Here is a 62,915-nt window from a genome sequence, read left to right on the forward strand (position 1 = left end):
GGTATTAGGGATAATTCGTCAAGCAAGAAACACAATGTCCCTGTTCTCTTGAAGCTTCTAGCCATGGTTGGTGGGGAGAAAATAAACAAGGAAACAAATAAATGAGATAATTACATTTGGTGATAAGTGCTTTGAAAAGAAAATTATTTCTGTGGTTATATTTACTATTAGTGTAAAAACCTTCCTGGTCAATCTCTCTCTACTCCTTTATGTTTTAGGAGCCACTCTCAAATTAAAGAGAGCTCAACAATGACTTTAACTGAACTTGGAAATTCACTGAACTATTGACTCTTAAAGCGACATGAAGAAGACAGAGAGAAAAATGAAATGTTGGTGAGAGGAAAATCCTGAAGCTCTACCATAGCTCCCAAATGCCATTTGTGAATCATTGCCTGGTGGGATTCAGAATTACCTGGGGAGCATTTTAAAGATACAGACTCCCGGGGCTTCCCTGGTGGCACAGTGGTTGAGAATCCGCCTGCCAATGCAGGGGACACAGGTTCAATCCCTGGTCCAGGAAGATCCCACATGCCGCGAAGCGGCTAAGCCCGTGCGCCGCAACTACTGAGCCCGTGCTCTAGAGCCCGTGAGCCAGAACTACTGAGCCCATGTGCCACAACTACTGAAGCCCGCGCACCTAGAGCCCACGCTCCACAATGAGGGAAGCCACCGCAATGAGAAGCCCGCACACTGCAACTAAGAGTAGCCCCCACTCACCACAACTAGAGAAAGCCCGCGCACAGCAACAAAGACCCAACACAGTCAAAAATAAATAAATAAATAAATAAAATTTATTAAAAGAAAAAAAAAAGATACAGACTCCTAATTCCCATCCTCAAATATTCAAATTCTGGAGATCCAGGAATTTTTGTTGTTGTTGCTTTTTTTTTTTTTTTTTTTAAGTTCACTGGTAATTCTTATGGGCAATCAATCATGGGAAGCAGTGCTTGTCAGGCAACTTATGAATTCCATTAGTCATTGAAGCTGAGAATACAGAGCTGTGTCTGTTAGTCTGCTGGCCACCATATATTTATTTTTCTAATTTCTCAAATACTTGCCCTGGTTGGCCCTCAAGGAACTTAGAATGTAGTGGGAGATATAAATGAAGGTGCTGTGGGAATACAGAGCAGGAACAACTAAGTCTTTGAGGGTTAGAGAAAACTTTCTGGAGGGGAAGAATTCTGAATGAGTTAGAATCTGCTCCAGCTGCATGTGACAGAAAACACAAAATTATAGTGGATTAAACTAGTTAAAAATTTACTTTTCTCTCATATAAAAGCTTCTAGTCTGTACGAGTGCTCACTCTGAAATCTCATCATTGAAATTTACTAGGACAAATTACTGAAACTGCAAACTTAACACTTTCATATGATTAATCACGGCACATCTGCCTGAAGCCATATTATGCAAACATGAAAAGTCATCACTTAGGGGCTTCCCTGCTGGTGCAGTGGTTGAGAGTCTGCCTGCCGATGCCGATGCAGGGGACATGGGTTCGTGCCCTGGTCCGGGAAGATCCCACATGCCGCGGAGCGGCTGGGCCCGTGAGCCATGGCCACTGAGCCTGCACGTCCAGAGCCTGTGCTCTGCAACGGGAGAGGCCACAACAGTGAGAGGCCCACCCACCGAAAAAAGAAAAAAAAAAAGAAAAGTCATCACTTAGGAAGCTACAGAGTATGAAAAACAGCTCGTGATAAAATATTGAGGAAATGCAAATTTGTGTATATGCAGAATTGTGTATGTGTTGTGATTACAACTGTGTGAAAAATGTGTGTATATGGGCAAATATAGAAAGACCATCATAAAATAAAAATAATTATTGGATGGATTACAGGTTTTTTCTTCTCTGAAGATTCCCTTTAGTACAGTTATATTGTTTTCATAACAAAAATTTAAATGTCTTGCAAACTTTACATGGTGTCAAAGGTAGGAGTGCTTAAGAATCACCTGAGGAGCTTATTAAAAATGCATATTCCCAGGCTCTAGCCAGAGAGATTCTAATCCTATAGATCTAGGGAATGGCTGCATTTTTAACAAGTATCCCAGGTCATTTTGTTGGAAGCAGTGCACTGACCACATCTGAAAAACACCACCATATCTAGTGTCTCAGAGACACTTAAAAGTGTATAGAGTTGGAATATTATGTGTGCCAAGACAGCCCAACTTTGCATTGTCCTAAGGACTCTGGCCAATATTCCACTATCATTGTTGGGGAAAGAGTAAGAAAGTTTAAAACAAAGACTCCATATTCACAAAAATGTTTTCTCTCCCTGGTTTATATAGTGAAATATCACTAAAAGGTATAGCTTTGATCATTTTTCTTTTGTCTTTAAGCAAACTTGAAGCTACCTAATAAAAGCAACCCAGGCACTAACAGTTATGTATCTCCAGTTCTCTTACAGTCCCCATGTATCCTGTAACTTACTCCATGCCTTTCTAATAGGCCCAACACAAGTTCAGCTATAATCTGCCTTCGTGAGTGAAGCTCAGTCATTTCAAATTCGACATCTGCATTGCACAATGTGCATAAGCATAGATCTGCATAGATCCAGTTGATTCTGTACTCACTGTATTCACTAGAATGATCAGTTTATCTTAGTTTGCCCAGGAATTTTCTGGTTTTATCACTGGTCCTAGGTCCCATGACCTCCACCCCTGCAACCCCTCAGTACTGGGCAAACCAGGACGGTTGGTCACCCCCATACCTTTCCATTGCCTGTGACCCATGTAATTACGCACAGCTTAAAAGATCCTTTCCAGCAGGGGTTATCAGCCTCCACAGACAGTGTCCCAGGGAATCCAGGCACGAACATAGCTTTTGGAAGATCTTCCTCTGAAAAAGAATACATATAAAATGCTGTTCATTATTTGTTAGAAATAAAACATTTCCCTGAAGTGGTTTCAGAGGAGCCAGGGATTTAAGGTGCAGCAAATGGTCCTCCTCCTACATCTCCATCTCCCCCTTTTTCCTGCAAGCATTCATCATTTAATGAAAAGTTTACTAAGATTTGTGTGTGTTACCCATCAGAAAAGAGACATGTAGGGTTCGGTCAGGCAGTTAGAATGAGGAAAGCAGAGATAAAGGGTAAATCTGTCTAGAGGATGTGGAATTTTTCATCAAGTAGAATTAGAAAGTAACTCCTTCCACACTTGTTTTCAGAAAAGTAGTTTTATTGTGAAACTCTTGGAATTTCTCTAAAATCCTAAAAAGTTAAGATGATTCAGAAAGCTGGAACAGGATGTTCCTCAGCAGAGTCTGTTCTAACATGTAGGACAGATTTTTCAGAATTACGCTGTTCACATCAAAATTATACTACTTTAAAATATTGCAAGTAACATAGAATCCCCAGAATTTCATTTTGAAATCATTTCCAAAATGGAACTTTCAAAAGTAGCTTGTATTTTTGGCTCAGGAATAATCCTTCTGACAGCTGGTTTTCACTGTGAAAAATACACTTATATGGGAATTTAGCACATTTGCCCACTCAAATTCTTGGGTGCAATATCAACTTTCATTAAAAAGTCAGTTTAGTGGACAATCAAAATTTATAACAACTCTAGGTTTCAGTTCTTCTGTCTTTTAAGACCATCAGATACTTAATGCAGAATACAGGTTAATTAGTCACCACCTTCTTTCAGTAAATGATTTAAGGATTTTTTCCGATCAATGCAGAAAACCATATGTGAAGCCAATGAATGAAAACCGAAGCAACAGCCATAAGCAGCATTTTCCAGAGTGAATTCTGTTAGTAGACATTATGTTAAAAGAAAAAAGGATACTCACACTCAGGTAGGGGAGCACTGAGATAAACAGAGCTCAACATGTCATGTCAAGATTTTTGAGCTTTGTAAAGACAATAGGCATTGGCACTCTCCAAGGTGGGAACACAGCATATATTTCCCAAAATTATTTGACCAAATATTGTCAGAATATCTAAAAGGCTTGGGTTCCAACTAACACCCTTAGAAAAAGACTGCTCTTGACTTTCTAAATTTGATGATTCAACTACTTGAAGTTGGGACTAAATCTATTTTCAGTCTATTTGCAGTGAAAAGAATTTTTATTTGCAAATAAGAAGGGCAGATTTGTCCAAAGCACAGAACAGTCTGAGTGACATTCAACACACTTTGAAAGGAAGTTATTCTTATCACAAATATGGTTACCTCCAATTTACAATAAGAACAAATAAGGCCTTGAAACCTATTAGAAAGTGCTTGTGGTTTCAAGCTTAGAGAATTTCACTTTGATGACTTGGAGAGGCAAATGAATTCATTCCAATAGGGCAGGGTTTTGTTTAGTCTATAGGTCTCTACTCAGAGCTAACAGTGGTTTGAAGAGCTATAAATGAGCAGATATGGGCATTTGCAGCTAGGCATGCTTAACTGCTACTGGATATTGTTTCACCTAAGAGAGACCCATATTTCCCAGCCCAAATTATATTGTGGATCTGTAAACAATCTAAACTGACTTCTGATCCCAGCATTAAGGGAGAGAAGGAAGAAGATTAAAAGAGTAGCCCTGACTCAACAGCCATTAAAATGAAGATTGGGGAAGGACTAGCCTGAAGACAGTTAGTTAGGACACACTGAACTATCCTCTATATTATTCCACTGCCTTACAAAGGGATTCCCCCAGTGAATTTGTCTATAAGAACAAGGTCCGTTGGAGATATTGCCTCACACCTCTCAGAATGGCTATAACCAAAAAGTCTACAAATAACAAATGTTGGCACAGACGTGGAGAAAAGGGAACCCTAGTACACTGTTTTTAGAAATGTAAACTGGTGAAGCCACTACGGAAAACAGCATGAAGGTTCCTCAAAAAACTAAAAGTAGAGCCATCATATGATCCAGCAATTCCACTCCTGGGTATATATCCAAAGAAAAGGAAAACATTAATTCGAAAAGATATACACACCCCAATGTTCACAGCAGCATTATTCTTTTCACTGCAAATAGACTGAAAATAGATTTAGTCCCAACTTTCAAGTAGCTGAATTATCAAATTTAGAAAGTCAAGAGCAGTCTTTCTCTAAAGGTGTTAGTTGGAACCCAAGCCTTTTAGATATTCTGACAATATTCGGTCAAATAATTTTGGGAAATACAAGATGTGGAAGCAAACTAAGTGTCCATCAATAGATGAATGGACAAAGACACACACACACACACACACACACACACACACAATGGAATATTACTCAGCCATAAAAAGAATGAAATTTTGCCATTTGCAACAACATGGATGGAGCTGGAGGGTATTATGCCTTTTTTTTTTGGCCACATCACACAGCATCACACAGCACAGGATCTTAGTTCCCCGACCATGAGGGACCCATGTCCCCTGCAGTGGAAGCACAGAGTCCTAACCACTGAACCGCCAGGAAATTCCCTATTATGCTTAATGAAATAAGTCAGACAGAGAAAGACAAATACTGTATATTTTCACTTATATGAGGAATCTAAAAAATAAAACAAACAACTATAGCAAAACAGAAACAGACTCACAGGATAAAGAACAAACTAGTGATTACCAGTGAGTAGAGGGAATGGGAGAGGGGGCAAGATAGGGATAGGGGATTAAGAGGTACAAACTACTATGTATAAAACAAGCTACGAGGATATAGTGTACAGCACAGGGAATATAGCCAGTATTTCATAATAACTTTAAATGGAGTATAATCTATAAAAACATTGAATCACTGTTTACACCTGAAACTAATATAAATTGTAAATGAGCTATACTTCAGTAAAAAAAAGAATAAGGTCTGTGATCAAAACCCAGTTCAGTCACTAAGGTGCAATTAAAATGAAATGGGATAAAATGGCTCAAACTGTCACATACAACGGTGTAGACATCTGTCATGGTGTACACATCAAAAGTGCTGTAGCTCCAATGTGAAGTTACATGTTTGTTCTCTACCAAGAAATTCAAGTTTTGGTCTTTAACCACATTCAGATGATATTGCACAGAGTAATAATAAATATAAAATGTGAAAATAAAAATTTTATTGGGAAGAGGAAATGTTACATACAATTAAGTATATGGTTGATGAAATGTATCATACAGTAACAGCCTTTGCTTAAGGAACAGGTTTAGTAAAGGAAGAAGTTGGAAGCTTAGTATAGGTTTCCATACCTAACTTCCAAGCAGTTTTAAGTAAAAGATCTCAATTTGCATAAATTATACAGATCATTGAGAGAAAAGTGTATTGGTTTGTGGTGATTTCTGATCATCAGTTCACGTTGTGTCTTGTAGATCTCTTTTACCCTGATCCCAACTCTGGTGGTTCTGATCCTGTTCTAATATGGTTCTCTCCATCCATAAGTGGGCATTTACCCAGAGGCCACATCGCAAATAGGATTTTTTTGCTCATTATGAATTAAACAAATTCCAGGTGCTCTTAAATGAACTCCATGGTTTTAAAGACAGCTGCTTGAACCAAATCTGGAAGAGCTCTTCCATTTCGGGAGTGTTTAAGTCATAGGTACACATCTGTAAAGAGTTTGGAAATGGCATCATAATATGTGTACACCATCTTTGTTGATACAGTTTCAAGTAAGCTAATAGGATCTGTACAATTCTAGAGACTATTAAGTTAAAATGAATATCGCATGTGGTATGGAACCCATTCTCATTTGAGCAATACTCATTTTGCTTATTTCTGTCTCCCAAACAGAAAACATCCAACAAGAACAATTTTCTCTATGTTTATTTAATTATAAAAAAAAGTAGAACAATGCATACCAAATGTAAAAAGATATCCAAAAAAGATGATGAAAATGTTTAGGAACAGAAATGACTAATTTAGCTGAAGGAATTACTCAGGTTCCATTAAGACATATTTGCAACTTATAATTGGTTATTAGTGTAAATTAAATTTAGTAACTGAGTCCCAATTTACTACTAAAAGTTATCAAAATATTTTCAAAATGTTACATAAAAAGTGAAACATCCATAAGTATTACATAAACACCAAACAAAACATCATATAAAGAAAAATAAATGTATCCTGAGATAAAATACAAATCACACTTGTCATGCCAGATTACACACCCCCTTTCCCCTCACATATAATTGTGAGGATTCAGTGTTTTGCACGTTCCAAGATAAAGTGATGATAATATACGCTGATGCAAATTTCAGCCATAAAAATAAACTACTTCATATCTTAAATATTCCTACGATGAAACATCAGGATTCCAGTTTCACTAATCAAAAGTTTATGAAGGCATAAATTGCATTTGGTTTTGACTCCTCAGATCACAGCTGAAAACTCTCAGCAAAGCATTCTAGGCTCTTTTTTTCACATCAAGTGACCCAGAATATATTTTAAGAAATATTTATTTTCTGCACATATTTGTTTTATAATTATAAATTCTTGAGCACTTTTTCTTCTTCCTCATCATCACTGTCAGTGACATTGACTTGCTGGATGTTAGAGGGAGTTGATGTCGGGGTTGTGAAGACACTTTCCAAGGCTCCAGTGTCCAGCTGAGGCACGAGATTTAAGTATTCTTCCCCACTGTGGCTATGGCTGTTACAGTAAGAGGTCCCATCCATGCTCTCACAACTCCAAAAATCTTCGCTGTGAGCACGTTCATCTGGGTAGTCTCCATAAGGATAGTCTCTATTTAAAGCTGAAAACATAGCCTCATGGTTCTGGCATCTGTCTTCATAATAACCAAGGCATTCTGGCACTGCACTTGGAAAATTTCCATAGCCAAAAGGAGGCCGACTATAAGGGCACGTGCTGTATCAGAAAGACAAAAAAGGAATTCGATCATAACTTGTCCACATGTTGCCTTGTATACAGACTAACTGAGCAAGTTTAACTGGGGCCTAGAGAGCTCCCAAGATAACTTTCTGCAACTACTTCATGTACTCATCCACATGTTGCCTAGTCCCAACATAAAACAAAGTAAACAACATAAAGCAAAGTAAGCTTATAACTATTACCTATTATCAGCCTCAGGTTTCTTACCTTTGGCAGCCTTAATAAAGAAAAATTACTTATCTGGGCCTTTCTCTCATGATGCCTTATGCCATGTAAGGTTTTAGAAATGCAGACACCTGCTGTGCTGTGCTAAATATTGACACTTAGTAAGCAGTGTAACAATTGTTCTTACTAGTATTTGAAGCAAAGTTTACAGGAGGTGGGGGGAAATGTGTAACTGGGTTGAAATCAAGAGCTCTTGGGGATGGGGGAGGGCACTCGAACAGAGGATAACAACTTAATTTTTAAACTCACTTTCAATAATTAATTATATTAAAACACTCAATACCAGAAAGATTTAGAACTGATATTAAACTGTGGTTTTTAGAGATCTTTTCCAAAAAAAAATTTGGAGTGTGGGAATGTGAAGAATTGAAAAGATCACTTTGCTGTTTTATAAACTAATGGTTTTTCTTGTAAGGCAAATCTAAAAATTCTGCCATTCAAACCCATTTGTCAATTTTTTTAAAAAAGTATTACTCCACTTTTCAAAGGCACAGAACAGGAATCATTGGAAGAGTTATGTAGAAAAGTCCAACCAAAAGTTGCCTGGACTCATGGACTCCATCTAGTGACAGATAATATAAGCATAATAACCAGGCTCATTAGCAAAACCCAAGACAAGTTGGGTGTTTCATTTCATGCTCCCACATTTTTTTTAAAAGGTCAACTTTGTTTCCTTCCCTTTAAAAATATAAGTATGATTGACATAATAGACTATCATCTCAAATTCTTTGTAAATATAGGGTTTCTTCAGTGGTTGGTGTCCTACCCCCAAATCTCCAAGTGCTAGGGACCTTGCCCGTGTTCAATATCACAAATATGAGACCTAGTTTCTGAAACGTTTCAGGTTTCCATTCCTACTGCCACATCCTTATTCAGGCATTTTTACTTTAATACATACATCCTGAATGCATTGTACTTGCAGCTACTATGACTTTGCTCGGTAGCTCTTCCACCTTTAGATCTCTTCATCCATTGGATTCCACAAATACTTCAAGGGTGTGCTCAAATCTACTTCCTTCACAAAGCCTTCTTCTCTTCAGCTAGGAACAATTCACCTACTAACTGTTCTTTTAGGACTCAATATAGGCAAGATATTACACAAGGTTTGGTGGAGAATTTAATTTAAAAAAAATCTAAAATCCAGGTAGTATATACTTGATATGTGCTAAAGTGTGCTATAATGCAAACATCACACAGCTATATTGGTGTGGTAAAAACAAGTTAGTGTTATATCTGGAGAACAAAAAGATCAGTAAAGATAAGAGTAATCCTGGACTTCCCGGGTGGCATAGTGGTTAAGAATCCGCCTGCCAATACAGGAGACATAGGTTCAAGCCCTGGTCTGGGAAGATCTCACATGCCGTGGAGCAAATAAGCCCGTGTGCCACAACTACTGAACCTGCACTCTAGAGCCTACGAGCCACAACTACTGACCCGGCATGCCACAACTACTGAAGCCCAGGTGCCTAGAGCCAGTGCTCCACAACAAGAGAAGTCACCCCTATGAGAAGCCCGCGCACCACATCGAAGAGTAGCCCCTGCTTGCCACAACTAGAGAAAGCCCGCATGTAGCAACAAAGACCCAACACAGCCAAAAATAAATAAATAAATTTATTGAAAAAAAAAAAAAAGAGTAATCCTAAAAGGTTACATGGATGAAAATGAATACCTACAGAAGCATCATGGTGTAGTGGGAAAAGCAATCCTGATGGGTGTGTAGTGATATTGCAATGTTGTTTAAAGTTGCAATTCCCTAATGATATATGATATGGAGAATCTTTTCATATGCTTAATTGTCATCTGTATATGTTCTCTGGTGAGGTATCTGATCAGGTCTTTTGTCCATTTTTAACCGGGTTGTTCATTTTCTTATTACTGAATTTTCAGAGTTCTTTGTATATTTGGGTAACAGTCCTTTATCAGATACATCTTTTAAAAATATTTTCTCCTAGTCTGTGGCTTGTCTCCTCTTTCTCTTGATACCATGTTTTTTGATACAAAGTAGCTTTGTAGTAAGTTTGAGGTCACGAATTGTGAGTGCTCCAACTTTGTTTACCTTTTTCAAAATTGTTTTAACTATTCCAGGTCACTTAAAATTCTATGTAAATTTTAGGATCAGCTTTTCCATTTCTGCAAAAAAGCTGCTGGGATTTTGAAAAGGATTATACTGATTTTGTAAATCCCTTTGGGAAGTATTGCCATCTTAATAATAAGTCTGCCAATGCATATACACGAATACCTTTCCATTTATTTCAGTCTTCTTTAATTTATTTCAGCAATGTTTTATAGTTTTCAGTTTACAAGTTTTGCATCTCCTTGGTTAGATTTATTCCTAAGTATTTTACTCTTTTTGATGCTATTGTAAAAAGAATTGTATTCTCAATTTCCTTTTTTGAGTGCTTATTGCTTGTGTACAGAAATACAAGTGAATTTTGTATATTGATCTTATACCCTTCAACTTTGCTGCATTCATTCATTCACTCTAATAAATTTTTGTGGATTCTTTAGGATTTTCTATATATAGGATTTTCCATATATAGTATCATGTGTGAAAAGAGGTAATTCTACTTCTTTTCCATTTTAGATGTCTTTTTTTCTTGCCTAATTGCTCTGGCTGGAACTTCTAGTACAATGTTGAACAGCAGTGGTGAAAGCAGACATCCTTGTCTTGTTCCCAGTCTTAGGGGGAAAGCTTTTGGTCCTTTGCCATTGAGTATGATGTTAACTGTCGGTTTTTGATAAATGCCTTTTATCATGTAGAAGAAGTTCCCTTCTACTCCTAGTTTGCTAAGTTTTGAAATCAGGAATTGATTTTTATCATGAAAAGGTGTTGGATTTTATCAAATGCTTTTTCGGCATCAATTGAAATGATCACGTGGTTTTGTTCCTTCATTCTTTTAATGAAATGTATTACCCTGATTGATTTCCTGATGTTGAACCACACTTACAATTCCTGGGGAAAATCCCACTTGGTCTTGGTGTATAATCCTTTTAATATGCTGCTCGATTCAGTTTGCTAGTATTTTGTTGATTCTGTAATTTTCTTTCTTGTGATATCTTTTTCTAGCTTTGGTAACAGAGTAATGCTGGCTTTAGAATCGTTCCCTCTTATATATTTTGGAAGACTGTGAGAAGGATTAGTGTTAATTCTTCTTTAAAAGTTTGGTAGAATTCACCAGTGAAGCTATCTAGTCCAGGGCTTTACTTTGTTGGGAGGTTTTTAATTACTGATTCAATCTCTTGATATATACTTATTCAGATTTCCTATTTCTTCTTGAGGCAGTATTGGTAATTCAAGTATTTGTGCATTTCATCTAGGTTATCTAACTTGTTGGTGTACGATTATTTATTATTATCCTATAATCATTTTTCTATGAGGTCAGAGTAATGTACCCAGTTTCATATCTGATTTTAGTAATTTATGTCTTCTCTCTTTTTTTTCTTAGCTTAGCTATAAAAGTTTGTCAATTTTGTTGATCTTTTCAAAAAGCCAACTTTTGTTGACCTTTTTTTCTCTATTTCATTAAACTCTCTATTGTTTTTCTATTCTTTATTTCATTTATCTCTATTCTAATCTTTATTATTTCCTTCCTTCTGCTAGCTTTGGGTTTTATTTGCTCTTCTTTTTCTAGTTCCTTAAGGTATAAAGTTAGGTTGTAATTTGACATCTTTCTTTTTAAATGTAGGCTAGGGCAGCTATGAATTCCTCTATCAGCACTGCTTTCGCTATATAATTCCTTAAGTTTGGGTATGTTGTGTTTTCACTTTCATTCATCTCCAAGTATTTTCTAGTTTTCCTTGTGATGTATTATTTGACCCATTGGTTAAGAGTGTGTTGTTTAATTTCCAATATGTGTGAACTTTCCAGTTTTTCTTTCTGTTATTGATGACTAGTTTCATTCCATCATGGTTAGAGAAGAAACTTTGTATGGTTCCAATCTTTTCAAAATTCCTGAGACTCATTTTGTGATCTAACATATGGTCTATCCTACAGAATATACATTTTCACTTGAGAAGAATCTATATCCTGTTGTTGGGTGGAGATCATGTATTTCTGTTAGATCTAGTTGGTTTAAAGTATCATACAGTCTTCTATTTCATTTTTGATCTTCATCATTTTTGGATGGATGGTCTTCCATTCATTATTTAAAGTATCCACAGCTAATATCATACTCAATGGTAAAAAGTTTAAAGGTTTTCCTCTAAGATAAAGAACAGAACAAGGATGCCCACTCTTGCCACTTATTCAACATAGTACTGGGAGCCCTAGCCACAGCAATTAGGCAAGTAAAAGAAATACAAGGCATCCAAATTGGAAAGAAAGAAGTAAAACGGTCTCTATTTGCAAATGACATAATAATATATCCAGGAAAACCTAAAAACTCAACCAAAAAAACTGTTAGAATTAGTCAGTGAACTCAGTAAAGTTGCAGGATACAAATTCAATATGCAAAAATCAGTTGCATTTCTATACACTAACAGCAAACTGTCAGAAAAAGAAATTAAGAAAAACAATTCTATTTACAATTGCACCAAAAAGAATAAAATACCTAGGAATAAATTTAACCAAGGATGTGAAAGACCTGTACACTGGAAACTATAAGACACTGATGAAAAAAATTGAAGAAAACACAAATAAATGGAAAGATATTCTGTGCTCATGGATTGGAAGAAATAATATTGTTAAGATATCCGTATTACCCAAAGCTATCTACAGATTCAGTGAAATACCTATCAAAATCCAATGGCATTTTTCACAGAAATAGAACAAACAATCCCAAATGCTTTCTGGAAACATGAAAGACAGTGAATAGTCATAGCAATCTTGAGAAAGAAGAACAAAGCTGGAGGCATTTTACTCTCTGATTTCAAACTATATTACAAAACTATAGTAACCAAAACAGTATGGTATTGGCATAAAAACAGACACATAGATCAATGGAACAGAAAACAGAGCTATAAAAAAGCCCATGCATATGTGGCTAATTAATTCATGGCTATTAATTAACAAAAATAGACAATTGGGAGAAGATAGTAGCTTCAATAAATGGTGTTGGAAAAACTGGACAGCCACATGCAAAAGAATGAAACTGGACCCCATCTTACATCATATACAAAAATCAAGTCAAAATGGATTAAAGACTTAAACATAAGACCCAGAGCTTTAAAACTCCTAGAAGAAAACATAGGCAATAAGCTCCTTGACAACTGAATTGGCAAGTTCTTTTTCTTGGTTTTTTTTTTTTTTTTATTTGACACCAAAAGCAAAGGCAACAAAAGCAAAAATAAACAAGTGGGACTATATCAAACTGAAAAGCTTCTGTACTGTAAAGGAAACCATCAACAAAATGAAAAGGCAACCTACCGAATGGGAGAAAATATTTGCAAATCATACATCTGATAAACAATTAATATACAAAATACATAAAGAATTCATATAACTCAATAGCAAAAAAAAAAAATCTGATTTAAAAATGGGCAGAGGAGCTAAACAGACATTTTCTTCCCAAAGACGACATACAGATGGCCAACAGGTACATGAAAAGGTGCTCAAGAACTTCCCTGGTGGTACAGTGATTAAGAATTCACCTACCAATGCAGGGGACATGGGTTCAACCCCTGGCCTGGGAAGATCACACATGCCGTGGAGCAACTAAGCCTGTGCACCACTCACCACTACTGAGCCTGCGGTCTAGACCCCGCGAGCCACAACTACTGAGCCTGCGCACTACGACTACTGAAGCCCACGCACCCTAGAGCCCATGTGCCACAACAACTGAGCCTGCGTGCTGCAACTACTGAAGCCTGTGTACCTAGAACCTGTGCTCCACAACAAGAGAAGCCACCACAATGAGAAGCCCACACACCTCAATGAAGAGTAGCACCTGCTCGTCACAACTAGAGAAAGGCCATGCGCAGCAATGAAGACCCAATGCAGCCAAAAAAAAAAGGTGCTCACAATTATCAGGGAAATACACATTAAAACCACAATGATATCATTGCTACCATTTGCAACAACATGGATGGACCTTGAGGACATTATGCTAAGTGAAATAAGTCAGAGAAAGACAAATACCATATGGGTTCACTTACATGAGGAGTCTAAAAACAAACAAACAAAAAACAAAGAAAACCAAATCATAGATACAGAGAACAGTTTGTGGTTGCCAGAGATTGGGAGTGAGAGGTGAGAAAAATGGATAAAAGTGGTCAAAATATACAAACTTCTTATTTATAAAATAAGTAAGTCCTCAGGATGTAATGTACAGCATAGTGACTATAGTTAATAATACTGTATTGTTTTTTTGAAAGTTTCTAAGAGATTAAATCTTAAAAGTTCTCATCACAAGAAAAGAATTATGTTGTATACTGAGACTAATATAATGTTATATGTCAATTATATCTAAATAAAAAATAAATAAAATTAAGTAGTGAAGTCTTCAACAATTATTGCATAACTGAGTATTTCTCCTTTCAATTCTGTCAATTTTTGCTTCATATATTTTGGGGTACTGTTGTTATATATGTATGTGATTATAATTGCTATACCTTCTTAACATTTTATTATTATTTTTGGCTGCGTTAGGTCCTCGTTGCTGCGCGCAAGCTTTCTCTAGTTGCAGCAAGTGGGGGCTACTCTTCATTGTGGTGCGCGGGCTTCTCGTTGTGGTGGCTTCCCTTGCTGCAGAGCATGGGCTCTAGGCACGCGGGCTTCAGTAGTTGCAGCATGTGGGCTCAGTAGTTGCGGCACATGGGCTCTAGGTGCACAGGTTTCAGTAGTTGCAGCATGCAGGCTCAGTAGTTGTGGCACATGGGCCCTAGAGCACGTGGGCTTCAGTAGTTGCAGCGCCTGGGCTCAGTAGTTGTGGTGCACAGGCTTAGCTGCTCCATGGCATGTGGGATCTTCCCAGACCAGGGATCAAACCCATCCCCTGCATTGGCAAGCGAATTCTTAACCACTGTGCCACCAGGGAAGTCCCTTCTTAACATTTTAAAATAGATATGTGGGAGTTCCCTGGTGGCCTAGTGATTAGGATTCCAGGCTTTCACTGCTGTGGCCCGGGTTCAATCCCTGGCCAGGGAACTGAGATCCTACATGTTACGTAGCGTGGCCAATAAATAAATAAAATATGTAATGTCTTTGTCTCTTGTAACAATTGTGACATAAAACCTATTTTGTTAAATACTATTATAGCCACCTCAGCTCTCTTTTGGTTACTACTTGTAAGGAATATCTGTTTTTATTTTTTCACTTCAGCCTATTTGTGTCATTGGATCTAAAGTGAGTCTCTTGTGGGAATTCCCTGGTGGTCCAGTGGTTAGGGCTCTGCACTTCCATTGCAGGGGGCACAGGCTTGATCCCTGGTCAGGTAACTAAGATGTCCACAAGCCACATGGTGCAGCCAAAAAAAAAAAAAAAAAAGTCTGCTCAGTGAATATCATGTTTATTTTTTAAAATAAATAAAGTGAGTCTCTTAGAGACAAGATTTAGTGTGATTATTTTTTAAATTCATTCTGCCAATCTACCTTTTAATTTAATCCATTTAAGGGGATTACTGATAAGGAAATACTTACTCTGCCTTTTTTCTATTTTTTGGCTGTACCACGTGGCATGTGGGATCTTAGTTCCTGAGCTGGGGTGCAGGGGTGCAGTGGAAGCATGGAGTCCTATCCACCACCGCCAGGGAATTTCCTCAAATATTTTTAAGTTATTTTCTTAAGTGGTTACCATGGGGATTATAATTAACATCTTAAATTTATACCAATCTCGTTTGAATTGATACTAAGTTACCTTCATTAGCATATCAAAATTCTGCTTGTATACAGTGCCTTCCTTCCTTCGTATTGCTACTGTCATACGTTTTATATCTATTAACAGATTTTATAATAGATGTTTTATGCATTTGCTTTTTAAATCACACAGAAAAAAGTTGTTAACCAAAAATACAATATACTTGGCTTTTAAAAACAAAAGAAGGACTTCCCTGGTGGTCTAGTGGTGAAGACTCTGTGCTTCCACTATAGGGGGCATGGCTTTGATCCCTGGTCGGGGGAACTAAGATCCTGCATGTCTCTGGCGAGGCCAAAAAAACAAAAGAAAAAAGATACTTGGCTTTTCTATCTGTTATTTTAGTAACTTTTACCAGTGTTCTTTATTTCTTTGTCTGGCTTTGAGTTACTGTCTACTGCCTTTTCATTTTATTCTGAAATACTTCCTTTAGCATTCCTTTAGCATTCCTTGTAGGGTAGGTTTACTGGTGATGAACTTGTAGGGTAGGTTTACTGGTGATGAACTTCCTCTACGTTTTTTTTTTTTTGGCCACACTGCGTGGCTTGTGGGATCTTAGTTTCCCAACCAGATATCATATCTGGAGCCCTGGCAGTGAAAGTGCCGAGTCCTAACCACTGGACTGCCAGGGAATTCCCTCTCCTTCATTTCTTTTCTTTCTTTCTTTCTTTTTTTTTAAATTTTTGGCTGTGTTGGGTCTTTGTTGCTGGACACAGGCTTTCTCTAGTTGTAGTGAGCGGGGGCTACTCTTCGTTGTGGTGCGTGGGCTTCTCACTGCAGTGGCTTCTCTTATTGCAGAGCACAGGCTCTAGGCACACAGGCTTCAGTAGTTGTGGTGCATGGGCTTAGTTGCTCCACAGCATGTGGGATCTTCCCAGACCAGTGATCGAACCCGTGTCCCCTGCATTGGCAGGCAGATTCTTATCCACTGCACCACCAGGGAAGCCCTCCTTCATTCCTGAAGGGTAATTTTGTTGGTTATAGAATTCTTGGTTGATGGTTTCTTTTCTTTCAGCACTATGCTATGCCACTGTCTTTTGACTTCCCTGGTTTCTGATGAGAAACTGGCTGTTGACCTTATTGAGAATCTCCTGTACAAGATTAGTCACTTCCCTCTTGCTGTTTTCAAGATTCTCTCCTTCTTTGGCTTTGACAGATGATTATAATGCATCTCTTTGAATTTACCCTACTTAGTGTTCATTGAGCGTCTTGGATTCCTATCTTTCTTTAAATTTTGGAAGTTTTGGGTCAAGCTATTTACAAGTCTTCTTCAGCCTTGATTTCCTATTTACATAGAGCCTAAAAAGCAGTCAGAGGTGAAAGCTTAGGGTTTTCTCCAGTGTTTGCTGAACATGTGTTTAGCTCTGGGTATGTTTGTGCCCTTGTGTACTGATTCCTCAGTATACATGGGAGATTTTCAAAGACTCTATTCCCCATATATCTCCTTTCCCAGTCTCTTCTAGGCTTTTCAGTCTGTCTGCTGCTTGTCCTGTCTGTTGTCCCTTAACCCAGGCAGCTGTGGACAGTACATACCTTTAAATATTTTCCACAAACACTAGCTGTGAGGCCACTCCAACTCTAAGGGAATGCTTGGGAGAGTCAAACTAAGGTAAGCCCCTGAGCCAATTCCTCAGGAAGTCACCAGACAGGTCAAAAATGCACAACCATAATGCTTTAAGAACAAGGTCTGTACTGCCTCCTCTAATAGCAACAAGTCACACCAGGAACATGGGTCACCATCCCCTTGGCCATCACTGAAGTAGAAAATGTGAGATGGCTGTGGCAAAAATACCACAGTGCTCTCTTATCAGAATTTAGCAGCTTCTTTCTTCATTAAACACCCCTCCAGCTGATTCTGACAGGTTTTGCCAGCTTAATTATTGCTTCAGTGGAGAGAGAGATTCTTGGGGCTCCCTATTCTGTAAGTGTCAGTGACATTCTACCTCAGTGGTGTTTTGTACTTTTCAGAATATAAGTTTTGCACTTATTGTGTTAAACTGATTCCTAAGGTTTTAAATTCTATTTTATTGTAGATGGAATTGTTTTCTCAATTTCATTTTCTATTTATTCACTGCTACTGTACAGAAATGCAACTGTTTTATATATATTAGTCTTATATCCTGAAAACTTGCTGAATTCATTTGTTACTTATAATAGCTTTTTTTGTGGATTCCTCAGGATTTTCTATATATAAGACTGTGCAATATATAAATATAGTTTTATTTCTTCCTTTACAATCTAGATACCTTTTATTTACTTTTCATGTCTAATTGTCCTGGATTAAACCTCCAATAAAATGTTGAATAGAAGTGGTAAAAATGTACATCCGTGTCTTATTCTTGATCTTAAGTGGGTCTTGCTGATCTCCAGTCTTTGCCATTAAGTGTAATGTTAGTTAGGGTTTTTTTGTTAGATGCCCTTTAACTAGTTGAGGAAGTTTCTTTGTATTCCTAGTTTGCTGGAATACTTCATGTTCAACAAGAAGAAGTGCTCAGTTTTGTCAAATGCTTTTTTTCTGGGTTTATTGAGATGATTGTGTGGTTTTTGTCCCTTATCCTATACTACATTAATCGATTTTCAAATGTTAAACAACTCACATTCCTGTAATAAATCCAAGTTGGTTACAGTGTATAATCCTTTTGTTATGCTGCTGAATTCAGTTTGCTAGTATTTTGTTGAGGATTTTTGTCTCTGTATTCATTAGAGATATTGACCTGCAGTTTTTCCTTCTTATGTTGTCTTTCTCTGGTTTTGGTAGCAGAGCAATACTGGCCTCATGGAATGAGGCCCTCCCATTTTTCGGAACAGTCTGACTATGAAGTGTGTCTACTGTAGACAACATATAGTTAAGATCTTGATTTTTATCCAGTTATACAATATCTGCCTTTTGATTGTTTAATCATTAACAGTTAATGTGATTATTGAAACAGCTGGATTCATGTCTGCCATTTTATTTTTTGTTTTCTATGTGTCTTGTATTTTCCTTGTGGCCTTCTATTCCTTCTTTACTGCTTTCTTTTGCATGAAGTAAATATTTTCTAAATAACTTTTTAGTTCCTTTAACAACTTTTCCACTATTTTTTCGTTATTTTCTTAGTGGTTGCTCTAGGGCTAATCATATAATCTTACCTTACCTGAATCAACTTCAGATTTTTACTAACTTAATTCCAGTAAAATATAGAAATTTTTTAAAAATATGTATTTATTTTGGCTGCACTGGGTCTTAGTTGCAGCATACGGGATCTTCATTGCAGCATGCAAGATCTTTAGTTGTGGCATGCATGCGGGATCTAGTTCCCTGACCAGGGATTGAACCCAGACCCCCTGCTTTGGGAGCGTGGAGTCTTACCCACTGGACCACCAGGGAAGTCCCAAAATATAGAAATGTTGCTTGTATATAGCTCTACTCCTTCTTCCCCCTTTTTGTACTACTATTGTTATATAAATTATAGCTATATGTTATCAAACCAGCAATCTATTGGTATGATTATTAATTTATATAATTTTATGCCTATTAAATAAGCTGAGAAGAGAAAGGAGAGCAAGTATATACTTTGAAGTTTGTTATATTAACCTTTTTATTCACTACTGCTGGTTCTCTTCATTTGTTCCTGTGGATTCAAGTTACCATCTGCCATCATTTCCTTACTCTAAAACAACTTTGCCTCCACCTACTTCCTTATGCTTTTATTATCAAATATATTACATTTCTATATGTTATAGGTCCCCCAAAACAATTATTTGCATATTGTTTTATACAACTGCCTTTAAAACCAGTCAAAAGAAGATTTATACTGTCTTTTTTATACTATCTTTTATTTATTTTTTTATTTTTATTGGAGTATAGTTGCTTTACAATGTTGTATTAGTTTCTGCTGTACAGTAAAGTGAATTGGTTATACGTATACATTACATATATCCACTCTTTTTTAGATTTCCTATACTATCTTTTATAATTGCATTTTTACCTTTACTGGGCTCTTTGGCATTTTGTTTGTTTGTATTCCAACTACCATTAGTGATCACTTACTTTCAGCCTGAAGAACTCCCTTTAGTATTTCTCACAATGCAAGTGTGCTAGCAATCTCAGTTTTGGATTATCTGAGAATCTCTTTACTTTGGCTTCATTTTTGAAACATGGCTTCACTAAATGTGAGTTGACAGGTTTTTTTCAGTACTTTAAATATGTATTCTGGCCTCCATTGTTTCTCATGGGATGTCAGGTGTTCATTTTACTGGGGTTTCCTTGTACATGATGAGTGTCTGTCTGTCTGTCTGTCTCTCTCACTTTGATTTTCTCTTTGGCTTTGGATTTCAGTATTTTACTATGATGTGTCTCGCTGTGGATCTCTTGGCTTTTACACTACTCATAATTCATTAAATTTCTTAAATGTGTAATATTTTTCATCATATCTGGGAAGTTTTCAGCTATTAGGTCTTCAAGTACTTTTTTCTGCTTCTTTCTCTCTCCTCTCTCCTTCTGATACTCCTTTTATAGATACACTGGTACACTTAATGATTACTGTGTTCTGAGGCTCTGTTCATTTTTCTTCATTCTTTTTCCGCTCTATTCTTCAGATTGTATAATCACTACCAGTCTATTTTCAAGTTTTCTGATTCATTCTTGTGTTCGTTCAATTTTACTGTTGAGCCCCTCTAGTGAATTTTTCATTTTGGTTATTGTACTTTTCAACTCCAGAATTTCCATTTGGCTATTTTTATAATTTCTATGTCTTTATTGATATTATCTCTATGAAGAGACATCATCATCATAACTTCCTTTACTTCTTTAAGAATGGTTTCCTTTAATTGTTTGAATATATTTATAATGGCTTGGAAGCCTTTGTCAAATTTGAAATCTGGGCCCTACCACAGGTAGTTTCTTTTGCCTGTTTTTCTCCCCCATGTACAAATCGTGCTTTCCTGTTTCTGTGCATGTCATAATTTTTGGTTGAAGTCTGGACGTTTTAGGTAATATACTGTAGGAACTCTGGACAATGACTCTTTCACTTCTCCAGGGCTACTTTTTCTGGGTTTTTTTGCTTGTTTTTTGTTTACTGACTTGACTAGACTATTTTATTTTTTATTTTAAAAAATATTTATTTATTTATTTATTTATTTATTTATTTATTTATTTATTTATTTATTTTGGCTATACCGGGTCTTGGTTGAGGCATGCAGACTTCTTAGTTGCAGCATGCAGACTCTTAGTTGTGGCATGCAAGCAGGATCTAGTTCCCAGACCAGGGGTCAAACCCAGGCCCCCTGCATTGGGAGCACAGGGTCTTACCCAATGGACCACCAAGGACAGACTATTTTAGTGAAGTCTATTTCCTCTGCAGTGTGAACCTTGAGTGTCACTCCTCAGAGGGCACAGACTTGGACATGAATACAGTCACCCTAGGATGATATTGGTTTTAGCAGGACTCTCTTTGACTATCTCTTTCCCTGATTTTTGTGTTAAGCTCTCTGACTCATTTGTTATCACATACAGCTGTTAAGATTCCACTAATTGCTGGTTGATTGCTCTGTTTTCGAAATGCCTTGGGGCAGAGATTGTTCCACAGTCTGATCCAATTAAATTCAGAAGGGGTAAATTTTGAGGAGTCTTTGAGGTTTGTTCTGACTGCAGGAGGGCTCTTCTTAGCTGTTTCTTTCCCTAGTTCTCTTTGGTGTACTAGCTGGCATACAGTAGCTGCTTGGTCTCAATTAAGAGGAGTCTCTTTTTATTTGCTTATCACCAAAATCTCATTGTTTTCAAGAGTGTCCTTAGGGTTGAACTTCCCCACACTGTTTCAGATAAAGTCAAATTCCTTTGGGGGAAAGCTTCTGAGCTCTCTGTTCTTATGGCAAAATCTCTGGTCTTCTTGGCTTGCCTCTGCCAGCATAGAACATCTCTTCTACAAGTGACCTGGGTCAAGCGTGTTCAGGGTTGCAGTATTCTCTGCCTGTCATCCTTAGAGTTGAGTGGCTATCCTGTTAGTAGGGGCTGAGCGAAGAAAAGGAACCCCCAACCTCTTGGTCACACTCACCATCAACTTAGTTTCTTTAACTCAAGAGCTGGAGAGGATGAGAAATGCTACCATTCTCTGTAAGATATTGTATCCCTTGATTAGGAGCTGAGGGGAGTGAGAGCTACCTTCTTGGCCATACCCACCCAGAGTTGGCATTCCATCCAGATGAACTGAGGGTGGGAGTGAGGGATGGTATTTGTCATGGCTCAAGGGTCATAGACTCTTGCTGTTCTCACCAAGTTTTAGGATGTTTTCTTGAATAAATGTTTCTTCATTTGCTGTATGCCCTTAGGACACTGCCCAGAGAATTTAAGCGGTTAGTTTTTTAAAATAGTTTTCACGAGTCATGCTTGTTTGCTTGGGAGCAGCTTCACAGAGCTCCTCATGCTGCCACCTCAGAAATGAAACTCCCTCTCACTTATCTTTTTAATCATACTATTTCTATTAATATCCTTGAGCTTTGTTTTGGATGCAGTTAATTACTTGAAAACAGTTTGATCATTTCAGATCTTACAAATTTTTAGATAAATTTTTTTAGATAAAAATTGATTAGAAATTTTTAGTCTAGGCCTAGCTGAAACAAGACTCTCTAAGTATTTAATACCCCATCAAGGTTTTCCAATCTGTTTGGTGAGAACAGGAACTATTTCCAGCCTGGTGTGATTGCTGGGAACTGTTGTTTCTGATTTTTCAGGTAGTTTTTCCATTAGCCTTGGGTAATTTTCCTCACAGGCATACACTGATCAGTATTCAGCTGAATACTCAAGATGGAACCTATGCAGAGATCCAGAGTTCTTGCACTGTGCAGCTTTCTTCTCTCCACTACTCTATCCTGAGAATTCTAACTGACTTGGTTTCACTGGTCTCTCAGCTCCATCTCCTCAACTCAGGGTGTCTGCAAGGATCTGCTTGTGCCACGGTTTCCAGGTCAGTAAGCTGGTTAGATTGCAAGGCTTACCTCATTTATTTTCTGTCTCTCAGGGATCTTCATATTCATTGCCTGGTAAATAGTGTCTTGAAAACCATATCTTCATATATTTTGTCTGTTTTTTATCATTTCAGATGAGGGTAGATACAGTTCCTTATATTGCATCTTGGCTGGTACAGAAGTCCTCTTTAAACATTTGAAATATTGATTTTTAGTCTCTCCCTGATTTTCAGTTATTTCAAATTCTTGGGGCGTTAATTCTCCTATTTGTACCATCTACTGACTCTTGTTCTTAATGAATACTTTCCTCGTGTTCCATAATTTTCTAAAGTTCACCTTTAATAACAATTTCCTCCCTTTGGAAATTCCAAGTGGCTTGAATGGTGGAAATGTTCCTCTAGAATAGTTGTCCCAGGTAAGTCATCCAAGAACTAATTTCTATGTTCATTTCTCAGTTTATTTTTTTTATTATTTTTTAATATTTATTTTATGGGGGGGCTGCATCGGGTCTTAGTTGTGGCACGTGGGATCTTTGTTGAGGCATGAGGGATCTTTCGTTGTGGTGCCCAGGCGTCTCTCTAGTTGTGGCATGTGGGTTTTTTCTCTTTTCTAGTTGTAGTGCACAGGCTCCAGGGCACGTGGGCTCTGTAGCTGTGGCACGCAGGTTTCAGAGCATGTGGGCTCTGTACTTTGTGGCACATGGGCTCTCTAGTTGAGGCATGTGAGCTCAGTAGTTGTGGCACGTGGGCTTAGTTGCCCCACAGCATGTGGGATCTTAGTTCCCTGACCAGGGACTGAACCCATGTTCCCTGCATTGTAAGGTGGATTCTTTACCACAGGACCTCCAGGGAAATCCCTAACTTCTCAGTTTATCAAGTGGATAGGTTGATTTCAGATTCTCAACCAGTGTGCAGTATAATCTAGGGTTTTGATTTCTAACAGAAGACTTTTTTCCATATATAGCCCTGAATAAAAACAAGTTTCCTTTGTGCTTTCTCTGGGTCAATGATAAAAATCTTCTATTACTTTATCAAGGTTGAGAGGCCTTTCTAGGGTCTTAGCTTTTTTTAAAAGTTATTTATTTATTTATTTAGGCTGCACTGGGTCTTCATTGCTGTGTGTGGGCTTTCTCTAGCTGCAGCAAGCGGGGGCTACTCTTCATTGCAGTGCATGGGCTTCTCATTGTGGTGGCTTCTCTTGTTATGGAGCACGGGCTCTAGGCACACAGGCTTCAGTAGATTTGGTGTGTGGGCTCAGTAGTTGTGGCTTGTGGGCTCTAGAACGCAGGCTCAGTAGTTATGGTGCACGGGCTTAGTTGCTCTGCAGCATGTGGGTTCTTCCCGGACCAGGGGTCAAACCCATGTCCCCTGCATTGCCAGGCGGATTCTTAACCACTGGGCCACCAGGGAAGTCCTCTAGGGTCTTAGCTTTATGAAGAGGTTTTAGTTTCAGCTCCTCACCTTGAGCAGAGTCATGACCTCATATCCTCTCCTTATGTAGGCATTAAAACCCAAGTTTATAAATGCTGAGACTATATGAACCTGCAAACTACCCCCAAGACCACTGTACTAGTTTTCAGCTCGTTTGTCATTTTGACGAAGGGGGATTTATTTTCCTTTCTTGTGATTTCAGCTAGGTATTAAATTGTTCATATATAAATTCAACAGTTATAGATAGTTACAGCAGAAGGTATTCCATATTAGCTAAATCTATCATGTTTTGGGACTATAAATTCTATCCTCCAATAAGGATTAGGCAAAATATTGTGTATGTATGTAGATGTGCATTATTACAGAAAATAGGTCCAAAACTTCAATTAAATTCTTAAATACGTCTACAAACCAAACGAGGGTTAAGGATAATTGCTTTTAACTTTAGATCTGTTTGTCTAAAATTTTACAGTTAAGATGCTATATAATCCCACAAATTTAGAATTCTTTGGACTTACCTTCCCTAATAGATACATAGATATAGCTATGTCTGATTATATTTTTTTATACATTTCAAGCTCATAAATTCCCATTTATCATTCGTATCTTTTCTATATCCCTAACTGCAATACACTTTTTTAAAATTAATTAATTAATTTGTTTATATTTTTGGCTGCATTGGGTCTTTGTTGCTGCGCGTGGGCTTTCTCTAGTTGCGGCGAGCAGGGGCTACTCTTCATTGCAGTGTGCGGGCTTCTCATTGCAGTGGCTCCTCTTGTTGCGGAGCACAGGCTCTAGGGGCACAGGCTCCAGTAGTTGTGGCACGTGGGCTCAGTAGTTGTGGCTCGCGGGCTAAGAGTGCAGGCTCAGTAGTTGTGGCGGACTGGCTTAGTTGCTCCATGGCATGTGGGATTTTCCTGGACCAGGCCTCAAACCCGTGTCCCCTGCCTTAGCAGGCAGATTCTTAACCACTGTGCCACCAGGGAAGTCCCTGCAATACACTTTTTGAACACATTTATTTACTCAATGGCCAACAGAATGAAGATCCTAGATATCTCTTGTGCAAATGAAAGTATAAATACTACAAGAAGGCGGAGGTATAGAAGAAAAGGTGGGGCTTCCCTGGTGGTGCAGTAGCTGAGTGTGCCTGCCAATGCAGGGGACACAGGTTCGAGCCCTGGTCAGGGAAGATCCCACATGCAACTAGCAACTAGGCCCATGAGCCACAACTACTGAGCCTGCACGTCTGGAGCTTGTGTTCCGCAACAGGAGAGGCTGTGACAGTGAGAGGCCCGCGCACTGCGATGAAGAGTGGCCCCTGCTCGCTGCAACTAGAGAAAGCCCTTGCACGGAAACGAAGACCCAACACAGCCAAAAATAAATAAATAAATAAATAAATAAATAAAAAGAAGAAAAGGTGGGGAGTGAAAAGAATAACTAAGAAATTAATATAGTACAGAAAGAGAGTGTCTCAATAAGCACAGTATGAAGATGGTTAATATTTGAAGGTAGGAGGATATTAGCCCTCACAGCTAGGGATCAGCATTTCTAAGTGTCCATCTGTTTCATAAAGTGACTCCTTGATTAAACTGCCTAACCTCCTTGATTTTTACTCTAGATACACAGGGCAAAATATCAAATATGTATATTTGGTATATATTTAATATATATATCAAAAGTCATTACAATTATGGTATTGAAATGGTTGAATAATTCACACGTAAATGGAATAGATTAGGGAGGAAATATTCTTTATAGAAGACTATTATTAGTTGGGAGAAGAGACAATAGAAAAATTGAGAGGAAATCAATTAATTTTGTTATTTAGCCAGGCTGGATTTTACTGAAATATACTATCTAAATAAGCATAAATAAGATCATCCATATCCTTGGGAAAATTATCATCACACACATACAGGTAGAAGTTAGGAGCAACTTAATATTTAAAGCTGACATACTTGTTTGAAATTCTTACATGAAATAAAATTCCGTATAAAACTACCAACTCACTTCATCTGGTTCCTTTAATAGCATTGTTTTTTTGTTTGTTTTTTTTTGTTTGTTTTTTTGCGGTACGCAGGCCTCTCACTGTTGTGGCCTCTCTCGTTGCAGAGCACAGGCTCCAGACACGCAGGCTCAGCGGCCATGGCTCATGGGCCCAGCCGCTCCGCGGCATGTGGGATCCTCCCGGACCGGGCCACGAACCCGTGTCTCCTGCATCGGCAGGTGGACTCTCAACCACTGCGCCACCAGGGAAGCCCAATAGCATTATTATTAATTAGCAATAATGGTAGTAAAGATAAAGGTATAGTTTCTGTCTTCTAAGGACATACTTTTCAGAGTTTCTTTTCAAAATGTTCTTTAAACTATCAGATGATTTGTACATTAACAGCTAAATCCCATAAGTCTTGTCATGAGTAAGGAAGAGAAATTTCCTATGATTTTATCTATTTATTATATAAGGAAACATTTCCTGCCCAAAAGTCTACTTGACTACATGATTTTTCCATTCAAAAATACAGTATGTATTTTCCATGTGATTCTCTGCTAGCAACTAACAGCTACCAATCAAGAGAAGCCATTATATTGAGAAGCCTTTACTGATACAGTGAAAAAAACAAACATGGAATTCAAAATCGGATAGCAAATCTAAGTTTGACTACTGGCTCTGCCATTTACTAGTTGTGTGACCTTAACAAAGCTATTTAACAGCTGATCAGTTTCTTTATCTGAAAAAGTAAAGGGATTACTATGCCTAAAACAAAGGATTGTTGTGAGAATTATAGATAAAAATGCCAAGTTCTCAAAATGCTAAAAAGAAAAAAACAATAACAACTAGAGTGAGATTGTGGTACACAACCTGTTCTAGATGCCTCTTTTTCTCCTTTAATGTGAGTAAATACTGTCTAAGTCTTTCCTTTATTACAAAATGAATTATGTAACAAAGATAAAATTTCCTCAGTTTTAGTTTGTGGACCTCGAGGTTCTAACTAAGGCTGATCTTCTCAAACCTACTCACTTATTAAATTCCAGCTATGTCCTAGCACTCTTCTTATAACTAAAAACAAACACTGTAAAATTCTCTAAAATTCCTGCAACATCTCAGATCCTAGGAAATAGCAATGAGAAGAGATTATCAACCCCTGTCCTTAGGAGTCTCTTGAAGTTTGATTTCTTGAACTAAAAGACTTCTGAAAGCTATTAAAGAAGAGCCTATTGCGAAAAACAAAACAACAAATAGCAAAATCTCCCTTTCTCCTGATCTGATCCCCTAGTTCCACTTTCTTCCAGTTCTGGGCTAAGGACTTGAAAGCAAGCAATCCCATTATGAATTGAAGCAACATAATATATACCTCAAAAGTTCTTTGAGGCCTTGGTACCCAAGTGGGGAGTAGTTTTACTTTCTAAGTAAGTAACCATAAAAGATTGTGTTAAACACGTAACACTCCATTCTCAACAGAAACCATCTCTGTCTACACACTTAACAGCAACTGAAAAGTAGAGGTTAATGCCACTTTATTAGAATGCTTGCAAAGAAGTTAAATTCTATCACTCCAAAATGAAAAGTTACAAATTTGTTTTCCCTAGATACTTCCCTGTGAAAATAAATTCCTTTACTGGTAATTTACGTAAGAAACGTTTTGGTTTGTTAAAAAGGGCACTGAGAGGGTATATAACTTCAGACAAGTCATTTAACCTCTTAGATCAAGTGCTCTCTATATCCCTGCTACTCAAAGTGTGGTCCACAATCAGCAGAACTGACATCACTTGGGAGCTTGTTAGACATGCAGAATATTACGCTTACTATAACTCAGTATAGGAAACTACTATACCCCAGACCTGCTGACTCAAGAGTCTTCATTTTAACAAGATCACATGTGGTTTATATATATATATATATATGAAAGTTTCAGAACCACACCTCTATACAATCAGGGGGTTTGACTAAATGATCTTAAATTAAGGTCACGTATAACTGATTATTTTTTCAAGAGAAAAATCAGATCTGACAACACTGGCGCCTGTATTCTCATGCGGCAACAGTAGGCTGGAACTGAGTAACAGCTGCCTCATAAGATGGGGCATGCACTCTCCTTGGCTTCCCCAGTCCTCATCTGGCCCCTCCATGTATTTATATTAACTGCTTGCCCCTATTTAGCCACTAATCTAAATTATATAGATCCCAAGCAGTAATGAGGAAGTTCCTTTTTCAGTAAATAAGAGAGGCCTTCAGAGGTAAAAATTCATTAGCTATAAGTAGTTTTACGTGAAAGGAAATAAATTGTTCATTTACCTTGATGGGAAGTAGTGAGGTCCAGGTAGGAAGTAAGGGTGATGAAAAGCGAATCGCGGTGGCGTCCCAAATAATGTGGCTGCATGGCCAAGGGGAGGGGGCTGGCAGACATGTGAGTGTGGAATAGGAGGAGCTTGGGGGATTGGAGCACTTCTGGGACAAGTGGAGATGCTGGGATACTCCTCGGGAGGCTGGATGGTAGAGGCTGCAAATCTGGCGTGGGCAGTACTTGCACTAGTTGGAATCCTGCTGGTGCTCTCCAGAAAGACAGGAGTGGGTCTCTTCACAGAGTGACTGGCTCCAGAATGCAGCTGATGAGTGTCCGTTTCGGAGGGCCCAGCAAAGCACTGGGGTAGGAGTGGTGGACAGAGGGGCAAACTTGGAGCCTGGACAGCCACCTGGGCAGTACTGGAGATGCTTGGCTGGAAAACTGTGATGGGGCTTGGGCGCTGGACTGCAGGTGTGGGCAGCGGGATGGCAGGTGGAGCTTCATCTTTGGAAATAAAAATAGCATGGGTCAGGCATGAACTGAGTCACTCCATATTTTTCTTTTTTCAGCAGAACTTAATAAACTATACAACCAGAAGCCTTCACTAACCACCTTACCTAAGAACATCACCACTCTATTTTACCATCTTGAACAAACTGAAGCCGTCTTGTTCATTTATTTTACATTCTTGTCTCTCTTTCCCACCTAGATTCTAAGTGCCATAAGAGGAGAGACCTTTTCTGTTTTGCTCACTACTGTATCCCCAGGCCTCAAAATTCTGCCTGGCACAGAATAGGCCCTTAAAAAATATTTTTTGGATTAATAAATAAATGAATAAAATGATTGAGTGATTGAGTGAAAGACAAATACACACAAATGCTGGCACATATATAAAAATGTTTCTAAAAGACATAGTATGAAACTACTGATAGTGGTTACTTTTAAAAGGTGGTCATCTGGAATAGGGGACAGGGCCGTGGGACGCCAGACTTTCATTTTATACCTATTGGTACTATTTGAACTTTCTATTCTCTAAATATATCAATTTTATTTTACATATTAATAGAGGTTTCATCCTAGTGGTATGGGTCATTTTTCTTTTATTTTGTATACTTCTCTATATTAAACTAAATTATAATTGACATTTAATTTTTTAATTGGAAAAAACTAAAGAAACAATCAGTAAAATTATTTTGCTTTATTGCATTCAATATGAATACATAAGGAAATTCCCAAGTGAGACTAAGACTTGCCATAGGTCAGCAATTTGTGACAGATAAGAAAGGAATATTATCGCAGCAGGGCATGCTGGATATAGCAGAATTTTTAGAGGCAAGTGAAATAATCATGTATTTGATCTTTTTGATCCTGAAGAAGAGAGGACTGCTGACCGAGTTGCTGAGTTATCCAAATGACACACTTAGCCTAAATTTAACTCAAGTTTTCCACAGAAATACAGAGAGAAGCCAAAGCAATAGATTCATGATCTAGTTTATTTCCATGCAGTTAGGTCTCTATTAATATAGAAGATGCAGTCCAAGAACAGACCCTGTGGTTAGAAATGTTTCTGTCAGAGGCCAAAAGGATTGTGAATCTTCTCTCAGCCTTGGCCAGGTAACACCTTCCTCTCCTTCCTTCTCTCCAGATAAGTCAAATAACTACCCCTCCTCCCCCTTAAACCTGGAGGTAGGGAATTAAGGGGTATATCTGTTTCAAGTTGGCCTCTGACCCAGTGAAGTAGAGGCAACACAGGAGCAGGGTGTAGATGAAGCGGTACTGATGCTCAGTTAATGGGGTTACATGGACTAGCCCTCCAATCTGTGAGGCACAGGCCTTAGGCCTTTCCTGATTAATCAAACATAATTTCCCTCTTCAGGTTCCCTCAGAACCTATAAATCTATCAAACATCACAAAATAGTGTAAATTTGCAGGTCTGCCACCCTTACCACAATCACAAAACTGGGAGCTCAAGAGCAGGAACAGTTTAATTCATGTTTGTATCCCCATTACCTGGCACAGAACTTGGTTAATAATAGTTAAGAAAGGTATGACTAGATGAAAGAAAAAACAAACTAACAAATAAACCTATAGCTGACAGAACCTCTACCACTCATCTGGTATAAGGAAAATCTCCTCCTCTATGCAACTATGAAGCCAGGCTGACCTGTAAAATCTCTCAGTTTTATTCACTGAATTATCACTGCACTCAAGACATCTGCTCCTAAAATCTACTCTGATGCAGATTTCTTTTCCCTGTACAGTACAAGAGGCTCTTAGTCCTCAGAAAAGAAGTATGGTCATTTTAGGCAAAGGAAACACAAATTATAGGAGCCATAGAGAACAATGATATTATTTCAGTTATTGAAGAAGGAAGGGACTCATCCTTTAGCTGATACAAATGTTCTTTTCTACCAAAGATATTTTTATAAAATAAGGGGTACCAGTGAGGCATGAGGTGATAAAATCATGCATCTATTTAACTAAACAAATATTCACTTAGCAACTAACATGTGTCAAGCACCATTTTGGCCTGAGGTAAAAAATCAGATAAATCAGGTGCATAGAGAGTTATATGGTAGTATAATGAAGATGTCCTAAATGTCAAAATTCATGTTGCTAAACAAGAGGTTAAAGTCTGCAACACCTAGTCATCACTGATTTACTGTCAGTGAATAGGGAAGACTTGTGGAACGGGCAGAGATCTAATGTATCACACTGTAGATAAAGTATGGAAAAGACCAGCCAGTCACCTGGTTTCTCTCCTTCTAGTATACAGCTAGGTTACATTTCTCAGCCTCCCTTGCAGTTAGGAGTGGTCCTGTGGCTCAGGCTAACCAATGGAATGTAAGAAGAAGTGATATGCACCACTTCTGAAACTGGCCCATAAAAAACTCTCATGCATGATCCTCCATGCTCTTTTCCCTTCCACAGGTCATGCACACTTGGATGCTACATATCAAAGATGGAAGAGCCATAGGTTAGAAGAAAACTGTGTCCATGAATCCCTTGGAAGAAAGCCAGAAATACTTATTTTGCACTTTACATGCGTAAAAAAGTAAACCATGATTCTGTTTAAACCGTTATGTTTAGATGAGTGTTGAAGCAGCTAGCATTATCTAATTGTTACATGAGGTACAGAGCAGAATTTTAGATCTATAGTACAATATGAGAAGAAAAGAAAAAATTTAAAGTTATTAATAACTTTCAACAATTCTGGCAAATCTCTCCCACCCACTCCTAAAGAGGAAGACTCTACTGCCTGTGTTGAATGGATGAAGGATGCAACCAGGCTTTTGTTGTGTGACTGGGATAAACAGGAAGGAGTAGAGAATGGCATAAACTGAGGACAGACCAAATTTCTCTACAAGAAAAAGTTGTATAGAGGTAGAAAGAAGAACAGGAGGACGAGCATATGGCTGAGGAGAGAGAAACAGAGGCAGAGAGAGGAGGAGAGGACAGAGAGAAATAGAGTAAGAGCAGAGACATAGAGACAGAGATGGGAAATGGAGACTTGGGAAGAACAGTTAGACAACTGCTAAGAAAGATGGGACTTTGGGGACAGAAATGGTAATGAGGAACCTAAGAAGACTTACTATAGTTTGAACCATAAGATTCCATCTTCCTTGCCTCATAAGAAAACCTACAATAATGAGCTACATCACTTTTCAAGGAATTTTCAAGCCATATCTTTGTTTCTTATGGATATAAAACTTTGCTAGGGGACTTCCCTGGTGGCGCAGTGGTTGAGAGTCCACCTGCCGATGCAGGGGACATGGGTTCGTGCTCCGGTGCGGGAAGATCCCACATGCCGCGGTGCGGCTGGGCCCGTGAGCCATGACCGCTGAGCCTGCGCGTCCGGAGCCTGTGCTCCGCAACAGGAGAGGCCACAACAGTGAGAGGCCCGCGTACCGCAAAAAAAAAAAAAAAAAACTTTGCTAGAACTGATCTTAAGTCAGGGACAAGACCAGATTTTTTTGCATTATAATAACAGTATCAGAACATTGGAGGGTTTTTTTTGTTCTGTTTCTGTTAAATAAGAACAGATGGGTAAACCAAAATCACATCACATGTTTACTACCAAAAAATTAAAATAGTAGTAAACATTTTTAAAGTAAAAATTTAGAGAAAATGTATGAATTCAGAAGAATGAAAGATGTCAATTGAGTTTGGATGTAATAAGGAAAACCCATTTCAGGTTTGAGAAATAAAATGTAGAAAATGAAATAATCTCACCAGAAAATTCCTAAATATATAAAACTGACATTTAAAAGCCAGGCTAAAATAAATATAGCTTCTACCAAACTTCCAGAATCCTTTAAAATAAATTTGACCACTTAATGTAAAATGAAAATGCTGGCATAACTGGCATCAAAGACATATGATAAAAGAAAGTATCTAAAAAGTATTCTGGACTATCTGGCTGTAAGTACTTTCAGAAACTAGAAACAGGAGACAAGCTCACAAGATCAAAATATCACAAGATCTTAGGTAGCATTCACTGAAGAACTTTAGAGAAACTCAAAGTTAGAGCTGAGAAAATATTAGATGAAGTAAATACAAATGGTCTCTCTGCCAAAAATGCTATGCCAGAGCATTTTCCAAGTTATTGGAAGTAGTGAACTTGTTATTGGAAGTAGTGAACTTGAGAACTATAGTTTGGTAAGTCTATTTTCTACACTTAAAAAGCTGATGAAATCTATACAATGTATTAGTGTATAAAGGTTGCTAGGAAAAAAGAGCAAATTTTTTCTGATAAGAGATAAATTATACCTCACTCCTCACTAACTTGATATCTTTCTTCCATGGGAATAAACAAAACAAGTTTGAAAAACACAATTACCATGACTTTAGGTTTAGAATATAATATAAAATTAATTGAAAGAAACAAAAAAAGGGGTGGTGTAAAAATTTGTATCTGTAGGTAATAAGCGATTAAAAGTAGATTCTCTTAGGGATTTGTGCTATAATTTGTTCTTATTTAACAATTTTATAAATGATTTAGAATATAAAATATATAGTGAAATTTCCAAATTTGCAACTGATAACAACTCCTCCAAGTAATATAATGCCACACTGATGAGTACAAACTAAAAGAACATATTTCAAAAGTTGTATGATTGGGCAGCAGAGTAGCCAATAAATCTCATCATAACTATTATATAGCTATTAAATATATATATATATCATAATTATTATACATATAACTTTATATATCTGGGAAAATAATTCCCAAATTTTATACTTAAAAGATAATGATTTTTTTAATCATTTGAGATCCAATTAAATCTTTACTGACACTACATATTACTAGAAATAAGAGAAATTTAAAAAGAAAAAAGGGGCTTCCCTGGTGGCACAGTGGTTGAGAGTCCGCCTGCCAATGCAGGGGACACGGGTTCATGCCCCGGTCCAGGAAGATCCCACATGCTGCTGAGTGGCTAGGCCCGTGAGCCATGGCCACTGAGCCTGTGTGTCTGGAGCCTGTGCTCCGCAACGGGAGAGGCCACAACAGTGAGAGGCCCGCGTACCGCAAAAAAAAAAAAAAAAAAAAAAAAAAAAAAAAAAAAAAAAAAAAAGAAAAAAGCAAACAAAAGCTCATTTTCCTTAGATTTGATTACTTTGCATATGGCTCTGAAATGCTTCCTATAATTCTGCTTCTCATACTTAAATAAAACATCATGGATGCGAGAGCTCTACCACTTTCTATCTCCCCAAATCTTTGCTCAGAATTGCATAAAATTAATATATTGTATAAAACTGTCAGCTGTCTCAAGTAAGAACACTGATAAATATATTTCTGGGGAGAGAAAACATACAGCATTTAACTGTGGATAGAATGACATGGAAGAGGGGTCTTAGAAAAAGGGGTAAAAAGAAGAAACAGATGATAAAAGTGTAAATCATAAATAACAGATAAAACAAGGTAAGTTTTTAAAAAAAGCACAATTAAGCCTAGATTGAAATACAGGATTAAAAGAGATACTACCAAATAGCAAAGGGTGAAAGTGCCTGCCTGTTCTGGGAGAGGACAGGGTGATAGGATCAGCTTTCTTTGCCTTGAGCCTAGATACCCTGAAAGTGGCTTTGTTGGTATCCATTGCTACAATGATACACAGGAAAAAAACTGAAAATGTCTAAGATCCTAATAAGTTAATTTTCAAGATATCTAAACCTCTCATCACATAGATATGAGGAGGCAGAAACTGGAAAGAACAGTAGTTTCAGGACAAGTGATAGCAAGTAGTGAACGTACAAAGCTCTGCCTAAGAGATGACTAAAATAGGCTCTGGAAGAACAAGCTAATGATGGATAGACCTATAACAAGTTCTTAAGATACTAGATTCTCAATTTTGGGTTCTTAAAAGCAAAAGACAGGAATGTTGTGAAGAACTGATAACAGAGGAGAAATTTAGGGAAAGACAATGTAATGAACGAAATATCTGGTAGAAGATAACTTCCATTGCTTTTCTAGGGCAGCAAAAAAAAAAAATGGTCTTAAGAGATCAGTCACTACTACTATATTCCAGGACAGGATGCCTCATACCCCATCAGCAAGGCATTCTTTTATGCTAATAGTAAAAACATATTCCTATTTCCTATTGAATTACCTCAGTCATTTCCTGCATTATCTGCATAATCTATGGACTCATCCTGATTTGCTTAAAAGGTCTGACACAGAATATTTGCTACTCTAGCAAACCAAGGGTTTTGATGTCTACTGAAATCTTTCTTTCCCTGATTTAATGTTTTCACTCTATTTTTGATTTTTTCTTAACATTGTTGTCCTAAACTCTTAAGCTAACAGAAACAAAATTTCAAGTTAAGAGGTAAAATGATCACATAGCCATTAAAAAATTTGTAATCTACAATAAAATCAACTCACCAACTGAATGAGTGATGGGGTTCTGTAGGCTGGGAATTACCACAGAGTAGGTAGGTGAGCAATAAGGATAAACTGTTGTTGAATTTGTAGAGATGATATTCTGTGTGGTACCAGAAAGTACATTGGAAACGCTTAGAGGGAAGCGTTTTCGCTTCCCTGGACGAGGCTGATAAATCCAACCTAGAGAAGATAAACTATTTTTAATTTGAACATATAGATCCTATTTAGCCTTTAAATAGTTCTTTGCACATTAGAAGTCCAAAACACTTCTAAGTCTTCATTGTCTAAAGTATCTTTTCCAGCTCTATGATACCATTTCTGTGCATTTTAGCATATATATCCATATGGCTCCTAAGTAGTGGCCAATGTTGTAACCCATAATACAAAGGAAGAGGAAGGGCAAATGTCTTTTATCCAAAGACACATAATGAATTTATAGTAAAATCAACATTAAAGGCACTGAGTTTGAATCCCAAAGCTTTTCCTCTACCCATAAAACAATGCCCCAGTAAGATACTATTTGTCTCCTCCTGTTTCCTCACTTTCTATAAGACACAATTATCTATATCTTACGATGAAGTGGTTACTAATGACCAGTCACTATTTTTATGCCTTCTTCAGAAAGAGTCACTCTCTTAGACTTGGCAGTCTCCAAGTCCACAAACCACCCAATTTCCTTCCAAACTCAGAAAAGTGGAGTTAGGGCAGTTGTAGCCACTGCATAACCAAGAGAATCACTGGTTCCCTGTAACCACTGCTCTGACGATTCCCCCCTAGAACCTTTCTCCTACTACTTTAGAAAAATAGTTATTCTTTTCCCACCATGCACAATATGTTGGCCATACACTGTGCTTTTACCAAGCTTAATATCAATTTCCTCACTGCTGGGGAGAGAATCAGAATTTATTTCAAACTACATCATGATGAGGATAAATTTATCAATCAGAAGGCAGCACTATATTCTGATAATCATATAATATTAAAATGGAGCATGGTGTTAATGTCTGTAGCATGCCCTGCATATTTTCTCTGTTGCTCTGATCTGAACTTCATTTTCTAGCATATTTGAAAAATTATAGCCTAGAACTCTGGAGCTTTACCTTCATTACGTTTATATTTATATATTTAATCAAAACGACAGTAAAACTGTTTGTCCCCAGGTTTGCATTAGTTGGCAAATATGAGACCAGATATCCCTCTACTTTGTGCTGTTTAAGGAAACTTATGCCCAGTATCAATTAAATCATTACTGTAATATTAGCCAGTATTTTCTCTATTGTACATATCAGATTAGAAAAAAATTACATTTTTGTATTTCAGTCTCAAACTAACCTATTCTTTACCTAAATAAATTTAAAGAAATTAGAAAGAGGCTTTGTTCATTTCATTTGATTACCAGGAAATTCCTCTCTGTGCTTTTCTTTAATCTTTTGTGCTTCATCATAATAGGGTTTCTTTTGTTCTTCACTAAGTTTGTTCCACTCTAACCCGAGCTGGACACTGATTTCTGCATTGTTGGCTGCTGGGTTAGCTTTGGCTAGTGCTGGCCGGTGGATCCTTGCCCAAACCATAAATGCATTCATGGGTCGCTTCACATGACCATTTCTGTCCTTACTGAAGGGAGTGTCTGGTATTCCTACATGACAAAAATTAAGAGACTAAATTAATGTGCCACACACACACACAATTTTAAAGTGAAGTGCACTTCCACCTATATTTACTTTTTAAATATCTGGAGAAAATATACACTTCAATATAGCCAAGGAACTGCCAGTGTTCCAGAATTCCTCATAACCCCTGAACTCTGCATTCTAAACTGTGGCTTAGAAAGACTCTTCTCTTCCTCAAAAAGAATAATATTGTTGAAGATACTGTGGAAGTAATAACGTTGAAGACACAGTAAACTGCTGGCTTACTACTTCTTTGAGCTATATTAATATCTCTAACAATAATTAACATTTAGTTTATTTCCCATTAAAATATTCTAGTACTGGGGGACAGGAATTAGGACTTATTAATGACTATAATCCCAGCGCTAGGTGGGTGTACCCTAAATGTTTAAAGGAATTCATTTACATGCCACTGGAGTGCCCATTCAAGCAAAAATACTTATAATATTAATATACTATATTATTTATATTTTGTCATGAAGGTGAAGCACCTGCCAAGGTGGGTCACTAACACTAGTTCCATGTCCCAGGAGAAAAAATAAGAGGAAAATAAGAAAGGTGACTTTTTGAAAATCACAGAGACAGCTGAAATTACAATAAAGGAAGTTGTTTAAATTCACATCTCTTACATAATTCATCAAAAACCACTGCCTATACACTTCATATACTGTTTCTCTTTATTTTAGGGTTACTTGATATATAAAATTTTAAAATGCACAAAGGATGAAATAAGTATTATAAAGAAAGCTTCCCCTTTCTCTCCTTTAGAAAATGAAAACAAAGTTTAAAAATTACTGATGATAAAAAGCAAGAGTATGGGGTACAGATGAACTTATTTGCAAAGCAGAAATAGAGACACAGATGTAGAGAGAACAAACATACGGGTACCACGGTGGGGAAGGGGAGGGTGGGATGAATTGGGAATTGGGATTGACATATACACACTACTATGTGTAAAATAGATAACTGATGAGAATCTACTGTATAGCACAGGGAACTCTACTCAATGCTCTGTGGTGACCTAAATAGGAAGGAAATCCAAAAAAGGGGATATATGTATACATATAGCTGATTCACTTTGTTGTACAGCAGAAACTAACACAACATTGTAAAGCAACTATACTCTAATAAAATTTTAGAAAAAAAAAAAAGCAAGAGGGTGGGGTGGGGAGGAAGAATCAGTAAAGAAAATAAGAAAACAATGAAGATAAAAGTCAATGAAGATATGAACTGAAGATTAATATGACTTTCCATTGACATTTACTGCCATAGTATTCTGTCTGAATTACATCTTAAAATAAGAATTTTCTAGCTATATATTTGGAAATAACGGATAGAAATAAAATATCTACTTGTAATTGTTACTACTGTAACTGTGGTCATTTCTTTGAAAACAACTTATTCTACAGTGTTTTCATTTTCTATATTTCTGTAAGTCCTTAGCTTTTAGAATACCATTACAATTAATTATGTACTGTTCTCGCCTAGAAAATGTTTACTCCTCATTTTTAAAGAAGATAAATCACCTCTATATCCAGTATAAACTTTCCTGTTTATTTTTTCATTAAACACTATTTTTTCTTGTTTCTTGATACATGTAAAAATACTGAGCTACTATAATACAATATTTTAAAATGTTGATTATCTGTAGCATATAAACTGAGGGCTTTGTGTTATCTAGCAAGAATATTTCTATTTTTGTGTATAAACATTAGTCACATCTAAATCTCATCCTCCACTGGGCCTTAAAAAAAATAATTATTTTTAATGTTTGGGAATCCTGAACGTGTTAGCGTATTTTACTGCTATATGTACAAGTCAGAAGTGATCTTTGCAGACTTTGCCCTGAACCCATGATTTTATTTTTCTAGTTTATGCTTCTCAACAGCTGACATGTCAGCTACGGGGCAACAGCCGAAGTTTAAAAAACCAAATTGTTTCCCCTGCCGTCTAATACCTGCATCTGAGGGAAGCACGGTGAGTGGGACATCTTTGGTTTCAATTTTTACAGAAGGCTCCAGTAAGGACTGCATTTTAATAGGCACTGGTGTCAAGGGGACCTTGGTCAATCCTATCAGCTCTGAAGGTGGAGGTCCCTGAAACTGGATCCGGGCTCCAGGGGGCACGGTAGGAAGAGTCAAAGGGATCCTGAGGTCTTGCTGGTGCGGCCCAAAGGCAATGGACGGCTGGGTCAGGATGACATCCTTGCTGCCATGGACCAGGCCACTGGACGCGGGCTCTGTGCCGAGCCTGGAGTCCTCGCGGAGTCTCTCAGGCTCCTCCGTTTTGATGACTCCTTCGCTGATAGCCGCCAGGCTTTTGCCTTCCCCTCCTTTCGCCGCCGTGTAGCTCATGACCTCCTCCTCTTCCTCCATCTTGCCCTTCTCGTCCCCTCGGGGGCTGTCGATGGCCGGCCCGGGGCCTCCTGCCTTCGCCGCCTTGGAGGCCTTAGGGCCCGCCTTGACGGCCCTCCGAGGTCCCACTGACGGATCCAAGCTGGGGTCCAGCTCCTGCTTCTCTGCCTTAACGTGCACCGGCAGGGGCTGCCCCAGGTGCAACTGAGGCCTGCAGGGGGAGCCCTCGGGCGGCGGCGGCGGCGGCGGCGGCGGCAGCAGTAGCAGCTCGGGCCTCAGCTGCAGCAGCCGCGCCTGCGCGGGAGAGGCGGCTGCGCCTTCCTCCCGGGCCTGAAGCAGTGGTGGCCCAGGCGGCAGCAGTAACACCTGCTCCGGGTTCACCTGCAGTACCCGCCGTGCCGCGGGCTGTACGCCCGACGCCGGAGCCTCCCCGCACGACGAGGCTAACGTCACAATGGCGGCCGCGCACGGGGCGAGCGGCGACGCAGAGGGCTCCGCGGCCGCTGCCCGAAAGAAGGCGCCCTCGACAGCCACCGGGGGCGGAGCGGGGCGCAGCGGGCGCGGCGGGGTCGCCCGCGGCAGTTGGCGCGGCTGAGGCGGCGGCTCCGGCCTGGCTCTCTCCATGGGGGGAGGGGGACGCCCCGGCCTACTCCCGGCCCGGATTGTAAGCTCAGCCGTTTGTTGGCGACCTTCTCCCCTCCCCCTTTCAGTTAAGACCCTTCCACGGCCTTTGCTACCCAGAACCCTACGCGGTTCAAAAAGCAGCCCTTGGTCTTGGCCTCGCCCAACCACAAGTGTCTTGGTATCCCCCCACCCGCGGTCCGCCAATCACAGGCACGTTCTCCGGCTCCTCCCGCCCTCCACGCACCCCTGGTACCGAGCCCTCGAATCGCCCGCTACGGCCGGGCCGCGGCACGTGCTGCCCATTTTCCCCCTGTGACTCTCCCTCTCTTCCGGTGTTCTCTTCAGTCCGTTGTCCTTAGTTACCTCTCCCCAGTCCGGAGCGCCCGACAGTGGCGTTGCCCAGGAAACAGAGCGGTTCCACGCCACTGACCTCCAGGAGATAAAGCCGTGTGAGTTCCGCACAAGAGCTGGACATACCTGCCTTGTACATGCGGTTTGCAATTCCAGAATACCTTGTGGGCCCTGACTCTCACCGGGGTCTTTGGATTTGTGCCAAGGGAAAAGAAGGCAAATTTTGCAACTTCTCAATAATCCCCTTAGCTGATCTTGATGGGAAGAGTGTTCGACTTGGCCATTACTGTGCTAGTTAAACTTTATATTTATCATCACTCCTGTGGGCCCTGCTTGCAAAATACATCCCAAATTCATCCACCTCTTTCGGTTTCTCCCACCATTACTCTGTTCTGCTCTTACATCTGGATACTGCTATAGCAGTATCTTTTTTTCACCTTTCACCTGGATCTTTCACCTGGATACTGCTATAGCTCTGTAAATAGTCTCCCTGCTTTTCGCTTTTGTCTCACTACGCTCTAGCTGCCAAGAATCTTTGAAAAATACAAATCTAGTCCTCCCACACCCTCTCTCCAAAAACAAATCTTCTCAGGCCACTCAGTAAAGGTTTAAAGTCTTGGCAAGGTCCGTAAGGCCCCAAATGGCTTGGGCTGTAGTTCTCCTATTTACCACTCTAGCCCCAGCTTTAGCTACACTGCCTCTCCTCATTCTTTCTCCTACTTCAAAGATGTTTGAATATGACTTCACTTGTATTTCTCCCTTGTGTCTCCTTAACACCTCCTGCTCCTATTCCGAATTGCACCTCAACTAGTACTTCCTCAAAGTCGTGTTCTCTGACTCTGAAAATCAGGTCAAATCTCCTTTATGGACTCGTACCTCTATCACCTCTTTTAAAGTTCTTACCACAATTTGTAATTACATATTTCTTTATGGCATTATTCTGCTGCCTCCTCCACTTTACTTATACTCCTTGAGGGCCGACTGTGTTTTGTAAATCTCCAATGCCAATCATAGAGCCTGGCGTATAGTAGACATTCAGTAAATACCTGTTGAATGAATAAAGACTGTCGTAGTCTGATAATAAAATAGTAATAATCACTACCTATATTAAGGGCTTACTTTTATGCTAGGCATTGCTTCAAGTCCTTCGCGTGCTTATGCCTCTCCTTTTACTAGTACTGTATTGTGTTTGTTTCCATTAAATATCACCAAGAGAAAGAAGAAATCTTGTATTAACATTTGTTACATTTCTAAGTGATGTCCTGATTAAAAGCTATAAATTTATCTTGAAGCAGATAATTTTTTGCCACCAGAACAAGTTAGCTCTCAAAGAAGACCTGACCCAACTCTCTTTCTAATGCCCTGTTGTCAAATGTGGCAAATAGGAGTTCTTACAACTGGCAGGTAGTCAAGGGCAGTGGTTCTCAAATTTTTATCTCAGGAACCCCTTATATCCACAAAAATGATTGAAGATTCCAAAGAGCTTTTATTTATGTGGTTTTATCTGTCAATATTTGCCATATTATAAATAAAAACTGAGGACTAGTTATAGTTATCAATTCATTTTAATTCATTCATTAATGAATAGTTATCAATTCATTTTAAGTATCTATAATAAACCCATTACATATTAACATAACACATTTTCATGATAAAACTATGTTTTCCCCAAAATTAGAAGAGTGGAATTGTGAATCTACTGTCTTAGTGGGAAAAAAAAGTTGGATTCTCACGGCTGCTTCTGCATTCAGTTTGTTGTAATTCATGCCATATAGGCTCTAGAAAGCTTCACTGTGCACTCATGAGAGTATGAAGTAAAAAAGGCAAATATTGTCTTAGAATTATTATGAAAGTACTGTTAACCTAGCAGACACTCTGAGTAAGTCCCTGAACCACACTTTGAGAACCACTGACAAAACAAAGGCTAGTGAAAGAGGCAAAGGAATAAATCATGTTAGTGTTGATTTTGTGCAAGACTAATACATATTCCAATCTGAATTAGTAATTCAAGGCACGTGATGTGTCAGTCCTCTGTGGTAGCAGTGCAAATTGTATATGGGGAGTATATTTTAAGCAGAAAGCAATCTTTTTAAAAAACAAAAAACTTTTACTGAGGTTTGATTTATATATAATGTTTACAATTAAATGTACAATTTGATGTGTTTTAATAAATATTTAAAGTTGTGTAACCATCACTACAATCCAGTTTCAGAACATTTTCATAAACTCAAAAAAGTTGGGGTAAGTTAACTCTAAAAGTCCTCTTGTTCCCATTTGCTCCCACCTTCAACCCCAAACAACCGCTTGTATGCTTTCTGTCTCTATAATTTTGCCTTTTCTAGAAATTTCATATAAATAGAATCAAATAATGTGTAGGCTTATATGTCTGGCTTCTTTAACTTAGCATAATGTTTTTGAGGTTCATCCAAGTTTAATGTATCAGTAATTATTTTATTACAGCATAGTATTCCATAGTATGGAAATACCTAATTATTCAGGGATATTTTATTGTAAGATGTCTCCCACTCATTTTGTTTATCCACTGACTGGCTGATGAGCATTTGGATTATTTCTAGGTTTTGGCTGCTATCAATATGATGCCCATTCATGTATAAATATGTGTGGGGACATAGGTTTGCATCTCACTTGGGTAGGCACCTAGGAGCAGACTTACTAGGTTATGTGGTAAGTTTATGTGTAACGTTTTACAAAACTGCCAAACTGCTTTGCAAAATGTATCATCTTACATTTCCACCTACAACATATGAGGGTCCCAGTTTCTCTACCTCTTTTCCAATATTTGGTGTCAAAAGCCTTTAAAATTTTATCCATTCTATATAGTATATATAGAATATATTATAGTAGTAGTATATAATAGTAAATAATTGTGTTTTAAAACAGTGAATAATAATTCACAGTGAATAATAATGTTGAGCATCTCTTCATGTGCTTAGTTGGTATTCATATATCTTTATTGCCTAGTTCTGTTTAAGTTTCTTTTGCCTATTTAGATTGTGTTGTTGATTTTCTTATTTTTGATTTTTAAGGATTCTTAATATATTCTGGATATAAGTTCTTTATTAGATATATGTTTTGCAAATATTTTCTTTCAGTCTGTGGCTTGTCTTTTTGTTCTGTTTTTTTTTTTTCATTCCTAGTAGTGTCTTCTGAAGAGCAACATTTTTACCTTTGATGAAGTCTAATTTGTCAATATGCCATTGATTATATTTAAGAAATCATTGCCTAACCTAAGATTAAAGATTTTTCTCTCGTGATTTTCTCTAGAAGAGTTTAGTTTTAGTTCTTACATTTAGCACTATGATCCATTTCAAGTTAATTTTTATGCAAAGAAAGAACTAGTTCGTTACCTAACACTCTACAGTTGTTTCAGTATCATTTGTTGAAAAAACTATCCTTTTCCCATTGAATTACTTTCTTTTGTTGAAAATTAATTGACAATATATGCATGACTTTATTTCTGAACTCTGTTCGGTTCCTCTGATCTATGTCTGTCTTTATGCTAATACCACATTGTCTTGATTACTATATCTTTATGGTAAATTTGGGGATTATGTCATATAAGTTTTCAAACTTAGCTCTTTTTCAAAATCATATTGGCTAGTCTTGATCCTTTAGATTTTCATATAAATTTTAGTATCAGCTTATCAATTTTCACCAAAAACAAGCCTGCTGATTTAGGTAGCCTGCACTGGATCTATAGATCAATTTCGGAAAAGTGGACTTCTAAGCAATATTGAGTCTTCAGTTTGCAGGCATGGGATATATGTCCATTTATTTCAGTCTTTAATTTTTCTTGACAATGTATAATATTCAGTGTACAGTTCTGCACTTCTTTTGTTAACTTCATTCTAAATACTTTAATTTTTGATGCTATTATGAATGTAATTGTTTTCTTAATTTCATTTCTAGTTGGTTATGTACTGATTTTGTATTCATTGCCTTACTGCACTGGCTAGAAGCTCCAGTCTAGTGTAGAATACAAGTAGTGAGAGTGAACATCTTTGCTTTGTACCTAGTGTCAGGGGAAAAGCAATGTCTTTTATTTAAGCGTGATGTTAGTTGTAGGTTTTATGTAGCTGCCTTTTATCAAATTAAAGATGTTTCTTTCTCTCTTTCCTAGTTTGTTGAGAGCTTTATCATGAATGTTTGTTGCATTTTATCAAATGCTTTTTCTTTTTTTAAATTCACATCTAAATTTTTTCATTTTAAATTTACACAGTTGCAAATGATTTGATTTCTGATGTATTGTAAATATTGATACTTTATCGAAAGCTTTTTCTACATATTTTGAGATTGTCATACTCCCCTTTAGTCTAGGGGTCAGCAACATTTTCCAGAAACGGCCATATAGTAAATATTTTTGGTTTTGTGAGCTATATGATCTTTGTTGCAACCGATCAACTCTGTTTTATTGTAGAATGGAAGCAATTATAGAGCACGTGTAAATGAGTGAGCATGATTGTTTTCCAATCAAACTTTATTTAAAAAAACAAAAGTCATGCCAGATTTGGTCTCTGAGCTGTGGTTTGCTGACCCCTGCTTTAGTCTGTTACTACTACATGTATTACATTAATTGATAGTCAGATGTTAAACTAGCCTGCCTTAGTGGATACACCTATTTGGTCATAATGTATAATCTTTTTTATACAGTATTATACACAGTTACTATTCTAAGAATTTTAGCATTTATATTCATGATGGATATTGGTCTGTAGTTTTCTTGTGATATCTTTGAAACTTTGGTATCAGTAAAATGAGCTGGAAAGTGTTCCATTCGCTTCTAGTTTTGAAAGGATTTGTGTTGTATTGGTATTATCAATTCCTTAAATGTTGATAGAGTTCACCAGTAAAGCCATCTGGGCCTGGACTTTCCTTTGTAGGAAGATTTTTTAGTCAGTCAGATAATTTAATGCCTTTGATATAGGTCTATTCAGATTTTATATTTCTTCTCGAGTCAATTTGATAATTTCTATCTATGAATTTGCCCATTTCAGCTAAGTTGTCAAATTGTTGGCATAAGGTTGTTCATAATATTTCTTCATAATCTTTTAAATTTCTGTAGAGTTCAGGATGTTTCCTTTTCATTCCTAATTTTGGTAATCTGTATCTTTTCTCTTTTTTCTTGGTCATTTTACTAAAGTTTTGTCAATTCCATAGGTCTTTTCAAAGAACCAACCATCAGTTTCACTGACTTTTCTCTATTGTTCTGCTAGTTTTTTTCTTTTAATTTCTGCTGTGGGCACTATTATTTTGTTCATTCTACTTACTTGGGGTTTGATTTGCTCTTCTTTTTCTAATTTCTGAAGATGAAAGCTTAGTTAGTTGATTTTTTAAGTTATTGATTTTAAATCATTTCTTTTCTAATAGAAGCATTTAAAGCTATAAGTTTCTCTCTATGCACCGCTTTACCTGCTTTCCATTACTTTTGCTATGTCATGATTTTGTGTTCATTCAGTAGAAGATATTTTCTAATATCTCTGGTGATTTCTTCTTTGACCTATGATTTATTTAGAAGTGTACTGTTTAATTTCCAACTCTATGGAGACGTTCCAGATTTCCTTCTGCTCTTTATTTCTAATTTAATTCTACTGTGGTCAAAGAATGTTCTTTGTATGATTTCAGTCCTTATAAATGTATTGTGACTTGTTCTATCACCTTGCATATGGTCTATTCTATAGAATGTTTCATGTGTACTTGAGAAGAATGTATATTCTACTGTTGTTGGGTAGAGCATTCTAGCTGTTTAATAATATTCAAGTATTCTGTATCCTTTCTGATTTGCTTCTTGTCATATCTATATGCTTCTTGTCATATCTATATCTATTATCAATTATTGAGAGAGAAATATTGAAATATCAACTATAGTTACTGAATGGTCTATTTCTCCTTTGATTTTGTCAAATTTTGCTTCACATATTTTGGGGCTCTCTTGTTAGGTGCAAGTATATTTGTAATTGTTGTAACTTTTTGATGAACTAACCTTTTTGTCATTATGAAATATCCCTCTCTGTCTGTAGCGATATTTTTGTTATTAAAATCTATTCTAATATAGCCTCTCCAGTTTTCTTATGGTTACTGTTTGCTTGGTATACCTTTTCCCATCCTATTACATTTGATGTGTTGTATTTTAAATATAAAGTATTTCTCCTGTAAACAGAATATGCTTTTTAATCCCATCTGATTGTTCTGCCTATTAATTGGAGTTTTTAGTCCAGTACAATTTAATGTAATTATTGATATGCTTAGAATTGTGTCTGTTGTTCTGGAATTTGTTTTCTCTGTGCTTTTTGTTCTTTGGTTTCTCCTATACTGCTTTCCTTTGGTTAAATATTTTTAGCTTACAATTTTAATTCCTCTGTTGATTTTTTTAGATGAGTTTATGAGGTTTAGTGTGTGTGTATGAGAGTATATGTGTGCACACAAATGTGCATGCTCTTTAGATTACAATATTCATCTTTAACCTATCAGAGTCTTCTACAGTCTTCCTATACTGACTTGATTCTGATAAAATATTGCACTATTTCACCAGTAGAACTCCATTTCCTCCTCCTTCCTTTATGCTATTATAATATATATTATAAACCAAATAATAGAGTAATATATTTATTGCCTTAAACAAACTTGTGGTTTTCAAAGAAAATAAGAGAAAAATTATGTAGTCTTTTATATTTACCCACACATTTACTATTTCCCACGTTCTTCTTTCCTTCCCACAGATCCAAGTTATTGTCAAGCATCATTTCCTTTAGTATTTTTTGGAAGGCAGGTGTGCTAGCAACAACTTCTCTCATTTTTGTTTATCTGCAAATATTTTTATTTCACCTTCATCTTTGAAGGCTAGTTTAATTGGATGTAGAATTCATGGTTGACTTGTTTTTCTTTCAACACCTTGAATATGTCATTCCACTATGCTCCTGTTTCTGAGAAGTCAGCCAGTAATTATACTTTTGTTTTTTCCATACATAGTGAGTCATTTTTCTTTTGCAGCTTTCACAGTTTTCTCTTTGTTTTTGGTTTTCAGGAGTCTGACTGTAATAAGTTTAGGTGTGGTTCTCTTTATTTTTATCCTACTTGGGATTTGTTGACATTTGGATTGTATGTTTTGTTTTCTCTTAAATCATATTTGGAAAAGTTTTAACCATTATTTCTTCATGTATTTTTTTTCTACCCATTGGCTTTCTCTTCTCCTTTGAGGACTCCCATTAACACATGTTGGGACCCTTACCATTATCCTGTAAGTCTCTGATGCTCTGTTCATCTTTCTTCAGTCCTTTTTATCTGTATTCTTTGGATTAGATCATTTCTATTGATCTAATCTAATCTTCAGGCTTGCTGATTCTTCCTTCAGCCATCTCAATTCTACTTTTGAGGTGTCCAGTGAAATTTTCATTTTAATTGTAGTACTTTTTAACTCTAGAATTCCAAATTTTAATAACTTCTAGTTGTTGATTTCCTATTTATTATCATACTTTTCTATAATTCTTTGAACATATTCTTAACAGCTCCTTTGAAGTTTTTACCTGCTAAATTCAATATCTGAATCCCACTCACATACAGTAAGTTTCTATTCACAGAAAGCTATCTTTTGATTTGCTAATGGATCTGATAGACTCTTGCTCTCTTCTCTTATCTCTCATGGAAGGGCATCAATAATAATTGTCAAATAACATAAAATATTAATTTCAGTAGTTGGTTCCTTGACAGTTTATATAAGGCATAGCACGAAGTGTTATTTATTTATTTACTTAATGATGGAAATCTATCTGCCATCAGATTCCTTGTAGTGTTCAGAACTTCACAATGTGACCTTATTTGGAAATACGGTCTTTGGAGATGTAATTACTTAACAAGTGAGATGAAATCATACTGGATTTGGGTGAACCTTAAATCCAATGACTAGTGTCATAAGAAGAGGAGAGGACACAGAGAAGATGATATAAAGATGGAGGCAGAGATTGGAGGGATGCATTTACAAGCCAAGAAATGCCAAGGATTGCTGAGAGCCACCAGTAGCTAGGAAGAGGCATTGAACAGATTTTCCCTCAGAGCTTCCAGAAGGAATCAGTCTTGATTTGAATGTGCTAGTCTCCAGAACTGTGAGAGAATAAATGTATGTTGTTTTAAGCCACCTAGTTTGTGATACTTTGTTATAACAGCCCTTGGAAACTAATATATTCCGTTTTCTTTTCTTAATAGGTAATGTGTTACAGAAAGTTCTGGGATTGGTTCTTTTCCATTGACTAAGGAAGGCTTAGAGGAGAATTTCCATTCGCTGACTGACTGATTTATTCATTCCATAAATATTTACTGAACCCCTAGAATGTGACAAGCTCTGTGCTAGGCACTAGGAATATAACAGAGAATAAGACAAATGATTCCTCTTCCCTTACACAACTTACGTTTTTAAGAGAAATTTTAAATTCATACCAAAACTGTTCAGGGTCACAACAGTGTCCTCAAAGAAGGTTACTTAAAATGAATCGAATAAAACAATGTTGTTGACAGAATGTTTGAGGCCCCCCAAATTTCTGTGCTGAAACCCTACACCCCCACCCACAGTGTGTCTATATTTAGAGATGGGATCTCTAAGGAAGTAATTAAGGTTAAATGCGGTCATAATGGTGAGGTCCTGAACTGACAGGATTAGTATCTTTATGAGAAGAGACACCTGAGAACTCTTTCCATTCCTATGATCACCTCAAGAACACACTGAGGAAAGTCCATATGTGGACATAGTGAGAAGATGACCATCTGCAAGCCGAGAAGAGAGCTCTTACCAGGAACCACCTCTACCGGATGTTGATCTGGCACTTTCAGCCTCCATAATTGTGAGAAAATAAATGTCTGTTGTTTAAGCAAGGCAGTTTGTGGTATTTTGTTAGGGCAGCCTAAGCAGATTAATACAAACAGGAACCAAATATCCATGGAAATTAGTGGAAAAGGTGTATTTTTATCTTTTAAAAATTATAAGTTTAATTGAACTTACATTTTAGAAATTTCATATTATAGGTGCCACGGTAATTCTTAGAACAGACATAGAATGAACCAAGTGCTAATTGTTTATGGGGGAAGATAGACTTTGGTGGGGAGGCTTTCAGTGCAGAGAATTGAGTTAACTGTTTTCCATAGACCAGCAGATTATTATTTTTGGTTTGTACAAGTCCCTGTATTAGTTCCCTATTGCTGTTGTAGCAAATCACCACAAATGTAGTGGCTTAAAACAACACATACATAGTTCTTTAGGTAAGAATTTCGAAATGGGTCACATGGGACTAAAACCAAGATGTCATGAAGGCTGCATTCTTTCTGGAGGCTCTAGGAAAGAATCCATTCCTTAACTTTTCCTCTTTCTAGAGGCTGCCCACATTTCCTGGCTCATGAACCTCTTCTATCTTCAAAGCTAACAGTTGGATCGCTCCGACCCTGCTTCCATCACTACTTCATCTTCTCTGGCTCATTTATTTCCCTTTCCATCTTTTACATAACCTTGTGATTACATTGGACCCACCCAGATAATCTAGAATAGTCTCACTATTTTAAAATCCCTAATCACATTTGCAGAATCTCTTTTGTCATATAAGGTAAAACATTCACTCATTCCTAGGATTAGGACATGGACATCTTTGGAGGTGCTATTATTCTACCTGCTGCAGTCCTCATTCCTGTTTTATTTTATGTCATGTCATATCATGTCATTTTTTTATGACACTTCTCCTTCACCCACCATTTCTATTCCCATTCCAGTTCTACTCTCCCTCACCTCCATCCCCCAGGCACCCACTTTATTATTTTTTAAATAAATTTATTAATTTATATATTTATTTTTGGCTGTGTTGGGTCTTTGTTGCTGCATGTGCACTTTCTCTAGTTGCAGGGAGCAGAGGCTACTCTTTGTTGCAGTGCACGGGCTTCTCATTGCAGTGGCATCTCTTGTTGCAGAGCACAGGCTCTAGGTGCACAGGCTTCAGTAGTTGTGGCACGCAGGCTCAGTAGTTGTAGCTCACAGGCTCTAGAGCGCAGGCTCAGTAGTTGTGACACAGGGGCTTAGTTGCTCTGCGGCATGTGGGATCTTCCCGGACCAGGGCTCGAACCTGTGTCCCCTGCATTGGCAGATGGATTCTTAACCACTGTACCACCAGGGAAGCCCCCATCCCCTTTAAAATACTTAATGGAACCTTGGTTATATATGTACCATTTAGTGATATACAATGTTTTGTGTATACATGTATTTGTTTTTTAATTTACACATGTCATCCTAGATATAGACTCAGTTTGTTTCCTTTTTTTTTCACTTTTTGGAAATTTTTTTGCTTATCTGTATTTTCTACAGTGGATATGTTCACTGATTTTTAAAAAAACTTTTATTTGTTTTTATTTTTGGCTGTGTTGGGTCTTCGTTGTTGCGTGTGGGCTTCTCATCGTGGCTTCTCTTTTTGCGGAGCACGGGATCTAGGCACATGGGCTCAGTAGTTGTGGTTCGCGGGCTCTAGAGCGCAGGCTCAGTAGTTGTGGTGCATGGGTTTAGTTGCTTCACAGCATGTGGGATCTTCCCGGACGAGGGCTTTAACCCGTGTCCCCTGCATTGGCAGGCGGATTCTTAACCACTGCACCACCAGGGAAGCCCTGATTTTTTTTTTTTAGTGTTTTTTTAAGTGTGTAATTTAGTGGGTTTTAGTATGTTCAAAACATTGTGCAACAATCACCATTATCTGATTCCAGAATAGTTTCATCATCCCAGAAGTAAACCTCAAACCCATTAGTAGTTACTCCCCATTCCCCTTTTCCCAGGCCCTGGAAACCACTGATCTACTTTCTGCCCTTATGAAGCACAAGTTTAAACAGTTTACCCTTGTCGTATAGGTATATCTGGTTCTGAGCTTCTGAATTATGCATTCTGTGCATCACTTTTTACTTCTCCATTCCTGTAATGGTGGACTCTTGGGTGCCTCTAGTGAGCTCCTACCACAAGCAGTGTTGCTGTGGACAAGACCTCATAAACCTATACAGCAGTTGCTCTGCAGATATACCCACTCTTCACTAACAGATTGCTCTCCCAGGTGGCTATTCCACTTCAAACTTCTAACAGCAGTACATAAGGATTTCCTTTTTCCAACTTCCTTACCAACATTTGGTTTTGTTCAATAAATTTTGCCCACCTTATCAGTGTATAGAAGCATCCAATTGTTTTAATTTGCACTTCTCTGATTTTTAGATAGGTTGAGCATCTCTTCATAAACTTATTAGTCTTTCACCTTTCCCCATCAATGATGTGTACATTAAGACCCTTTGCCACTTCATTATTGTGTTTTCCACTTTTTCCTTGTTGATATGCATGAGTCCCTTGTTTATTACAGATATTCAAACATTGAAAATATCTTATCTGTGACTCATCTGTTCATTTGTCTCTGACATCCTCTGTTGAACAGAAATCCTTAATTTAACGTGGTTGCATCCATCATTTTTTCACCTTATATTTTAGGCTTACAGGGTCTTGTTTAAGAAATATTTTTCCATCCCAAATTTCTCAAAGAAATTCTATTATATTTTCTTCCATTAGTTCTATAATTTTACCTTTATAGTTAGGCCTTTAATCTATATGGAACTTTTATGTGATATAAAATAGGGATCCAAGTTAATTTCACACAGTAATCTAGTTATACTAACACCATCTAATGATTCATGTTTTCTCTGCTAATTTACCCTGCTTCTATGTATCAAAGATCCCTATGAAGAGATCACATGGAGAGGGCTTAAGCTTCTTGCCAACAGTCATGTAAGTGAACCATATTTGAAGTAGATCCTCTAGCCCCATTCAAGCCTTCAAATGACTATACACCCAGCTGACATCTTAATTACAACCTCATGAAAGACCATGAGCTGAAAGCACCCAGCTAATCTACTGAATTTCTGACTTACAGAAACTATGTGAGATAATAAATGTTTATTATTGTTTTAAACCACTAGGTTTTGGGGATAATTTGTAACACAGCAGAGGATAACTAATATAGTTTTAATACTGAATAACGAGTAAGTAGAGCTCTTTGGTCTCTATTATATGGTGCCCTTCACTTTCTATTTCGTTTCTATCAGAGGAATAAAAGTAAGTGATAGCTTTTCAATTTTGGTGTTCCCTAAGAGTGTAAGATAGTTAATAAATGGGAAAGATGGGAAAAAGAGGAAAGAAGCTGAGAAAGGAACAAATATTTAAGGCCCCTTACAGTGTGCCTATTATGTCCTTTATTACCTTATTTTGATCAAAAGTGTATTTGGTCAGCTGGCAAAAATGTGGTTATCGCATTTATTTTATCTTGGACCTCTTACTACATATAATCACTGTTGACCAAATTGAGGAGGCCAAAGCACTGTTGGCTTTGACTTGGCTGGAGGCATAGGTCATAGAAAGGAATGAGGCAGATTTGGAAAATACTGTGAAGGAAATGCATGTGTTGAATGGAGTTTGCACTAAATACTCTTTAAGGTCCATCATCCCTAGTGTTCTGAGATATTCATCCTTTGCCTGGTAAACTCCTATCTACCCTTCAAGACTCAGCTTAAATGTACCAGTCCTGAAAAAGTCATTAGTTCTACATACCTCAACGTAATAAAGGCCATATATGACAAACCCACAGCTAACATCATAGTCAACAGTGAAAAGCTGAAAGCATTTCCTCTAAGATCAGGAACAAGACAAGGATGCCCACTCTTGCCACTTTTATTCAATATAGTTTTGGAAGTTCTAGCCACAGCAATCAGAGAAGAAAAATAAATAAAAGGAGTCCAAATTCGAAAGAAAGAAGTAAACTGTTTACAGATAACATGATACTATACGTAGAAAATCCTAAATATGCCACTAGAAAACTACTAGAGCTCATCAATGAATCTGGTAAAGTTGCAGGATATAAAATTAATGTACAGAAATCTGTTGCATTTCGATACACTTACAGTGAACTATCAGGAAGGAAACTAAGGAAACAATACCATTTACCACTGCGTCAGAAAGAATAAAATACCTAGGAATAAACCTACCTAAGGAGATAAAAAAACCTCTATTCAGAAAACTGTAAGACACTGATGAAACAAATTGAAGATGACACAAACAGATGGAAAGATATCTCATTTTCTTGGATTGGGAGAATTAATATTAAGATGACCATAGTACCCAAAGCAATCTACACATTCAATGCAATCCCTATCAAAATACCAATGGCATTTTTCACAGAACTAGAACAAATAATTTTAAAATGTATATGGAAACATAAAAGACCCTGAATATCCAAAACAATTTTGAGAAAGAAGAACAGAGATGGAGGAATCACACTCCCTGACTTCAGACTATACTACAAAGCTACAGTCATCAAAACAGTATGGTACTGGCACAAAAAGAGACATATGGATCAGTGGAACAGAATAGAGAACCCGGAAATAAACCCATGCACTTGTGGCCAATCAATCTGCAATAGAGGAGGCAAGAATATACCATGGAGAAAATACAGTCTCTTCAATAAGTGGTGCTGGGAAAACTGGACAGCTACATGTAAAAGAATGAAATTAGAGCATTCTCTAACACCATATACAAAAATAAACTCAAAGTGGATTAAAGACCCCTAAGTGTAAGACCAAATACCATAAAGCTCCTAGAGGGGAATATAGCCAATATTTTATAATAACTATAAATGGAACATAATCTTTTAAAATTGTGAATCACTATATTGTATACCTATAACTTATATATAAACTATACTTCAATTTTTAAAAAAGCCAGTAGTTCTAGCCAGAGTGAAACATTTCTTTATCTAATAAATGCTTTCACAGCACTTTCTGTATACCTCTGTTTTGGCACTCATATTGGAAAGGGGATATGGCAATACTATTGGTTGCCTATCCTCCATATTCTTCCTTGCTAACAGAACCCTGCTTTTGTTCAGAAGGCACTGTGCCAAGTACTGTTCCCCATAGTCAGAGATTGGTATAGTGGTGGGCATGTGACCCAAGCTCTGTCCACTGAGACATAAAGAGCAGTATGTTGGATGCTTCTGGAGGGAAATTTTTTTCCCTGTAAAAGAGCAGATATACAAAAAAGCTCTTTTCTGTTCATTTCCTTCCCTCTGCTTTAGATGTTATAGTGTGAGGATGTTATGTCTGGTACCATGGCAGTCATTTTCAGAACACGAGGAGAGAGCTCTCATATATATTGTGTGGATAGTGAAGCAGAAGAATTAAAAGTGTTCCAATCCTTGGCATCACTGAGCCACTGAATGGACCATGGAACTGCCAAACTCCAAACTTTTCTGTGATGTAAGTAAATTTCCCACATTGTTTAAGTTTTTGTAAGTCAGGTTCCAAGTTATTTTCATCCCAAAGCATGCAAATTGATAGAAAGGGAAACAAAAACAACATTAATTAAACACTTGTAATATGCCTGAATGTTTTGTTAACATGCTTCTCTCCCTAAATTGTCAGAGTAGGGACCTTGTCTTAATCAATTCCTAGCTCCTTCTATAGTCTCTGATTTAGAATGATTGCTTAAGAAGTGTTTGTGCAATGAATAAATAATAAATGAATGGATAAATCTGGAAATCAATGTGATGATGTTATTAGGAGGCAGTATAGAAAAAATGGCTAAGAGCATAACCTCACGTATTACATTTCCGGCTTCCAACCCTGGCTATACCACTTACTAGCTATGTGACCTTGGGCAAGTCACTTAATTTCTATAAAGCTGTTTCCTCAGCTATGAAATGGGTGTAATAATACTATATACCTAAAAGAATTGTTGTGAGGATATTAAATATTCTATATAAAGGGCCCAATACAGAATTTCACAAGTAACAAACACTGAACACGTTAGCCATTATTATTAGAGAAAAATAGAGAAGAGCCAACAATGATTCCAAATTTTCAAGCCTGGTTAACTGGGAAAATAAAGATAAGCTGGGCCAAAATTCAGTGTGGAAATGGAAAAGATGATGTTCATCTTCAGACATATGTAAAACAAAGCCTAAATATAATTAGAGAGTAAAGATATTTTGGATATAGAGAGAGTTACTCTGCTTAGATTCTGATTTAATTGCAGTTACTCATCCTGAAATTCTATAATCACAGAATTGTACTTTTAAATATAGTAATTTAAAGAGGAGGATAACTTCCAGATTGCATCCATGATGAGTCAAATCCAAGGAGGTAGTAGTTTCTGAGATTCTGCCTAAAAATGTGTTCTCAAGTAGTGATCTTCAAAAACAAAATATTACAGAGAGAAAAGATTTCCTTAAATGGTGTAAATTCATGCAGTATCAGTGATGTGATGTGGTTTAGTCTCTGAAATCCCTTGAATTCTCTTCCCAAGTTGATGTTTCTTCACGGAAACAGAGGAAAGCTATGCTGGAAATATTTAGAGGGGAAATTCTGTGTATTAGCATTCAACCACTTTTGTTCCCCAGCTAGTCAGAACCAGTAATAAAAGTCAAACATGGAGGAGGTGTGACTAAGATGGCAGCGTAGGAAGACCCCGAGCTCACCTCCTGCCATGGGCACACCAAAATTACAACTATTTACAGAGCAAATGTCTAAGAGAATGACCTGGAGACTAGCAGAAAAGGTTTTCCACAACTAAAAATATAAAGAAGGAACCACAATGAGACGGGTAGGAGGGGTGGAGATGCAGTAGAGTGAAGACCCATATCCCCAGGATAGGCAACCCATAAATGGGATGAAATAACTATTACAGAGGCTCTCCCCAAGGAGCAAGGGATCTGAGGCCCACATCAGTCTTCCCAGCCCAGGGGTTTTGTACCAGGAAGATGAGCCCCCAGAATGTCTGGCTTTGAAGCCCAGCAGGGCTTGCATGCAGGAGAGCCAGATGGCTATAGGAAACAGATACTCCCCTCTTAAAGACTGCATACAAAATTCACATGCTCTGAATCCTAGTGCAGAGGCAGCAGTTTAAAAGGAACCTGGGGGACTTCCCTGTTGGCACAGTGGTTAAGAATCCGCCTGCCAACGCAGGGGACACAGGTTCGAGCCCTGGTCCAGGAAGATCCCACATGCCACGGAGCAACTAAGCCCGTGCACCACAACTACTGAGCCTGTGCTCTAGAGCCTGTGAGCCACAACTACTGAAGCCCGCGCGCCTAGAGCCCATGCTCCGCAACAAGAGAAGCCACCGCAATGGGAAGCCCACGCACCGCAACGAAGAGTAGCCCCACTCACAGCACCTAGAGAAAGCCCACGTGCAGCAACAAAGACCCAATGCAGCCAAAAATAAATTAATTAATTAAAAATAAAAGAAGCCTGGGTCAGACCCACTTGCTGATCTTGGAGAACCTCCCAAAGGGGCGGGAGGCAACTAGGACTCCCCCTGGGGACATAGTTACTGGTGGCAACCATTTTTGGGAACTCTTTCTACCACAAGGACGCTGGTGCTGGAAAGCACCATTTTGGAGCCTCATTCCAGCCTTTTAGCACCAGGGACTTACCTGCCCACCAGCAGGCCAGCACCAGCTCTGGGCCCCAAGGGTCCCACAGCTGGCCATTTTGGGGTCTGAACCTGCCCACCAGTAGACCAGCAGCCACCTTATGAGGCAAGGCCTAACAGCCAACCAAGCTGGGGGCCACTCCCACCACAAGAAGGGCCCATGCAGCCCACATAGGGGGCACCCCAGAGCATATAGCTCTGGTGATCGGAGGGGAATGTATCACTGGGCCCCACAGGACATCTCCTACACAGGGTCACTTCTCCAAGGTCAGGAATCATAACCAACTTACCAAAAACACGGGAACAAACAGAGAATTAGGCAAAATGAGGAGACAGAGGAATATGTTCAAAACAAAGGAACAAAACCCCAGAAGAAGAGCTAAGAGAATTTGAGAAAAGCAATCTACCTGATAAAGAGCTCAAGGTAAATGATCATATAGATGCTCAATGAACCCAGGAGAAAAATATATGAAAACAGTGAGAAGTTTAACAAAGAATTATAAAATATAAAGAAGAACCAAATAATAACTGAAGAATATACTAGAAGGAATCAACTGTAGATTAGATGGAACAGATCACCAAACTGGAAGAGAGAATAGTGGAAATCACCCAAGCTGCACAGAAAAAAAGAAAAATGAATTTTTAAAAATCAGGTCTCTACAATTTTAAGAGACCTTTGGGACAACATCAAGTGTACTAACATCAAGTGTACTAACGTTGGGTCCCAGAAGAGAAGAGAGTGAGAAAGGGGCAGAGAACTTATTTGAAGAAATGATAGCTGAAAACCTTCCTAACGTAGGAAAGTAAACAGATATTAGGGTTCAGGAAAACAGAGTCACAAACAAGATGAACCCAACCCAAAGAGGTCTACCCCAAGATACATAATAATTAAAATGACAAAAAATAAAGAATCATAAAAGCAGCAGAGAAAAGCAACTAGTTACATGCATGAGAACTCCCATAAGACTCTCAGCTGACTTTTCATCAGAAACTTTGCAAGCCAGAAGGGAATGGCATCATATATTCAAAGTGATGAAAGGAAAAAGTCTACAACCAAGAATACCATACCCAGCAAGGCAGATCTGCTTCACATTTAAAGGAGAGATAAAGAGTTTTACTGATAAGCAAAAGCTAAAAGAGTTCAGCACCACCAAACCAGCTTTAAAAGAAGCATTAAAGGAACTTCTCTAAGTGGAAAAGAAAAGACCACAACTGGAAATATGAAAATTATGGAAGGAAAAATCTCATTAGTAAAGGCAATCATATAGTAAAGGTAGTAGATCAACCATTTATAAAGTTATTTGGAAGGTTAAAAGACAAAAATAGTAAAAATCCTCTATACCCACAATAAGTATTTGGGGATGCACAAAATAAAATGATGTAACATATGATGTCAAAAACATTAAATGTGTAGGGGGGAAGTAAAAATGCAGAGTTGGGAACCAAGATGGTGGAGTAGAAGGACATGCTCTCACTCCCTCTTCTGAGAACACCAGAATCACAACTAGCTGCTGGACAGTCATCGACAGGAAGACACTGGAACTCACCAAAAAAGATACCCCACATCCAAAGACAAAGGAGAAGCCACAAAGAGATGGTAGGAGGGGCGCAATCACAGTAAAATCAAATCCCATAACTGCTGGGTGGGTGACTCACAGACTGGAGAACACTTATACCATAGAAGTCCACCCACTGGAGTTAAGGTTCTGAGCACCACATCAGGCTTCCCAACCTGGAGGTCTGGCAATGGGAGGAGGAATTCCTAGAGAATCAGACTTTGAAGGCTAGTGGGATTTGATTGCAGGACTTCGACAGGACTGGGGGAAATAGAGACTCCACTCTTGGAGGGCAGACACAAAGTAGTGTGCGCATTGGGACCCAGGGGAAGGAGCAGTGACCCCAGGGTAGACTGAACCAGACCTACCTGCTAGTGTTGGAGGGTCTCCTGCAGAGGCAGGGGTGGCTGTTGCTCACCATGGGGACAAGGACACTGGCAGCAGAAGTTCTGGGAAATACTCCTTGACGTGAGCCCTCCCAGAGTCTGCCATTAGCCCCACCAAAGAGCTCAGGTAGTCTCCAGTGTTGGGTTGCCTCAGGCCAAACAACCAACAGGGAGGGAACCCAGCCCCACCCATCAGCAGTCAAAAGGATTAAAGTTTTACTGAGCTCTGCCCACCAGAGCAACAGTCAGCTCTACCCACCAACAGTCCCTCCCATCAGGAAACTTGCACGAGCCTCTTACATAGCCTCATCCACCAGAGGGCAGACAGCAGAAGCAAGAAGAACTACAGCTGCAGCCTGTGGAACAAAAACTACCTTCACAGAAAGATATACAAGATGAAAAGGCAGAGGGCTATGTACCAGATGAAGGAACAAGATAAAACCCCAGAAAAACAATTAAATGAAGTGGAGATAGGCAGCCTTCCAGAAAAAGAATTCAGAATAATGATAGTGAAAATGATTCAGAACCCCGGATAAAGAATGGAGGCAAAGATCGAGAAGATGCAAGAAATGTTTAACAAAGACCTAGAAGAATTAAAGAACAAACAAACAAAGATGAACAATACAATAACTGAAATGAAAACTACAATAGAAGGAATCAATAGCAGAACAACTGAGGCAGAAGAATGGATAAGTGACCTGGAAGACAGAATGATGGAATTCGTGCTGCAGAACAGAATAAAGAAAAAACAATGAAGAGAAATGAAGACAGCCTAAGAGACCTCTGGGACAACATTAAACGCAACAACATTCGCATTATAGGGGTCCCAAAAGGAGAAGAGAGAGAGAAAGGACTTGAGAAAATATTTGAAGAGATTATAGTCGAAGACTTCCCTAACATGGGAAAGGAAATAGCCACCCAAGTCCAGGAAGTGCAGAGAGTCCCATACAGGATAAACCCAAGGAGACACATGCCGAGACACATAGTAATCAAATTGGCAAAAATTAAAGACAAAGAAAAATTACTGAAAGTAGCAAGGGAAAAAAGACATAACATACAAGGGAACTCCCGTAAGGATAACAGCTGATTTCTCAGCAGAAACTCTACAAGCCAGAAGGGAGTTGCATGATATACTTAAAGTGATGAAAGGGAAGAACCTACAACCAAGATTACTCTACCCGGCAAGGATCTCATTCATATTCGATGGAGAAATCAAAAACTTTACAGACAAGCAAAAGCTAAGAGAATCCAGCACCACCAAACCAGCTCTACAGCAAATGCTAAAGGAACTTCTGTAAGTGGGAAATACAAGAGAAAAAATGGACTTACAAAAACAAACCCAAAACAACTAAGAAAATGGTCATAGGAACATACATATTGATAATTACCTTAAATGTGAATGGATTACATGCTCCAACCAAAAGACACAGGTTTGTTGAATGGATACAAAAACAAGACCCATATATATGCTGTCTACAAGAGACCCACTTCAGACCTAGGGACACATACAGACTGAAAGTGATGGGATGGAAAAAGATATTCCACTGCATGGAAGTCAAAAGAAAGCTGGAGTAGCAATACTCATATCATATAAAATAGACATTAAAATAAAGAATGTTACAAGAGACAAGGAAGGACACTACATAGTGATCAAGGGATAAATCCAGAAAGAAGATATACCAATTATAAGTATATATGCACCCAACTTAGGAGCACCTCAATACATAAGGCAACTGCTAACAGCTATAAAAGAGGAAATCAACAGTAGCACAATAATAGTGGGGGACTTTGACACCTCACTTACACCAATGGACAGATCATCCAAAATGAAAATAAAGAAGGAAACAGAAGCTTTAAATGACACAATAGACCATATAGATTTAATTGATATTTATAGGACATTCCATCCAAGAACAGATTACACTTTCTTCTCAAGTGTGCACGGAACATTCTCCAGGATAGATCACATCTTGGGTCACAAATCACCTTGGTAAATTTAAGAAAATTGAAATCATATCAAGCATCTTTTCTGACCACAACGCTATGAGATTAGAAATGAATTACAGGGAAAAAAGCATAAAAACACAAACACATGGAAGCTAAACAATATGTTACTAAATAACCAAGAGATCACTGAAGAAATCAGAGGAAATCAAAAAATACCTAGAGACAAATGACAATGAAAACACGATGATCCAAAACCTATGGGATGCAGCAAAAGCAGTTCTAAGAGGGAAGTTTATAGCTATACAAGTCTACCTCAAGAAACACGAAAAATCTCAAATAAACAATCTAACCTTACGCCTAAAGGAACTACAGAAAGAAGAACAAACAAAACCCAAAGTTAGCAGAAGGAAAGAAATCATAAAGATCAGAGCAGAAATAAATGAAATAGAAACAAAGAAAACAATAGCAAAGATCAATAAAACTAAAAGCTGGTTCTTTGAGAAGATAAAAAAAATTGATAAACCATTAGCCAGACTCATCAAGAAAAAGAGAGAGAGGACTCAAATCAATAAACTTAGAAATGAAAAAGGAGAAGTTACAACAGACACCACAGAAATACAAAGCATCCTAAGAGACTACTACAAGCAACTCTATGCCAATAAAATGAACAACTTGGAAGAAATGGACAAATTCTTAGAAAGGTATAACCTTCCAAGACTGAACCAGGAAGAAATAGAAAATATGAACAGACCAAGCACAAGTAATGAAGTTGAAACTGTGATTAAAAATCTTCCAACAAACAAAAGTCCAGGACCAGATGGCTTCACAGGTGAACTCTATCAAACATTTAGAGAAGAGCTAACACCCATCCTTCTCAAACTCTTCCAAAAATTGCAGAGGAAGGAACACTCCCAAACTCATTCTATGAGGCGACCATCACCCTGATACCAAAACCAGACAAAGATACTACAAAAAAAGAAAAATACAGACCAATATCACTGATGAATATAGATCAAAAATCCTCAACAAAATACTAGCAAACAGAATCCAACAGCACATTAAAAGGATCATACACCATGATCAAGTGGGATTTATCCCAGGGATGCAAGGATTCTTCAATATACACAAATCAATCAATGTGATACACCATATTAACAAATTGAAGGATAAAAACCATATGATCATCTCAATAGATGCAGGAAAAGCTTCTGACAAAATTCAACACCCATTTATGATAAAAACTCTCCAGAAAGTAGGCATAGAGGGAACCTACCTCAACATAATAAAGGCCATATACGACAAAACCCACAGCAAACATCATTCTCAATGGTGAAAAACTGAAAGTATTTCCACTAAGATCAGGAACAAGACAAGGATGTCCACTCTCACCACTATTATTCAACATAGTTTTGGAAGTCCTAGCTATGGCAATCAGAGAAGAAAAGGAAATAAAAGGAATACAAATTGGAAAAGAAGAAGGAAAACTGTCACTGTTTGCAGATGACATGATACTATACATAGAGAATTCTAAAGATGCCACCAGAAAACTACTAGAGCTAATCAATGAGTTTGGTAAAGTTGCAGGATACAAAATTAATGCACAGAAATCTCTTGCCTTCCTATACACTAATCAATGATGAAAAATCTGAAAGAGAAATTAAGGAAACACTCCCATTTACCATTGCAACAAAAAGAATAAAATACCTAGGAATAAACCTACCTAGGGAGACAAAAGACCTGTATGCAGAAAACTATAAGACACTGATGAAAGAAATTAAAGATGATACCAACAAATGGAGAGATATACCACGTTCTTGGATGGGAAGAATCAACACTGTGAAAATGACTATACTACCCAAAGCAATCTACAGATTCAATGCAATCCCTATCAAATTACCAATGGCATTTTTTACAGAACTAGAACAAAAAATTTTAAATTTGTATGGTGACACAAAAGACCCTGAATAGCCAAAGCAGGGGAAAAAAACGGAGCTGGAGGAATCAGACTCCCTGAATTCAGACTATACTACGAAGCTACAGTAATCAAGAAAATATGGTACTGGCACAAAAACAGAAACATAGGGCTTCCCTGGTGGCGCAGTGGTTGAGAGTCCGCCTGCCGATGCAGGGGATGCTGGTTCGTGACCCGGTCTGGGAGGATCCCACGTGCCGTGGAGCGGCTGGGCCCATGGGCCATGGCCACTGGGC

The 62,915-nt window shown here is 38.0% G+C and overlaps 1 protein-coding gene across 1 annotated transcript; it reads right to left on the reverse strand.

Annotated features, from left to right (window-relative positions):
* Nucleotides 1-7,369: 7,369 nt before the first annotated feature.
* SOX30 (SRY-box transcription factor 30) lies at nt 7,370-39,975 on the reverse strand (the record flags this gene model as incomplete). The annotated part of the gene is made up of 5 exons (XM_082652106.1): nt 7,370-7,751; nt 28,456-28,948; nt 35,328-35,507; nt 36,724-36,963; nt 38,955-39,975. The coding sequence occupies 5 exons, from the start codon at nt 39,973-39,975 to the stop codon at nt 7,370-7,372; spliced, it is 2,316 nt and encodes a 771-aa protein (XP_082508232.1).
* Between the last annotated feature and the right edge of the window lie 22,940 nt (nt 39,976-62,915).

The sequence above is a fragment of the Grampus griseus genome (assembly GCF_964374135.1).
Source record: "Grampus griseus genome assembly, chromosome: 3".
Lineage (NCBI taxonomy): Eukaryota > Metazoa > Chordata > Mammalia > Artiodactyla > Delphinidae > Grampus > Grampus griseus.